Below are 72089 nucleotides of genomic sequence, written 5' to 3'. Positions count from 1 at the left end.
AAGCTGACCAGCTAAATAAAAAGTGGAAAAACAAGAAAGTCAAGGTTCGACAAGGTCTTCTGAAAGGTTTTATGTTCAGTTGATGATTGGTGGGGGACCCTATCCCATGGAACTGCCTAGAAGTTAGAACTCTCCAGTGGGCAGCTTTCATGAGCACTCACCCATGCTGGGGTGAAATTTTTGTGACACAACTATCTTTGAGTACCCTATACCCCTGAAAGTAACCCTAACAAACTCACTTATTCATCAAGCTTGACTAGAAGAGAATGATATCTTTTGTTTGTCATCCATAATCCACCCAGAGCAAGTGGACATTTGTCAGTGGCTCCCCAGAAAAAGCCATAAAATGGAGCAATAATTTCATACTGAAGGAGTCCCTCTCTTGACCTCATTACCTGACAAAGGTCCCATTCCCAGCCATCATCATGCTGGGGCTATCCTTTCAATGCTTGACTCTGGCACACAAACACTCAGCTTGCATTGGTAGGGCCCTTCCTTCTTCACTCTTCCCCAGCTAAAGTGAAGGCGCTGGAAAACAGGATGCCTGTCCTGAATTCACTTAGACACAATACATATCACCGTTCACTCATGAGAGGAGACTCTGTTAAGCTCCAGTTCCCTTATTAAAGGCAGCATTCATGGTGTAAGCACTCACCCTATCAAGGACGTTGCAATGGGAAAGAGTGTGTTGGTTGAGAATAAATGCAAACAAAAATTACAAATTATTGGTATGTAGCTGTCAAGTTCATTGGCAACTCATCACTTCAACTTACATTCTAGGAACTTGAGGACATGATATCTGTAATATAATTGTTTCCTTAGTCACATGTTCCAAGTCTTCCTCAGTGGACAACAATTCTCACTGCTCCTCCCAGTTCCTCCCTAAATTCCCTCTCCTGTGGATTTATTATTTTCTGTCTTTCATTAGAAACGCACAGGCTTCTAAAAGATAACCACTAAACGTGTCAAAAATATAAGATGAAGCATATAGAGCATATCGAGGTTGGACACAGCAATCCAACAGGAGGAAAAGAATTGTAAGAGCAAGAAAAAGAGTCAAAGACCCCCTTATCTTCACAGGCAGGTGTATATATGTATGTATGTATGTATATATATATATATATATATATATATATATAGAGAGAGAGAGAGAGAGAGAGAGAGAGAGGAGACAGAGGAGACAGAGAGAGGAGACAGAGAGAGGAGAGAGGAGACAGACAGAGGAGACAGAGAGAGAGAGAGAGAGAGAGAGAGAGAGAGAGAGAGAGAGAGAGAGAGAGAGGTGCAGAGGGCCTGGTGCAGAGTCTTTAGGCCCTGTGACTGCTGCTTTAGTCTCTGTGAGCTCATACCTCCTTGCTCAGTTGACTCAAAGGACATCGTTTTCCTGGTGTCCTTTATCCTCTCTGGCTTTTCCATTCTTTGCTCTTCCTCAGGATTCCCCCAGCTCTGAGAGGAGGGCTTGGATGGAGACCTCTCATTTAGCCTCTCTCTCTGCATGCTGTCTGGCTGTGGATCTCTGCATCTACTCACATACTGATCTGTGAGTATAGCAGAATATCATTAGAAATAATTCCCTTGATTTTCTTTAGACAAATAGTACTTGGTTTTAGCTTAGGCTTCTGTGCTATGTAGTCTCTAGTTCTAGGTTACCTAAGGAGTGTTGAGTGTAGGTTCCTTTTCGTGGAGTGGACCTTAACTTAAATTAGACACTGGTTGGCTACCCTTACAGTTCTGTGCCAGCATTGCTAACATATTTTGTAGGCAGGGCAGACTTTTGGTCAAAAGTTGTGTGGCTGGATTGGTTTCACGTTTTTCTTTCTGTAGCCTACAGAGTGCCTTCCCTCACCAAAGAAACTAGAAAAGAGGAATAAGGGCTCCATGTAGAAACCAACACTGCTTCTCCATGTTCAGTGACTTGTGTGGGCATTGTCTTCAGCGATGGGACCCCTGTGGAGAGCAACCTTTGTCTTAACAGCAACAAGGGTTGTTTGGAATTTTACATGGGATCTGCTTGGCCAACAACTCAATTGAATACATCCAATTCCCAGCACTGGCTGCAAGAGACATCTGCTTGAGACTCCATGTCCACCACTACTAGGAATCCGCAGAATCCAGCAAGGTTCCACATACGAACTAGGCTTCCACACCATCCTCCAAATGCTTGCCCCCATTCCAGTCATCTCTCTCTTCATTCTCTCCTCCTCCCCATGTCCCTGTCCCTCCTCACACTTGATCTCTTTTCCCTTCCCACCCCCACCTTCCCCTAGTTTTCCCATAAAATCTATTCCATTTCCCCTCCCAGGAAGATCTTTGTGTTTCCCTTAGAGCCTTCCTCTTTACCTAACGTCTCTGGAACTGTGGATTGTAGCTTTGTTACTATTTATTTAATGGCTAATATACTTATAAGTAAGTACATACTACATTTATTATTCTGGGTCTGGGTTACCTCATTCAAGACAATGTTTTTCTAGCTCCATTTGCTTGCAAATTTCATGATTTCATTTTTTTAACAGCTGTATAAATTGTGCAAATTTACCACAATGTATCATTCTTCTGTTGAAAGGGAAACTTAAATGTGTGCTTCTTTCCCTTCCAACCATGATCTGCATGTAGAACCCTGCAAAGGGTTTAGTGAGTCTAAACTTTCTGGGCTTTATGATTATTGTTTGATTGGTTCATTTCCTGTTTCCGTTCAGAAGAAATGGCTACAGAGCATGCTCCTGTCAGGGACACAGCAGCTAGTATACCCTCCCCAGCCTCAGCTCCTCCTCCAGCCCCAGCCTTAGCTCCTCCTCCAGCCCCAGCCTCAGCTCCTCCTCCAGCCCCAGCCTCAGATCCTCCTTGAGCCCCCATGCATTTCTTTTATTTTTACTGTTTGCTGATGGCCAAGCAACATCACTCTGCTTGTGTTTACAGTCTGCATGAGAAGTGTTGTGCTTAATAAATAGGAACCCATTCTTGGCTTCATGTAAACCACACTATAAACTGAAGGGCTCCTTTTGACATAGGATGACCATTTATGGAAGGGTCTGGTAGGAGAATGGTAATAAACATGAATCAGAAAGAAGGAGACATTTGTAAAACTCTTATAAGACAAGCCCATTATCCGAAACACACACGCAACTTAAAACTTGATTCTGGCACAGTGCTCACTATTCAGGATGTCACTAATAGCCACCAATGAAGCTGTTGCTGTCACATCGTAGCTGCTCCACCATGGGGATAGGCCAGAAACAAGAGACTGGGGTCAGATCTCCCAAACCATGACCCCAAACAAACTCTCCCTTCCTTAAGTTGCTTCTGCCAGGCATTTGGTCACAGCAAAGAGAATAAAACGTTATGCGTGAGTTAAACTGAACAGCCCTAGGGTGCATTCATGGGTATCAGAGCAGGAGCTGCTAAAGGATTCTAGGTGCCCAATACCCAGAACTCGGCTTATAGGCAACGATGTGCACAAACATCCCAGGCCAGGCAAGCAGGACCCTAGAGTGTGGGTATAATGGCAATGAAAACCCAAAGTTCAACCTGAAAGACATCTGTAAAGGGAATCTGTCTTCGTGCCCACAAATGACCTTTATAACACTAGATGGGGCTCCAGGACCAGTGGGTAGAAACAGGCAGTGACATTACAAAAGAGACTCAGGAAGTACATAGACAGAAATTTCAAGAGGGTGCCCTGGAGGCCAGGAGTTAGCTGGCCTGAGGGTCAGAAACAGGGCCTTTCAGGAGTGGGGAGGAGCCACCAGCTTCCCCACACTTTCGTTCTGTGGCTTCGTTGTGTGAACTGCACTCTGATTATGGAAAACCGAAAAGAAGGCAGCAGTGCCCTCCGCCCTCACCTTGGGATTTCTAAATGTTTACCAGAGGTTGCTGCCAACCTGAAGGACAGCCAGTCCCTCTGATATGGCCATCAGCAGAGAATCAGAAGCAGTCTGGGAGGTTGTTGGCATTTCTTCTAGGTTCTGCCCAACAGTTACTTGCCCAGGCTTGCTAGAAAGGGGGCTGTTAGTCCCCTCCTCGCTTTCTCTGCCCATTCTCTTTTTCTGACTCTCTTCTCTCCCTGACCCTTCTTCTCCCTCTCTCCTTTTCTCTTCTCCCCTCTCTCCACACGTTCCTGGCCAGCCTCCCCTCTTCTCTCCCCACCCCTCTCTGTCTGTCTGTCTGTCGGTCTGTCTTTCTGTCTGTCTGTCTCTGTCTCTTCTCCCTTCTCAACCCCTCTTCCCATGCCCTTAAATAAACTCTATCTTACCCTATACCTCTCCTATCGCTGGTACCTCAGAGGGAAGGGATGACTCAGCATGGGCCCACCAAGGCATCTCTCCCACCTATCTGGTCTCCCTGATCTTTTAAAAAATCACAACAGGATTCTGTTGGAGAGTCTTGCTTCTACTTTGAAAGAGTCCTCCCTACATCCTTTCCCGAATTTTAAGATGTTCTTTCATTTAGGATGTTATGAGGCTAGCAGTTGGACACTGGTTTTTACGTGCCAGAATTAGAGAGGGGTGCCAACTTCATTTCTGATTTTTTCCCTTGAGAATTCAACCCCCCCCAAATCTGGAAAGCATGACTCTAAATTATAATAGAAAAAATAAGATGAACATCTATTATTCAGTGACATACACCCCAAAATTATTGCCAACCTGGAAGAAAATACAGGTTTCATTCTGACTCAATGGTACAAACAATTCGAAGTAGTTTTATAACTTACGTGCCTATTTTTTGTGAATAGACGTTTTAAAACATGTGTACGTATATCACACATACCTATAACTTATAGTGGACAATAAAGTAATTAAATTGCATGTGGCACTGTCTTTCTGACATATTTCTATTTCTGAGATAATATTATTGACCATAAGTGGGCAGTATACACACAGGTTATGATTGCCAACTCCTGAGCTATCCATGTTTTTCCTTATCTCAGACTGCCAACCACTCTTGCTACCCAACAGCAGCTAGTTGTCCTTCTAGGCTCTGTCCAACAGTTACCTGGCAACAGACAGGCCTGGCTTATGGTGGTTTGTTGGTCTTTATCAATTCAACACAGAGAAGAGGAAACTTCCACTGAGAAATTGTCTCCAAGAGATTGGCTTGTGTCTGTATATCTGTGTGTCTTTGGGGGGTTCTGATTCTCCTCTGATGACCACAAGGAACTGCTCTTCCAGTTAGACATGCCCTATTCCCACAGAGCAGCCATAGAATGTAAATGTGTCACCCACCCAGAAGGCCCTGTTTCTGACCCTCAGGCCAGCAGCTAGCCTGTCATCATCAGGGCAACAGCTTCTTAGTATTTCTGCCCTGTCCATGTTACTTCCTGATAGATGAAACTTTTGAAGTGTCCCAGAGCCCAGTCTAGTCCTATGAAGGTCATTTATAGGCATGAAGACAGACTTCTATAGGAAACATCACTTTCTGGATTGTTGGTTGATGTAGGATAGTCCAGCCTTCTGTGGGCAACCAAAAGAATGGAATCTCTATCCTATCTCCGGCTTTTGGTAGAGCTTAGCCATTCTAATCTCTGTTGTTGTAAAAATAAAAAAAGTATGGCTGTCTTTTATCCCCACTAGATCCTACACCACAGTGCCCCAAGATATCTGCTGGATATCTTGCCAGAAGCACACATTCCAGTTCTGTGGCAGCCCAGACTAGCCACCCCACACTCCATTACACTTAAATCCACACATGAAAGAACACACAACACAATAACCTCTGATCCAATTGATAATTGCCCACCTAAACATACAAAGCCCAGTACCACCCATCCCTTAAGAACATTAATAACAACCTGTAAATACGCAGAGTGGAATCTTAATGTCACCTGCCATATTGTCCTGCCAAGGCTTCTCTCCCTCTCCCTCCTGTCTCTTCTTCCTCTCTGTTCCAGTCTCCTCCTCTTCCTTCAAACTTCTCTCCCACCAATCCTTCCTTCTCGTCCAATGACAGGCCTCCTTCTATCCTGTACCTGCCTCACCTGTGACATCGTCCCACAACTCTGCTTCAAAGGTTAGGATGCTGCTGGTCTGCTTGATTGTTGCTAAGTAACTGGAGAAAGCTGAGGAGCGACCTCCATCAGACTGCCTGTGGGCGTGGCGATGTGGCATCTTCTTAATCCCTTATTAACCTGGGAGGGTGCAACCCACGGTGAGTGGGGCCATTCTTGGGCAGGTGGGCATGCGCTGTATATGAAAGGTGTCTGAGACAAGCCACAAGGACCATGTTTGTTCCTTCAGAGCCTTGGCCTCAACCTCAGTTCCTGCCTGCAGTGTTCCTGCCCTTAATTGGCTCAGAGATGGACTATGATACAGAAGTTGCTTTTGGTCAGTTTTATCACAAAGTAAACAAGGACACCTGTCTGGTTTACTTCTTTAGAAGGGAAGTGTGTATACCCAAAAGATGCTCCAACATATAACAAAGACACGTGCTCCACTATGTTCATAGCAGCCTTATTTATAATAGCCAGAAGCTGGAAAGGACCCAGATATCCCTCATTTGGATACAGAAAATGTGGTACATCTATACAATGGAGTACTACTCAGCTATCAAAAACAATGGCTCCATTACATTCTTAGGCAAATAAATGGAACTAGAAAATATCATCCTGTGTGAGGTAACTCAGTCATAAAAGAACACACATGGTATGCACTCCCTAAAGTGGATATTAAGCAAAAAGCTGGGAATACCCATGATACAACTCACAGACCACATGAAGCTCAAGAATAAGGAAGACCAAAGTGTGAATGCTTCAGCACTACTAAGGAGGGGGAACAAAATAATTATGGGAGGTAGAGGGTGGGAGGGGTTTGGGAAGAAGAGAGGAGGGGGAGGGGAGAAAAAGGGGCAGGATCAGGAATGGGAGGAGAGGGGAGTGATGCACAGAGGGTCAGGAAACTGAACAGAGGTGTGTAGCATTGGCAGATGGGGAATGGGGTAGCCACCAGAAAGTCCCAATGCCAGGAAAGCAAGAGGCACCCAGGACCTAATAGAGATGAGATTAACTGAAATGCCCAACAAAATGGAGGGAGAACCTATAAAGACCATATGCAGAGGTTGGGCAAGACCCCCATTGGGGTAGGGCCACCCACTTATCTCCAAATTTTTAACCCAGAATGGCTCCTGTTTAAAGGAAATAGAGGGACAAAGAGTGAAGCAGAGACTGAGCGAAAGGCCATCCAGAGACTCATCCACCTGAGGATCCAGCCCATATGTAGTTACTGGGTTCAGTCACTATTGGGGATGCCAAGAAGTGCTTGCTGACAGGAGCCTGGTATAGCTGTCTCCTGAGAGGCTCTGCCAGAGCCTGACAAATACAGAGGCAGATGCTCACAGCCAACAATTGAACTGAGAACTAGGTCCCCAATGGAAGAGTTAGAGAAAGGACTGAAGGAGTTGAGGGGTTTACATCTTCATAGGAAGAACAACAATATCAACTAACCAGACTCCAGAGCTCCCAGGGACTAAACCACCAACCAAAGAGTACACATGGAAGGGACCCATGGCTCCAACTGCATATGGCTCCAGGAGCAGAGGATAGGCTTGTCGGGTAACAATAGGAGAAGAAGCCCTTGGTCTTGTGAAGGTTCCTTTCCTCAGTGTAGGGGAATGCCAGGACGGGGAGGCAGGATTGGGTTGGGAAGCACCCTAGGATCTAAATCAACTAGGCCCGGGAGTGGGAGGGATGAGAGGGGGGCTTGGGCGGGGCGGGGCGGGGCGGGGCGGAGTGCCCCTGTCATGCCAACGGGCTCTGCCTTAGCATCGCCTGCGATTCCAGTACTTGGCACAAGGTGGCGAGCTAATAACACGCTTCTAAGAGGGCTACTGCCTCTGAGAACTCAGAGGGATCTGAGGGGACTCAGATGCCTGAGGTTTTCGCTTACTTCAATTCTGCTGTTTTTCCTGAGTGACAGAATCCCCAAGAACTGAAAAGTGGGTGTGTGAGCAGTTAGTGGGCTGTCCGCGGAGGTGGCTTTCCAAAGTCTCCTAATTTTCTTGAATTTGATGACAGATTAGTGAGGCCATAAAGTAAGCTAAGTGACATTTAGTTCACTTACCATCTAACGGATTCTGGGCAATGTCAGTCTTCCAAAATAAACCCCGTGGTCACCAAGCAGAATCTCCTTCCCCTATGCTCACCATGGGGAGTCTCAGTGAGTTCATGCGAGTGGAAGCAGGCGATGTGTGAGTTTCGTGTCTGGAGTCTCATGTAGGTCTAGTTGGACCTGAAATGTTCCACTTAGGTGGGCTGAGTGGAAGGTATTTCTGTCTCAGGGTAGGACCCTGCCTAGAAGATTGTGACTCCAGGGGCCCCTGTTCTCTTTAATGTCTCAGACAAAAGGTGGACATTTTGTTTCCTTTGTGTTCTTCCTGATGTAGTGACTCACTCCAGGTCTCAGAACAACAATGCCAATTGATCATGAAAGGAACATGCCAGAACCTTAAAGTTTTCTTTCTCTAGGTTTGTTAGTTCTGGTATAGCAGTAATTGCAGCTAGCATCATCTATTATAAAATCTACAGTATTGTCAGAGTCCCTCCACAGTTTAATAAGTATTTCACTCTGTTTTGCTGACCACGAATGGTCAGCATGGTCACGAATGGTCGCATGGCCAACTCACACATCCTTTCTTTGGTGTTTGTCTTCTGGGGAAAGTCTCAGTCTTTCCATACTTGGTTTGATGTCATGGTAGTTGTGGATTCTTCACAGTGCCTTTGTAGTACACCGGGAGCTCCCCTTTTCTTTGTGTATGTGTGTAGGTGCATTTCACGATGAGATGTTGGACTTCATCAAATGCTCTCTTCACATCAGTTAGATGGCCAGGGAGGGTCTTTCATTACCGACTGCACAGTGCTAAGTTTAGTTGTGTGGGGTAGGAAGGATGGAATGGGAAAGAAGAAAGGAAGGAAAGAAACTGGTTAAGTACAGATCATGAGAAGTAGAAGCCTCAGCCTTCCAGCAGCGTTGTTCTCTAGTCTAGGACAGATAAGGAACCATGGACCAGTTTCCATATGCCCTGCTTTGCCAGCTGCCCTTTTATTTAAATGTTACTGGTGGCTACATTTCTCTCACAAACCCTTCCTATGTAGTTACATAGTTTGAAGGAATCACATTTTTAAATTCCTGCACAAGACTCTGTGCCTAGGTAATTTTCTTAAGCATTTAGTTAGGTTTCATTTCCATTAGTTTTAAGGTCACGTGATGAATACATGGTAAATTGTGGAGGAAGCATGTTGCACCTCAGAAACATTGTAACTTTATGATTCTATGACAGCCCTGCCACATATATCCTCATAAGTACAGAAATGCTTGCCTTCTGATCCCAGAGGCCATCAAACATCTCCTTGGTGACTTTCATTAAGTCTACTGTAATCCCCACCTCAATACAGATTTATTTTCTCTTTGCCACTGGTGAAGCTTGGAAAACTCAGGTTCTCCTGTGAGGGGCAGAAAGTGTCTTTATCTGAAACCCATCTAAACAACTCCTACATATAAAATGAACTGACCGTTCGAGTCACAAGAGGGACACCTACCTGGGCTTTAACTGGCTCTGCCAGTTCTTTCCAGCTGCTCCTCTCCCCTCTTCAGTCTGGCCACTTTCTGCCTACACGGCTGGCTTCTCCAGGAGTGTTCACGGAATTCTTGGTGAAGTTGAACCTCTTTCTTACAGTGAGCACACAGAGAGTAGGTGACTTTAAACCATTCACATCAGTGGACAACAAGGACAACACACTGAAAAGATTTGCTTCGAGACCCAAGTCTTCCCTGGGTAGCTTTGGCTGGCATCTCCTCAGAGAGATAGCTAGCTCTGACGCAGTCCCAGCTCTACTCTATTTTAAACTCTTTAAGCTAGATGTAACTGTGCAGCTCCTCTACTGTGTTAGTTCGCATCCAAGATGAAGTTCAAGTTAACACTTAGAGTGAGCTTGGCCTGGGTGGCCGTTGTCCCCACCTCCACACATACATGCTTTTCTCTTGCTCCTGTCAAACAATCCTTTGGGGATACAATGGGCTTCTGAGTTATAAGGGACAGGTTTAAGCTATGCCTACCATTTATCCTGGTTAGCCTGGCACATTCCTAAAGTCTGAGACCCTCAGATTTCCTATGTGCAAATGAAGATAATCAGAGGCACTTTACTGTATCTCATGGGTGGTAAAAGGAGTAGTAATAACTGTGAAGTATTTACATAGGGCTCAACAGATCTCTTCTGATTTTGAAGCTTTCTTTTCCTTTACTGCCTACACTCAATCAGTCCTTTTCCTATCCAATAAATCTTTCAAGTAGTTAGATGGAAAAAAGAGTTCATGCCAAGTCTTGATAACTGACTGAACACTTTTTTGGGATCTGTGATAACTATGTTAGGTGATTCAAAGCCAAGAACTTCTGAAAATTAACATCATTTTATGAAGGGAAGAGAAAGCTCAGACTGAAGAGTAATAACACCTTTCAATCTAAAATTAGATATCTATTCATCATCCAATGCGTACCAGATAAATTGGGTTTATAATCATAGAAGATGCATGTAAGTACATTGGCTCCACTTTGAAGATGCTTAGGTCCAATGGAAGAGAAGAGTAGTCCTCACACAGAGCTAAGGCAAGAATCTCCTCTCCCAGCTTCATGTGTCTGCTATGCAGAGTTCAGTCATCAGTGTACTCCCTTCTGATGCTTCTACTCTGACAGGAAGTCCAAAGCTCATCATCTTCCCAAGCTAATGAGCTGCAGGATTCTGTAGTGAACGATAGATTTTCTGAATTTTGCACTGTTTTGAACTCGCCCTGGGACACATGAGGGTAAGCCATGACTCATGGGACTTTAATGTTCTCTGTCTGGTCCAGGTCAGAACTCTCACACTCCTTGTCTCTCTCTTTGTGTCTGTCATCACCCACATCCAGTCTGTAACCACAACAATTACTAATGGAAAGTCACCCAATGGACTTCTTTCTTGCCTTCATCTTCTGATTCCAGAAGTTCATTCCATTCACGGTCAGAAGCCAAGCTGAGCTGCCTCAAACGCCAGCTTGGATGATCACTCCTGATGACAGAAACCGCTTTGAAAGGTGAGGTCCAGGGAGTTCTAGGGAAGAGCTTAAGAAACCTGAGGAATACAAGTATCACAGGAAAGCAAGAGCAGCATCCTACCTGGAGGAGAGGAATTCTCCACACCACGTTTCAGCATGCCTTGGCTTCCAAGAGCTCGAACAAAGAGAGCCATTTTTGAGGTACCTTTCCCCTAGAATGTCATTCATTTGGATATTGTTTTTGTGGGTTCTTTGTTTTGTTGTTACTGTACTTTTCATTCCAGGGCAAATCAAACACATAGAATACTTGCTAAAAGGCTCATCAAATATCGTGTGAGACCTTTTGAACACTGATAAGCATTTGGTCTTAGAATGAACGTTAGTGGCTGTTTTTCACTGCCATGACCAAACACTGGGCAGCATCACCTTGAGGAAGGAAGGTGTATTCTGACTCAGCATTGGAAAGTGCAGTTCATACTGGTTGATCATGGAAGGGAAGGAAAGGCAGCGGCAGCATGCAGGAGCTGATCACATGATATCCTCTCTCAGAAAACACAGAAATGAGCCCTCATACTCTGTTCCTTTAGTCAGGGAAAGTCGGTAGAATAGCTGCGGCCACATTTCACTTAAGTCTTCTCTCTTCAGTTAAATCTTTCTGGAAACATCCTTTTAAATGCATGCAGAGGTGTCTTTCCATAGTGATTCTAAATCCCACGCAGTTGACAGTCAAGAATCTCACAGGAAAATAGCTTTAAATCTCATCACTCCTCCTGTTCAGGTTTTATCAATTATCAAATGACCCTTTTGTAATCTATTGAGAGGGAATATTTAGAAGAGAAATGAAGAATGTAGAATGAAGTTTATACTTAATAATAAAACTGTTAGTAAGTGGTTTGGGTCATAGTGTTCTCAATTTCCCTCCACTTACCTTAGACCTTCTGAATAGTGACACTGAGATCATTGCTGGGAGAACCAGAGCAGACAAAGTCTGGGTACAGCCTAGGAACCAGAAAGCAGTGGTATCATGGCGGGGGGGATGGGAAATAAAACATCTTTTTGTCATCAATAGTGATATTTGCACAAATGCAGAATAAAAATGAGATCTTGGGATGCTACACAGGTAAGGACTGCCAGGAACACCTCAGATTCACAGCACATATCATCGGAATTATTCAGAAACTTTGTTAAGAGCCCCATATTAGGAACATTTTAGGAGCTAATAAAAATTCTTTCATAATCTCAAATCAAAATATGTAAAACATTTTTATAAAAATCGAGTCAGCAACTCTAAGAGAAATTTTTACAATCGAACACTCTAACATGATACAATCTGAAGACAGATGGATTTGAGACTTACAAGCTGAGGAATGTCTTCAGGAAAATATTAACAGTCTTTGTTTTTCCATTGTTTCTGTAAGCAAAGGAGACTTTGCACAGTAAGAACACGAGATTTCACATACAACAATCTTAAATCTGAGGGAAATACTTTCAGTGGTATTCGGTGGTGTTGTGTGGTGTGACAATGTATGTGACCCAAAGTATACATGCTGTGTGTTCAGAACCAAGACTGGAGATGGAACATGGATCCAAAGGAGAAACGCTCCCAGAGTGAGAGCCAGAGATAGGATCTGCAGAATCCATGCACAATGGCAGGCATGGGATGTCAGCTACCTATAACTCTAGAACTTAGGTGAGCAGAGATGGGATACCAAGGCAAGCTAGGTAGAGCGGCTGGAATGGCTGCACTCCAGGTTTTATGGGAGACCTTACTGAATAAAGGGAATAAAAACTGAGGAACATATATGGAATCAATTTTGGGCTTCTATGGGCACAGATGTGCACATAAACACCCAACCACCAAATGTACCTATAAATGTGAACGTGTTTCACATGAGCATGCAAATACACAAGCCAAAAGGTGAACAATGCTATACTGAGGTCCTGGGATGTACCACAGGCAATCGCTTCGAGAAACACTTAGGGTTGACACATTCTGAATTAAACCTTGTTTATCACATATTCAGAAACCTTGTTGATATGCCCACATTCAGTTATACAATCCATGGAGGGTCACTATCTACAGTTTCAGAAGCTGTGCCCTTTATTAGTTAATATTTTCATGAATTCATATATTGACCAGCCACCTGCCACAGTGACAGAGCATTTTATTGAGAGTAAGTTGAAATGATTCCTGTTTTTTTTTTTTTTAAAGTACAGTTTTAATTGGGGCAATAGAATGCTACAATGATAGTTTAAGCTATGCCAGTATATGGACAAATGAAATTGCATTTTACAGCTTAGATTTAGGACTTACTGTTCCTAGTTACTGGAGAGTTAGTATCTGTCCTAAGGCCAAGGATGAAAGTGTGTGTGCCTAAGAAAGAGACAGGAGAGACTGGGTGAAGGAAAGAAAAGCGTGTGCAAAGCTCCTCTGTGTGTGACCTCGGGAAGTGGCTCAGACTCTGGTCCTGTAGCACGCCTGCCCCACAATGCATCTAAACCAGCACCCTAACCTCTGGCTCCCATGTTCCACTGAGATTCAATCTTTGAAAATCCTTTTCCCATCTGACATATAAAAATGTAGCAGCTTCCACCTCCCTCCTTCCTACTTCACTAGGTTGTGGTGTGTTATCTTTGGCTAAAAATCCATTCTCACCAAGATATGCAGTTGTAGAGAGCAGATGTATTTCAATGGTGGTTCTGGTTGACCGTACACATTCTTCTCTGGACACCCAAACTCCCCCAGCTTGGATTCTGAGAAGCTGGCTGTGGCATGGATTCTGACATGGTATCTATCAGTGAGTCTATTACTCTCAGTGTAATAGACTCCTTGCACTCAAAAAATGTGCTTTTACTCTCATACATAGTTTTCCATAAGGAGTGCTATGACCTTCCCTGATCCGCCTTTGTTTTTGTTTTTTAAGACGTACATGGTTTGTCCTTGTAGCCCTGTCTGTCCTAGAACTCACTCTGTAGACCATGCTGGCTCTGAACTCAGATACCCACCTACCTCTGCCTTCCAAGTGCTGGGGCACATACCTTTAAGATGGAGACAAACACAATTTCTTCTCAGTGGTAAAAGAGGTCAATGGAGGAAAATTAGATTAAGCACACTAGAATCTTTGCCAAAATTAGCAAAGGAGAAGACTAGAACTAATTGCAGATAAAGATAAAGATAAGGTAATCTTGCTTATCTTACAAAGACCTTTATGTTTAAAAATCAGCCTTTATAGCACAGTGCCTATGCTGAGTGAGATCTCATTTTTATACCCTTTCTTAACTGTTTGTGAAGACTGGGCTTCAAAGCACCATTAAAGAGCTTCTTCAGCAAGCATAAGGCTCCGAGTTAGACCTCAAACTCTGGAAAACACAACAGGTCTGGAGGGATGTCCTGGATGCTCTACCTCATACAGGATGCCTAAGGTCATACATGCAGAGCCAGACATTATGGGATCAACCTGGGAACCATAGAGCATGGGCTGGGAAAATACGCAATCACTTCTTCATTTAAAGATTTATTTTTTTATTGATGCATGTATGTGTGTGTATGTCCCTGTGCGTGTGCATATGTGTGCAAGTGCCCTAAGAGTCCAAAGGAGAGTGTAGGATACCATGAAACCCAAGTTACAAGTGCTTGTGAGCTATCAAATGTAGGTTCTAGGAACTGAAATCAGGGTCTCTGGAAGAGCAGCAAGTGTTCTTAACCACGGAGCCGTCTTTGCAGGACTTAACAACCTCTTTCTTTAAAAGTCTTTTTTCAAATTCAAAAAAGATGCATAAACAATTTCTTTGGTTTACATATCCATACAGATTTATCAGGATACTTTTCTCTTGCCTTTCCTACTGCCTGCCCTGCCTCTTGTGAATCCCCTTCCTCCCCCTAACAGTGCTCCCTTCTGCTTTTATAACACATATGTTCCTTCCCCCCCTTTTGATTTCTTTCTCCCCTCATTTACTATGTGTAAGAAGTTTAAATCTAGGCCCCGCATTTGAGTGCAGGAATGCCATCTTGTCTTTCTGAATCTGCTTATTTTGCCTAGCACTGTTATTTCCAGCTCTAGATGTTTTCCTGCAAATGTCACAATTCCATTTTCCTTTAGAGCCAGATAGTATTCTATTATAGTATGCACATCATTTTCCTTTTCCAGTCACATGGTGATGGCCATCTAGGCTTCCATATCTGACCCATTAAATAGCACAAAAGAAGCAGAGTCAAAAGGCAGAAGCCTCTCTGCTACAGACTCTCTGCCCCGTCCACTGCTAGAGAGTTCGTCCATACAGATATTGTGTGGTTTTCCCCTGAAGGTAATCTGCAATTAATCCTTATCCAAGCAATGAAAAAATATAAGGCTGTTTCAAATAGAATCTTCCTTAAGTAAAAGGGAAGAATAGCTGGTTTCTTATATGCTAGGCAGGTACTGTACCTCCTCAGATTTTTTTTATTATGTTATCTTTTATTATGTTACCTATCTATCATCTATTTTTATCTATTGTGTGTGAGTGTGTGTGTGTTTGTGTGTGTGTGTGAGTGTGTGTGAGCATGTGTGTGTGAGCGTGTGTGTGTGTGTGTGTGTGTGTGTGTGTGTGTGTGTGTGTTGGCAGTGCACTGTCTGCAGTCAGTGGATAATGAAAATTAATTCTCTCCTTTCACCATGTGGGTTCTTGGATCCAACTCAAATTATTAGGCTTTTCCCATTGAACCATCTTGCTAGCTAACCTCAGCCTTCTTATTCTTAATTTTGAGATAGGGTATCACTGAATTGTCCAGGTTAAACTTAAACTCACTTTGTAGCCCAGGTAAATCTTCTGCTTCTGCTTCAGCCTCCTGGCTAGCAGCTTCCTCCTGGCAGGAACGCCACTCAAAGGCAGAGAAGAAGGCCGGAGTCTCATAGTAACCAGGGCCTCCGTGCTAGTTCTGCTTACCAGGACACTCAGATTTCTTGCTCTGTCTACTTTCTGGACAGTTTTTAAAGTTGTGCATTCAAAGATTTCTCTGTATCAAGTTTTGCTACTGGAAGGAAAAGAAAAATAGCCTCTAAAGCTACCAGAATAGAGAGAGATAAATTTTCAGTGCCAATGCAGAGATGAAATCCCTATTTGCCCCAGTGGATGGGGATGTCCCACTGAACGAAGACAAAGTCAGACATTCTGTTACAAAAGGAGCCACATATTAGATTCCTGGCAGTGAGAAGTCAGTTGTGAGTTTACCTGGTTTGCTAACTATGACTAAGATGACTTTCTCAGTCATAAGTTTAACATCTTCCAGGAGAGTCAAGCAAAATTCCCTCGTGGTACCTGTTAAAATCAAATGTGTTCCACTTGGTTTTTCTTCTGACAGGAAGGGGACGGTTTCTTCCTCCTCCTCCTCGGTGAGGCACTTTTATCACTGAACCAAGCAAAAACCTGTGTCTGCAAAAATTCCTTTAAAGTTGCAAAACACCATTGCTGTTGAAAGAATCGCCAGACTAAAATGAAAAAAAAAAAAACTCGAAGCTCAGAGCAAAAAATTATACACGAAATCAATTCAGCACCCAGAACCGAGGAACACGAAATGTTTCAAAATTACAATGTCAAAGTTACTTCTTCTGAAACACTCATCTTAGGAAAAGTTTGTGGACGGGGACTTTTGCTCTCATCTGATGAGTCACCATTGCTGGACCACCATTAGCAAGTAGCTCTGGTCCCTCAGAAAGCCCCCAGCAGAGTGTTTTTAGTTTACTCATCCCTTGTCATTCAGCAACTGATGGTGTAACATCAGCCTTTACCCTTGACTCTCAAAGCAGACTGGAGTTGGTGGGATCCCAAGCAAGGGCTCCTCGCTTCTGCCTAACCCCACCCACCCCTACACAGTTTCCATCCCTACTTCTTCATTTCTCTCTCAGATCTCTGAAGAAAAATGATGGGAAGTGGGAGTGGAAAAAGCTTTGAGATGTCCGTCTGTCTTTCCTCCCTCCCCTTTTCTCTCTTTCCTTCTTGCTAAGGACACAGCATGCTTGAGTCATAGTGGCAGAGCTTAGAGGTTCTCCATGATAGGTCTTGACCTAGAGATTCAGCAACTTAATCTTTGGGGGTTTTTTTGTTTGTTTGTTTGTTTGTTTGTTTGGAGTGCTTTTTTTTTGGTTTGGTCTGAAGACCCCCGAGTAGCTGGGAATGACTGAACCCCTCATCCATCACTGGAATATGACAGCCATGCTCATAAGCTGCTGAGGATTGAGTTCAAAGGTTCCTGACCGCTGGGCAGAAGCTATGACTCTAAGCTACACCTCCACACCTCCTTTATCTTTTCTATATCTTGCTAGAAATGTTTTACTAAATCCATGAGGCAGACGATTCTTGAGATGGTTTTCTTCTGTGTCAGTTATAGAATTACATATTGACTGCCATCAAAAGTGAACTCAAAGGACATAATCACAACACTGTCCATGTGAGTCAGTGGGTTGGAAGTCTGTGTACTTGCTCACAGGGTATTCTGAGACAGTAAGACTAGGAGAAAATAACCAATTTTAAAAACTGAGCTTTGAGAATATGCTCCATCTCTTTGTTTATCCAAATGCTCGCCACTCTCAGTATTCAACGCAACTTCTTTTGTGGATCTGTTGGCTCTTTTAAGACACTTGTTACGAGGACAATCCCAACTGTTCCCACTTCCCTGTGGGGTTTTGTTTATTGTTTACATTATGTAAGCTAATGTCCTATAGTTCTGGACAGTGGTCAGATTGTAATCTTTCTTCTTCAGGCCGTAGCACCCACCTGGCTTTGGACCCATTCCAAAGGCTGGACTCCTCAAAAATGTCCCCTCACCTAAGGCTTGCCCCTGCCTCTGGATTTCCTTTGCTGGTGAGCTCTTCCAGTGTTACTGGCCACATAAACATTGCATTTGCTTGACTAAGCTTCACGATTGCTCCTGAAGCACTCTTTGAGGAAGGCCCTACTCTTGGCCCTGTTTAGATGAAGAAACTGAGGTTATAAGGAATGAATTTACATTTGCTGCATAGAGTACTACTTAGATTTTAATATGGGGTCTGAGGAATTTCTGCTTTGTATTCGTTTATTTGGGGTTACTATGGCTGTTACTATCACGGCCGAAACAAGTTGGAAAGGAAGGGATCTGTTTGCACTTCCGCTGTATCACTGTTCATCACTGAAGGAAGTCGGAACAGGAACTCAAACAGGGCAGGAATCTGAAAGCAGACACTGCTGCAGAGGCCATGCAGGAGTGAGGCTCACTGGTTTGCTCATTATGCTCAGCCTGCTTTCTTATAGAACCCAGGAGCACCAGCCTAGGGATGTCCCCACCCACAATGGGCTGGGCCCTCCTCCCTCAATCACTAATAAAGAAAATGCCCCGTAGCAGGATCCTATAAAGGCATTTTCTCAATCAAGGCTCCGTCCTCTCACATGACTGTAACTCGTATCAGGTTGACATAAAACTATCCAGCACAGTTTACCCTTTGTCAACTTGGCCTGCAAACACAACTGGTAAGCCAAAGCCTTTTCTTTCTGGTTAACCCCCAAGATCAAATAAATATCAACATTGCAATATTAAAATTTTAAATTTGAAGGTCTCACAATGTTTAAAAATTCAAAAGTTTAAAGATTAGGTCTCTTTTAAAAATATTCAGTCTCCTTTAAAATCTAGTCTTGGTAAAATTTCAAAATCTCATTAAAGGTTCAAAATCTATTTGTAAACTAATTTTAAAAATAAATTAAATAATTCCCTACTCTAAGAGGGAGGAATTGGGGCACCATTATAGTCAAATCTAAGCAAAACCAAAGCTTAACTGGGTAAATTACTCAATGCCCAATGTCTGGTATTGACTTACAATCTTCTGGACTCTTCCAAGAGGTTTGGGTCACTTCTCTGGCTTTACCCTCTGCATAAAATACAACTTGTCTTCTACCTTCCTGCTAACTCCACTCCACTGCTGTTCTTCATGGCCATTCCATGGTATTGAATCTCCAAAATGCTGGGCTCTTTGCTGCAACATGGCTACACGTTCACCAAGAGCCTTTCCTGGGGTCTCTTTATGGTACCAAGCCTCAACTTCTCTCCATGATCCCTTCAATTCTGGGTTTTCAGCTGCTACTGAGGCTGCATCTTCTCTAGTGGCCCATTCTGCCTCTCACACTGCCAAGCCTCAAACATTTTTCATAACTCCTTCATGACTTCAAAATCGGTACCACCTGGGTGACTCTTAGACTAGCAAGATCCTTGGCCAGCAGGATGTACTGAGGTCCTTGGCAGCCTCTAGAGCACAGCTTCTGAGTGCTTCATTTGAGGAGCTTCCCATCATCTCCCTGATTCTGAGGTCTCTCTTTAATCACCTCTCATTTCTGAGTTTCATCTCACCAGTGTCAACTAGCCCAGGAAAGCAAAAGTTTCACTTTACTGGTTCTGGTTTTTTGTTAATCATAGCCAATTCTTCAGCCCCCACCCCCAGCTGACCAAAATCATAGATTCTTAACACAAAATATACAATGACTCTGATAAAGTCTTTAAGTGACTCTTAAACCTCCTTCTGGAGTTGTATAAGCCAGGCCTCCATCCTCTGCATTTCTCTTGGCATTCTTATCTTCTGAGTTCCCTCAAAACAGCTTACTGAGCTCTCGACTCAACGGCTTTTCTATCTCTGAACTCTCAAGTCTTTCTACAGTCCTCCCTGAAACATATGGCTATTTCTGTCATAGCAATAACCCACCACCCTGTAACAATTTCAGGGTGATGAAATATGGTGAAAAAAGCAAGTGTGGGTGAAAAGGGGTCAGTTGGCTTATAAGTCCTTAGTGAATGAGGTCAGGACAGGAACTCAAACAGGGCATGGATCTGCAGCGGGAGCTAGTGCTGAGGCCATGGAGGCTGCTGCTTAATGGCTTGCTCCTCATGGCTTGCTCATCCTGCGTTCTTACAGAACCCAGGAGCATCAGCCCAGGCATGGCCCCACCCACAGTGCTGTGGACTGTCCCTCATCAATCACTAATTATTTGTAAAAAAACAAAACTATTGTACAGCTGGATCTTACGGCAGCATTTTCTCTATGGAGGTTTTTTCCTTTCAGATGAGTCCAGCTTGTGTCAGGTTGGTATAAAACTAGTCTACACGCTATTTTGTAAGTTCGTTTGTTCAGCTGTTTTTTTGAGACAGGGTCTTATGATGTAGTCCGTGATGGCCTAGAATGCATGGTCATCCCCCTTGCTTTCTCCTTCTCCAACATACTTGGAAACACCATTGTCTTTATTCATTTCATATCCTGCTCACTGTTCCCCTCCTGTTCACACCCTGCCAAAATCCTCCCTCTTTCCCTTTTCCCCTTCTCCTCTGAGAAGGTGGGGTCCCACTGGGTATCCCCCTACCCTGGCACATCAAGTCTCTGCAGGACTAGGCATAGTCTCTCTCACTGCAGTCATACGAGCCATCCCAGCCAGAACAAATCCCACCACGGACAGACAACAGCTTTTGGGATAGACCTTGCTTCAGTTGCTTGGGACCCACACGAAGACCAAGCTGCACATCTATGACATATGTACTGGGGGAGGTGGCTCTGTCCTACCTGTGTATGCTCTCTGGTTGGTGGTTCAGTCTCTGAGAGCCCCAAAGGACCAATACCCCACAAGGGTCCAAGTTAGTTGACTCTGTTGGTCTTCCTGTGCAATTCCTATCCCCTTGGGGCAGCAATCCTTTCCCCCTACTCTTCCATAAGAGTCTGCTTGGAATTATTCTTACTTCATTAAATTTTAAGACAGGGACACTCCTTCTGTGGTTGTGTGATCTTTATAGTCAAGACAGCCCTTCTGTGTCAGCCTGCCACGTGCTAGGATGACAGTCTGGAAGCCAGACGCTCCACCAGATAACACGGGTTCTTAACCATCATATCAGGCCATGAGAAGGGACCAGGCTCTTCACTGAGATCTGACCTAGGGCAGATGCTGGTCCTCTGCTGTTCAGACCTCAGGGCTGAATTACTCAGCATGCCTTGGATTCTTGTCATTAGTCATTTTGGGTTCCCTTTTGCCTGAAAGCCCATGATGCCATAGAAAAACCAATGTCACCTCTCAACCTCTAGCTTCTAACTGACCCCAGGACCAACCTTCTGGGGACTGAACACAAGCTCCAGAAGCCGTGTCAGGAGGCAGTTCTCTGGGGTTTGGGTTTGGTTTAGTTCAAAACAGGAAATCATACCCCCCCACTCACACATGCCATCTCACCTCTTAACAAACATCCAGCAGTGTTTTCTCAATGGTCAAGAAAACAGTATTTCAATTTCACGAAGTCACAGGCAGAAGCTCAGTCTAGCAGATATTCGGGTACTTTTATCCTTCATACTTTGGTAAATGCTCTACAAAATGAGTTTTGTTTTCAAGGGACTGCTGACTGAAAACCATCCCAGACCTTGTAGCTCTTGAAAAACAAAAAAACAAAACAAAAAACAGGAGGCCATGGTACCCAAAATGTGGTAGTGGGCATTGAAAACACCAGTTACAGGGCAGGGAGGAACGTAGTACAATGCAGATCACTTTCCTATAGCTTTATTCTGCCAGTCAGATCTGAGAGCTGTGGACTCCAGAGGGTGGGGATGGTGGAGCACTCTTGAAGGACTGTTGTAAACACTAGGGTATGGGTCAGGCTGGAGAAGGTGTGTGTGTGTGTGTGTGTGTGTGTGTGTGTGTGTGTGTGTGTGTGTATGTGAGAGAGAGAGAGAGAGAGAGAGAGAGAGAGAGAGAGAGAGAGAGAGAGAGAGAGGCAGACACACAGAGACAGGCAGGCGGGCAGACACAGACACAGACACAGAGACACACAGGCAGAGCAATGAGGATGGAGAATTATTAATTAATATACTGTATTTATTTTAGATGTGTTTGTATCCCACTCCCAATCCCCAGGCAACCCTGCCCTCAAAATGCTCCAGCTTTACCAGACTTCTACTTCTTCTTTCCAGGAGTTTCTACCTCTAGAAAGATCAGACTCACAGAGTATTTTGATTTGATATAGTGCCTCATTCTGGCCACCATACTGGCAATCCCAGCATTAAGGGGGCAGCATGCAGAGGATTATGAACTCAGTGCCAGCCAGGTTTACAGAGTGAGCCTCTCATTTATGTCTGCCAACAGGATGGAGATGAGAACAAGAGCTATTGGAAATCCAACTAAACTGAGACTGTCACATGCTTCCGGCATAGTGACAGCCAATTGAGAGGGGAGAGTCCTACCCATTTAAAGTTGATTTCTACACCGAACAGCCTTAGAAAAGACTTTCACAACGCATGTTTTGTTCATAAAAAAATAAATTTATTTACATATGTTAGTTACCATGGTACTGCAGCATTGCCAGGACCACTAAGCACCATGCACTGGGTAGAAACCAGTATAATAGAGACCAGCTCCAGCCCCAGCCCCAGCCCCAGCCCCAGCTGCCCATCATGTGCAGTCCTTGGACCAGGAAGAACAGTGCAACCCTGGAAAAACAGAAGCTGTGCTGTGGCATGGTGACCTGATTACAGGGGTGAAGTGTGTATCCCCAAATAGGCAGTAAGAAAAGACTTCAGGGACAGTGTGGGTGGGAAGGAGCTGAATCCCCAGATATCCCCTTTCCCCAAAACTGGGCTCTCTTTGGCTACAGGTTTTTGAACTGATTCAAGTAGCCATGGCCACCTGTGTTCCAGGAGGGCAACCACACTTGTCACCTGTCTTGTTCACAAACACAGGGAAAGGAGAAGGTCCGGAATCGATGGGACTTCCTTGGCCCAGTCCTTTGCATTTAACACAATCCATCCAGCAGTGTTGCTGTCCATCTAAGCTGAAGTTCCACAAAGCCTGTTGGCTGCAGAAACATCTTTGGTATCAGAGTCTGGGCGTCCAGAGACCACGAATGGCCACGTCTGAAAAAAATCAAAATGAGCGTCAGTTACCGAGATGAAACAATCACAAAATGAAACCAAGGGAACTCCGGAGGTCCCTGGCTTTTATTAACGTTCTGGAAATTTGTGTGTCCTGTCCTTCGATTAGATTTTTAATCCTACTGGTTACTGATTATTTGAGACGGACAGCGTACATTCATGCTTCTTCATGGTTTGCCCATTCTGTGATTTAATGTCCCCTCCCCCATACACACATGCTGCCTTTCGCTTCTGAATAAGTTTGGATGAGATCCTTCCCAAGCTCAGGGAGCTGGCAGATTAGACAGGGACTTTCCGGACAATCGCGTCCAGGAAAACTACCCTGAGTTAATGCTTTCTTTTCTTTTGTTTAAAACCATTCAAACATTTACTTTAAAAAAGTTAGATTCCTCCCACCCCCACCCCTTCTTTAAAGAAAGCAACACTGGCGATTCTAACCTGCTAGGTTGTTGTCTGGAAAAAGTTGGACAACTGAGGGCTCCCCATTTTTGGCCTAAAAAACATAGAAATACTCCCAAGTGGGGAGCCACACTTTACCCCGGAAGTAGGATGTTAACAGATAGCTGTCACCTGGCAAAGGACCAGGACACTGATCCTGGAAATCTCCCAGAAAATCACTGGCTCCTCTTGACTTGATTTGGGGGCCACTAAACCAGATTCCTTACCACCGGTTCCAGAAACCTCCTGTCCCCGGGCCTCACGCGCAGCATCCCTACCAGGTTCACGGGGTGCACATAGCTATCCTCGTAGCGGTCCTCCTGCAGCAGCTGGCGCAGGTGCGCGATGTAGCTGGAAGCCAAACGCAGCGTGTCCAGTTTGGAAAGCTTGGTGTCCGGCGGCACCCAAGGCAGGCTGGTCTTGAGTCTGGAGAAAGCTTTGCTCAGCACGCGCATCCGGGCGCGTTCGCGGGCGTTGGCCGCGTTCCGCTGTGACTGCTTGCACTCGGCGGCCGAGCCCTTGGGCGGGAGCGCCTTCTTCCCGGTGCTGCCCGCACCGCCACCTGCGCCGCTGGCGTCAGCCCCACGGGGCCGCTTTCTCTTGCAGCCTCCCGCGGCTCCCACGGTGCCCGGCTCCTCTTCGCCGTCGGGGTCCTCCTCCTCCGCCGAAGAGTTGTCGCTGGGCGAGGCGTAACTGCGCTCCGGGCGGAGCAGGGGTGGCCTCTTGGAGGCGGGGGCCGGGTAGACCCGCTGCAGCCCCCGCATCTCCGTGTCTTCGGGGTCACTCACCGAGCCGGTGGACATCGCCTATTCCCTGGCGCCCACGCGCGCCCGCCTTTCTCCGCCCCGGCCAGTCTCGCCCTCTCCGGCTTCTTCTCTCTGACAGAGGACAGGGCGTGGGAGAGCTCAGGGGAGATCCAGAGACCCGGGTTTGCGGCACTGCAGCTCCCCAGTGATCTGGGAGCCTGGAGCGGGCGCAATTGGCTGCTGACCCTCCAGCCCAGGGCTCTGCTGAACTTGACTCCGGATCCAGAAGTACAGCCGCGAGCTACGCCTTTTGACAGAACTATTTATCTGTACTCTTTGGGACAAACCACCCCCGGCAAAGTAGAGGGGGTTTGAAAGGGGACAAGAGGTGGGGCAGGGGCGTGGAAGGGGTGGGGATCGTTTTTCTGAACCCGGCGGTTAGGTTATGGGGCGGGGGCAAGGAATGTGTGTGCTTGCAAGGCTGAGACTTGGACCTCTAGGCCCACAACTGTTCGCACAGTCTCAGTGCGAGGTAGATGAGATTTGGGGACAAAAAAGACAAAGGATCTTTTTCCTACTCATCCCATTTTCACCTGCAGCCGTCTTAGTGGGCACTTAAGAATCCCGGCATGTCCACTGCTGCTTGACTCCCAGTTTGGGCCTGTTGTTCAAGTTCATCGCTCATGAGGTGTATTTGCTTATGCAAGGCTTCGCTGAATGAGTGAGAGAAAGTGCGAAATTCAAGGAGCAGCTCCAACAACCTGAATATCTTGACCCCTAGCCCTGTTCCCCCACACCTTTATGATTCACGCGGCACTTCTTTTTTTTTTTTTTTCTATTTTGGCTCGTTTCATCTTCAAACAATATCTGAAAGTTACACGTTATTAGGTCCATCTTGCAAAATCACTGGCAGTGCTGAGAAGTAGGACCAGGAATCTGCGTTTAGCATTTCAGTAGCCACAAGCCTCCTCACCACACATCAAAGGACAAGGACGTTATTTCCCACTATTGTAAGAGTTCCACCCCCCACCCCCGCTTGATTAAATTGTGGACTCTGACCCAACGCTTTGAGAGCAAACTCTTGGATGCAGAATAATATGTCAGCACAGTTGCCTTGCCAAAATTGAAGAGAAAGGAGAGGGGAAAGGGAAGAAGAAAGACCAAAAACAAAACAAAAGGGAAGACCAAACCGCCCCTAAAATTCTGTTGCATTTCAATTCACAACAAAACGTTTACCTTACCTTCCCCTGCCCCAGCGGGACAAAACAAGCTCCGCCCATTCCCCATCCCCACCCAGGCTCATTTCTAAGGTGGAAGACAGACTGGAGAGTGCTCAAGGTGAAGGACTTCCTTAGCAATCAGATACAGGTGTCAGTCAGGGCTCCCACTTTGTGACAGATAAATTTAGCCCTTAAAGGGTTGGGATGGCTGCAGCTAACCATAGGATTGAGCACAAGGACCCCACTGGAGGAGCTAGAGAAAGGACTGAAGGAGCTGAAGGAGTCTGCAACCCCATGGGAAGAACAACCATACCAACCAGACTCCCCCAGAGCTCCCAGGAACTAAACCCCCAACAAAAGAGTACACATGGAGGGACCAATGGCTCAGCTGCATGTGTAGCAGAGGATGACATTGTCTGGCAACAATAGGAGGAGAAGCCCTTGGTCCTGTGAAGGCTTGATGCCCCAGTGTAGGGGAACGCCAGGGTCTTGAGGTGGGCGTGGGTGGGTGAGAATGGGAGCAACTTCATAAAAGCAGAGGGACGGGGAATGGAGAGGGAGGGGAGGGATGATATTTGAAATGTAAACACATAAAATGTCAAACTTTAAAAAGGGGGGGTTGGGGTATGACTGCCCTAACTTACCAGGAGGAAGCCAGTTTCTTTCCTGTTCAGCTGCTTGGTCTCTTGGCTCACCGGTTGCAGATGAGAGTGGGTCAAGCAGATAGATACCTGGGAGGCAGGAGCGCCTGGTAAATTCTAGTCTTTATAGAACAAGTAGCTGAACCCTGAGCCTGAAGTATCTTAGCAGGTGGCTGGTGGGGGCTGAACTTGTCTCTAGGCTATGCCTCCCCTCATAGGCATTGTACACAGCCCCTCCTGCTAGTTACCATTTGCGAAGTGTTTGGAAGTTTTGGTTGGGGGTAGAGTAAGAGAGGTACTCATAGGGAGACAATTTGAGTCAAAGGGTCCTTCCTTGGCCCTCAGATTTTCTGGGGTGGGGAAATGTAGCTGTATTTGGCACAGGGTGGCAAGTCCTTTGGACTGCTTCAACTCAGCTGTAGGCAAGCTCGGCCAGGCAAAAGGGGGTGGGGCAGGTGGGTGCAGGCGGAAAGACGGAAAGACGGACGGCAGAGGTGTTACGTATAGATGACTTGAAGCTATCACTATAAATACATACTCTCACACATTAGGGACAGGCATATAGGTTTTAAAACTCTGGGTTGTTTACACAGGTGCAGAACAAAGCCTTTCCGTAGGAAAGATTGATGGTGGGGGGCACGCCGCATTTCTCTAAACAGTTCCCCAAACTGCCCAGCCTCAGTGCTGTGAGAATCAAGGCCAGTTTCTCCCTCCGAGAAGCTGCCTGATCCTAGCAGTTTAGCCATGTTCTCCGGAGCACTCTCCTCCTCCATCCTCCCAGGCTCTCCTCCTGTCCTTTTCTTTCCCTGTGACTGTCTCCTGGGAATGAAAACCTTTCTCCTCACCTTTACAAACCCCATTCTACTTTGGTTTCCTTTCGCTTTCACTTTTAGGACCATTTTATTTCTAGTCTAGTGGTGGCTTTATTCCTTGGCTTTCCTCAGGCGAGATGCAGGAGGGAGACCAGTGGGCCTCTTGTTTAGGTTGTATTAGTGTGCAGCTGCGGTCTGCACTGTGTGTTTGCAATGTTCAGAGTCTGTCCCCTCTTTACACATTCGTAACACTTGGCTTTTTCCTTCTCCTTGTAGCATCCTGAAAACCCAGAGAGCATCACAGCGCAGTGCAGTTCTCTTGAAATCTGTATTTTCCCATTGTTTTGATGTCACCACACATTGTAGGTGAACAGTAATGTCTTTATTTTTGCACCAATAAAGCACTCTGAAATCAATTCTGCTTGCCTGCACTTTAAAATTATAAATTTGTAAAAGTCATGTACTATGGTCTATTATTTATAGTCACTCTCGACATTTTTAAGCCATATCTTCTAACTGTGCAAGTGGTATGTGTGTGGCTGATATTACCTCATAAAAAACACTAATATGTTTTATTATATTCCCTCATCTGTGTTTTCCTGCTGCCTTCTTTTGGTAATCTCATTTCACATATTAATTCTTTTCAGCCAAGTTCTTGTTATCTGCTATTGGTTGACTTGGAACCCTTTACTTCTTCCAGGCTGGATACAGGTAGGACAATTTTTCTGTTTCACCCTCCCAAGTGAGGGGGTCGCCAGGACACATCACTATACTTAGCTATTGAAAAATATGTATATATAATTTTAAAACAGAAACTGTTTATAAAATGTGTGTGTGTGAGAGAGAGAGGGGGGGGGAAGAGAAAGAATAATATGCATATGTAAGATATGTGATTCTGGGCCTAGAATTCAGGCCTTGCATGTGCTTCACAAATGCTTTACCCCTGTACCATGCCCCCAGCCCATGTTAGTTTTTCGTAATGGAAAACGAGACTTAGGAGCAACAGCCTGTGTAAGAATCGATCCCAGAGGACCACTCAGCGCTAATATTTCTTATTCCTCTAGAACCTTGTCTTGTCTACTTACAAGGACAGTGCTTATGCTCTCTCTCTCTCTCCATCAGGGCTTGCTCTGGGCTAAAACTAGCACCAAGATGTGCTACTGCCTTACAGTTTACTGTCCCATCCTAAAATAGTTCCCACAGCTCCCATAAGGGCTTTTACTAAGAGAGAGGCAAACGCGACTTCATTAGAAACTTTCTCCTTACTCCAGTTCTTTTCCTCACTACGAAACAGGAGCACTTCTTTAATTCTTACTTTCCAAACTGGGTATAAAAAGGGGATGAGTAAGTCCCTTAGTGACTTATCATTAGAGGATATTGAGGTGTACAGGAGGGTGACTTTGTGACATAGAACACTGAGAAGCCCTTATGTCACAAAGCACACGAAATGCAGGACTTTTAAGTGAACTGGTAGCTGGGGTGTCACTTTCTGAGAACAGATGTGATCATCCTCACCTCCTGTCCTGCTCCTCAGTGAGATCTTGGTATGAACCACTGGAGATGGGTGGGGCTCCTCTATTTTCTGTGGCCAAATGAAAACCATATAGAATGTAGTTGCAGACTAAACTCTTGTGGGGAATCTACCTAGGTGGGCAGTCCCCTTCTTCTATGAGTCTTAGAGACGCTTGGCTGGAAGAATTCTGAATACATTTGGACATTTGTTCCTTGATCTAGAAAAATGAAAATTTAAGAACATTCTTAGCCTGAGATTTCACCTCACACCAGTGAGAATGGCTAAGATCAAAAACTCAGGTGACAGCAAATGCTGGCAAGGATGTTGAGAAAGAGGAACACTCCTCCATTGTTGGTATAACCATTCTGGAAATCAATCTGGAGGTTCCTCAGAAAATTGGACATTGAACTACCTGAGGAACCAGCTATACCTCTCTTGAGCATATACACAAAAGATGCCCCAATATATAAAAAGACACATGCTCCACTATGTTCATAGCAGCCTTATTTATAATCGCCAGAAGCTGGAAAGAACCCAGATGCCCTTCAACAGAGGAATGGATACAGAAAATGTGGTACATCTACACAATGGAATATTACTCAGCTATCAAAAACAATGACTTTATGAAATTCATAGGCAAATGGAGGGAACTGGAAAATATCATCCTGTGTGAGGTAACCCAATCACAGAAAAACACACATGGTATACACTCATTGATAAGTGGCTATTAGCCCAAATGTTTGAATTACCCTAGATGCACAGAACACATGAAACTCAAGAGGGATGATCAAAATGTGAATGCTTCACTCCTTCTTTAAAAGGGGAACAAGAATACCCTTGGGAGGGAATAGGGAGGCAACGATTAAAACAGAGGCAGAAGGAACACCCATTCAGAGCCTGCCCCACATGTGGCCCATACATATACAGCCACCCAATTAGATAAGATGGATGAAGCAAAGAAGTAGATCTCTCCTGAGAGACACAGCCAGAATACAGCAAATACATAGGCGAATGCCAGCAGCAAACTACTGAACTGAGAACAGGACCCCCGTTGAAGGAATCAGAGAAAGAACTGGAAGAGCTTGAAGGGACTCGAGACCCCATATGAACAACAATGCCAAGCAACCAGAGCGTCCAGGGACTAAGCCACTACCCAAACACTATACATGGACTGACCCTGGTCTCCAACCTCATAGATAGCAATGAATAGCCTAGTAAGAGCACCAGTGGAAGGGGAAGCCCTGGGTCCTGCTAAGACTGAACCCCTAGTGAGGGGGTGATTGTTGAGGGGAGGCCGGTAATGGGGGGAGGATGGGGAGGGGAACACCAATATAGAAGGGGAGGGGGAGGGGTTAGGGGGATGTTGGCCTGGAAACCGAGACAGGGAATAACATTCGAAATGTAAATAAGAAATACTCAAGTTAATAAAGAAAAAAAGGAAAAAAAAAGAACATTCTTGATCTATGTAACAGATGCTGCACAGGTGGCAGTCTCGATGAGTATTTGCAGGGTAGTCAGGTAGTTCAGGTCAGTGTCCAGTACACATTGAATACTGAAGATGTTAATGAATAAAACATGCGAAAAGCCTCGTTGACTTACTGAGCATAATGCCCATCTGAGAATAAAACACACTAAGAAAATGTCACCCTTTAAATTATACGTGGTTTAAAAGTTAAGAATTACCTAGTTTTTGATAAAGCTTATATTCCTTCTGGATGACTAAGGTTGGGGTTCACTATTCTGTGTGACTGAGGTTGGGGTTCACTATGCAGCCGGGAGCCGAGCATGTGGTTTGCAGGGCATCTGTAAAGCTGTCTTCTGGCTCCTTGGAGGGCAAATTCTGGAGGAAACACCCAGGGGCAGTACATAGCAGAGAGTAACATTGGTCTCACTCTCCTTGCACCTCAGCACCTGCACCTAACCATAAGAAACTCTGCAGCTCCAAGGGCCAGCAAACACTTCCGGTGGGAATTACAGAGCCCTTTATTAGAGAAGCACACACACACACACACACACACACACACACACACACACACACACACACATCTCTGTCTCTCTGTCTGTCTGTCTCTCTCTCTCTCACACACACACCATACACACATACACAAACATACACACAAATACAGCATACCATACATCACACACACACACACACACACGCACACACACACACACACACACACACACACGTCTCTGTCTGTCTGTCTGTCTGTCTGTGTGTCTGTCTGTCTGTCTGTCTCTCTCTCTCTCTCTCTCTCTCTCACACACACACACACACACACACACACACACACACACACACAGGCATGCACGCACGCAATGCAAATGTAGATTTTGGTTCATAACCCTCACAGTCTGGGCTACAGTGCTGTGTTGTTCGCTTTCTCAGGACAATACTTGCATGTGAGTACAATTCCTAAGAGAGGAAGATGAAAGGTAGGCCACAGCTACCATTAGCCATGTGGCGTTTCATGCACTTGCACTCTTGTGCTGGACTCCTCTTGCCTGGCACAGGGTTAGGCTCAAGTCTCCACAGGCTTAGGTCCTTATTAGAAACTGTACTGAAACCTGTGAGTCCCCTCCAGGTTCAAGTCAGCTCTTGTGTTGTTGCTGCAGCTGTTGTCGTCGTCGTCGTCGTCGTTGTCATTGTCATGGTTGTTGCACCAGAGAAAGCTATTCCTGTGAATGGTTGCCTTCAGAAGGTTACCAGCCATCAGGTCTGGTGGGAGCAATGGCTGGAATCCTTGGCATAATCAGTCTCAGGACCTGAATAATTACCGTTGCAACTGACACCCACATGCGGATGGGAGGATCTCTCAACCTTCTCTCCCTAGACTAGTGCAGGATAGTCTTCCCCGGGGAGAAGCCGCTAATCAGTTGTCCAATGCCAAGTGCTCAGCACCAACTGACACACAGAGCAGCGCCAAAAGGGCCCAGCATGCTGTATTTAAGTATGTGATCATGCATTCGTTAACAAACAGGGAGCAAGACAGGGAGCTGGGGAAGGTGTGGAGGGAGAGCAAGTGGGGGAATTATGTAAATCAAGAACACAGCAATGAAAAACAAAGACTGAAGGTGAGGCTAGTCAGGCTGTGCCAGCATCAGGAGGTTGAGGAAGGAGGATCCTAAGTTTAAGATGAGCCTGGGCTATGTGTAAGGCAATATCTTAAAAAAACAAAAAACCAAAATAAAAAAACCAAAAAAACAAAAACACTCTTTACCAGAAATAAATAAAAACAAAATGCTTGGTGGGTAGTTGGGGATAGGGAGGTGCATCTCATTCCTGACTCTCTCTTCATTTAAAGTATAAGCCAAGCACCCAGTTGGCAGTCTCCTCCATTGTGAGGATGCCTAAAGAGTCAACCAGTGTTGGAAAAAAAATTAAAGCAGTATTTTTCTGATTTTTAGGGAGCTCCAAACTCCAGAGATATTGTGTGCTTTCTATACATCTCTTTGCCTACAGGATTAGCCTACCAAGGAATTCCAGTCCCTTAGAAGGCGTGCCTCTGAAAGGAAGGTCCCCAAAGGCTTTGTTGTGCCTTTGGAACCGGCAGAATGATGTTGGAGAATGGTGTTGGGGAATCCTGGAGGATGAGCTGCCTGGTGAGAGCTTTGGCTCTTGGGTCTGAGAACAATCTTTCTTTTTTAATCTTTTAAAAAATTCTTAGGCAAAGGCTAAGAAAGTCCCATCTCTGGAGGGGACTTCCTCCTTTTTAAGTACTTTTGATTTGATTGACAGGAATTGGAAGTGTGAAAACAGTTACTGAGCCAATTCTTGAGGTTGTAATACAGAACTCCAGTGTCCAGTGTGTGGTCTAAAGTCTTACTTGATAAAATCGTGAGGTTACTAGAGAAGGAAATGTTCCCCTACCACATGGCAGGTACTGGAGAGGACCCTTTGGTGGCGGACATTGGTTTACCTCTCTGCAGTCACTATCTGGCCTACATCTCACTGTCTGCTAAGCCTTCAGGAATGTGTTGCCTATGTACAGCCTGTATGTTGAGAGTCCAGAGTGGTTATGTGCAGCTCCAGTCATTGAGGGCACTACAGTCTCTCTGAGCCTCATATGTCCTATAGTGGTCCCCTCTTCTCTTGTGTCCTCTCCCACGTCTTGGGCTATGTTCGCAGGACTTGCATTTTAGAAACTGGCTGACACCATTTTCACCTTTACCCATGGCTCATGCTCTATGGAGAACCACGTAAAAACTAGGAAAGTTCCAAATGCCAGAGGATGCTCTCAGGTAGCAGACACGTGGTGTTGTCAGAGAACAGGGATCCAGCATCATCTGCCAATGTCCTTTTCTGTAAGAGACAGACCTGGCTCATTTACATATAAGGTTTACTTTCCTATCCCCAGTCGCCGTTATCCATCTAAACGCAATAAGGTTTTAAAGATAATTTATGCCGTTCTATTTAGCAAAATAAAAATACAAACAAAAGGGGGTGCTGTGCTATACTTCTTTTTCAGTCCCACTCTTAAAGGAGAGCTTGAGGAAGTTGTTGAAAACAGGGATGAGGAAGTCTTTGTGCCCTGTTTCACATTTCTGTCCCTAGGTTACCACGTCTTAGCCATTTCCTCCAAGAAAGAGAGTAATGTTAAAAACAAAACAGGAAAATTAAATTGTAAGCTCGGTGGTGGCAGAGAGCATTTTGTGTCCCCAGAATCAGACTGTTCAGGAAAGGACCCTCCTACATATTGGGTGTTTGAAGGCACAAGCACACGAACACAGTGCCATCTGCAAATAGTGCTGAACTGAGGCCACACTCAAGCCATTGCTTGTCCTTCACCTAAACAGAGTTTATGTCTACATGGTCTATCTTCTCTTCTACTGACACTTATCCATGAGCACATGTCTTACCAACTGGAAGGGCTTTGAAAGAACATTTCTTGTTTATCCATCTATTTCATGTACACAGTATGCATAACTACAACAGCAATCTAAGGAACTGCATTTATTGTTAAAGCCAGACAACCCTGTTTTCTTCTTACAAACATGAAATCAATCTTTAAATAGTGTTTCTCTAGTTGAGAAGAATTCTGGATCTTCATAAAATTTCATGAATGCTTGACCTGGGCTGTCTTATTTAAAAACAACTAGCATAGATTCAGAAGAATTTATGTCCACATATAAAATGGTAAGAGAGAAGAGAGGGAAAGCCAGAGGGAGAAGGGCAGTAACCAGAGGTGTGAAAGTCCATCAGGCCTAACCTGTATCAGTGAGGGGGAGAGGGGCTCTCAGGAGCTGACAGGTGGGAGGACTGCTGGTTGACATCTGGTGTGACTACACTGGAGGCTTTCCCCATGCTCCAAAACAGCAATGAGGAGCAGAATGGAAAAATGAAATTTAGAAAGGCAAAAGATGATGTGTCTTTAAAAAAAAATCTCTGGGCCTGTTGTGGAACAGAAAGTGAATGTCTATCCTCTGTGTTGGCTCCCAGCAGGAACATCCAGAAGTTGAATCCTTTCTATACAAGAGAATAAGATAATCCTGTGAGCATAGAAAAACTGTTCCAGTTCTCTAGACAGGGAAGGCACCATGGAGAGGCAGGCCTGGACAGGCCCTGGCAGCCCCACATGCTTTCCTGACGCTGGGTCAAGGTAAATAGGTATTTCTCTTAACTACAGGCTATAATTCCTTATTTTCTTGCCTCCCTGGTAACTTTTTGTTGAATGCCAGACAGTGACACTTGCCTTCTTGGTCCTGGATATTTGTATTTATCTTTGTTCCAGGATGCAGATAAATAGTATGATCATACTATTAGAAATAGTATGATGTCATACACCACACACACACACACACACACACACACACACACACACACACACACACACACACCTAGTCAGGGTTCTCTAGAGGGACACAGAATAGATAGAAGGAACATATAATAAACTTATATTATGTATTTATTAGATCATCCTACACTATGTGGGCTGGGTAGACCAACAATGGCTGTTTTCACACTGGAGGTAACAGGAACTGTGAACTTCTCCAGCCATGATGCTGGATACTTCAGTCCCAACTTGAAAGCCTGGAGGATTCCTGAGAACCACTGATCTTGAGTCCATGTTGGAGAAGTTGGATTCAGATGGCTCCAAGGGATGGCATCAGCTGTGGCCGTGGCAGTGGCAGCATGAGAGTAGATGAACTAGGAACAGGAGAGATTAACTTCCAGAGAGATGTAAAGACAAGCAGAAGCAAAAGTTACCCGCCCCTTGGCTCTCCTTGTTGAGACAGCACAGAAGGGCACTGCCTCCACTTAGGGTAGATTTTCCCACTCCAGTTAACAAGGAAATCCCCCACACAGAGGCTGGTCTCATGGGTGGTTCCACATCCAGTCAAATTGACAATCAGGATGAGTCATACCAGAGGCATGGGAAGAGTTGGAACCAACTCAGTTCAAGGACTCTCTACAGCCATTCCAAGATTCCTCTGGACTGTGACCCCAGTTCCCTGTAAGCTCTGAGATTTCCCAGTCTGCAAGAGTCAGGTGCTATTCCTGGCCTCTGTAAGGTCCTCTCAACCTTGTTTTCTCAGTCTTTCTGTCTCTCTGTCTCTCCCTGTCCTCCTTTGTCTGTCTGTCTCTTTCTTCTTTCTTTCTCTTGTTTGTGACTGGCATTATAGGCAATGTTTTCCATGATAGCATCCCCGTAATACAAGTGATTATTTCCTATTGCTCTCCTTCCTCCTTCCAGCTACTTCCTCTCTTCCTTCCCTCAGATGCTCCTCTCTTCTGCTTTCCTATTAAATGTTTTCTAGTAGCTTCTCTTTTTCTACATTTTTAACATCTCCATCTTTTCTCTTGTGAACAACTTTCTAATTTGATGACATACAAACATACACCTATAAACGTGCAGATACACATGCATACATGTGATTTTAAATCTAGACTCCGTTGATGAGAGATGGTTCTTGTCTTTCTCAGTCTGGCTTATTTCACTTAGCATAATGATTTCAATTTGCATCCACTTTTCTACAAATGTCATGATTTCATTTTTTCCTGCTGGCTGCATGAAATCTCATTTTGTATGTATACAGCATTTTCCTTGTCCATTCATCTGTGATTGGGGATGCAAGCTGGTTTTGTTTCTTAGCCAGTGTGAGTAGCGCATCTATAAACACGGATGTGCAAGAATGTTGACTTACAGTCCTGGGGATAAACACTCGGGAGTGGTATAGCTGGGTCATATGGTAGCTCTAGTTTCAATTTTAGTTTTATTTATTTTTTAGAAATCTCCATTTCATTTTAGCTTTAATTTACATATGGTTAAAGGTTTGCAATGTTGATCGTCTTTGCATGTGTTTATTGGCCACTTGTATTAATGCCTAAAGGAAAATGTACATTCGAGCATTTTGCCCAATTTTGAGTCAGTTGTTCATTCTCTATTAGTTTTGCTTTCTAGGAGTTCTCTATTCTCTATCTGCAACATTAATCAGTGTTGAAACATTTTGCATTCCAGGAGTTAGTCTCACTTGGTCATGGTCCGACGTGGTATTGAACTTGGTTTGTTACCACTCTGCTGAGAATTATGCAGCATTGTTCGTAAGAGGGATTTACCTATAGTTCTTACTTTCAGAAACATCTGTTGGGTTTGGGGTTAAAATGGTGCTTATCCCTCATTGGATGGATTAGGAAGCTTGGCATCTTCTTTATAAAACAATACAACAACAACAACAGCAACAACAACAGCAACACAACATCAACAATAACAAAACTATCAGAGAGGGACTAGTTATAGTTCTTTAATTTTTTTCAATTTGCCGAGCTGTGACTGTTAATTAGCTAACAAGATTATAAAAACATGGCAATACCTTAGTTCATCCGTCTAATAAGCCTTTTTTCATTATCCATGTAGCTTAAGTTCTATCATGTTTGTTGATCTTTTCAAAGGACCAATGTCTGGTTTCACCAAGCCACTTAAGTTCATACACTCTGACTGGAACTGATAGCACATTAACGATCTTCATTTCAACACCACATAAAACGACATGTCTTTCCAGCTCTCTCTCACCACTGTCAGTTGTTGAGGACATGGCACTCCATCGTGACACAATGCACAGCCCAAACCAAAACCTGCACTTTATTTTCCATACTACATTTCTGGTTCTGATCTCTGCTCTAGTCTCTATTCCTTTTTACTCTGCTCAGTCTTTGGGTTCACTCATGCCTCTCGTTCATTAAGATGGAAATTTAGGTTATTTAAATTTTCTGCTTCTGGAAATCCAAACCAGGTCTGAGGCAATGTTAGACGAGTGTTGAGCGTTCTGCCGTTCAGCTGCAACCCTAGCCGTTTGCTTTTATGTGCCTGTAGCAGTGAATTTCTCCATTAGCATTGTTTGGCTGTGTTGTGTAAGTTATGACACAGCACATTTTTATTTGCACTTTTCTGTTAAGTATATTTTAACTTCCTTTTAAATTTAATTTCAACTTTAATCAGCTGTTTAAAACTATGTTTTTAAATTTTCACAACTTTGAGTTTTAGATGTCTAACTTCACTGAAGAATATACTTGCTGAGTTATTTATGGTTTTAAACATATCAATATGTAATCTGATTTCTCATGTAGTCTATGCTGCAAAGTATCCCATGGACTCTTGGGGAGAACATACATTCTCTTGTTAGTCAGAGTTCTGTCCATGTCTATTAGATCTACTTCACTTCTTGCCTTATTAGGTCCTTACTTCCAATTTATCTTCTGGAGTCACATAAGCTGCTGTTGAACCAGGAAGTCATTTATTTATCCTCTGTATAATTACGTTCTGTATAATCAATTCAGGGTATTGACATACACAACTGTACAAATACCTCTTCTTTCAGTTCTGTAGGTTTTTCTTTGCACATTTTGATGATCTTTGAGTTGCATGAATATTTAAAATTATTATACCAATTACTCTGTTACTAGTATTACAAACATATAATATCTTTGTCTCCAGTAACCTTTTAGCAATCTCCCTTTCTTTGGGTCTAAATTAAGACTTTCGTAGAGGGTATATACTTTGATTGTTGCTTAAATGTTTTAATGCTTATTAAGATTCTTGTTTTCTAATTTATTTTCTTAACTGGGAGAGCTGAATCCACTTATATTTAAAGTAATCACTAATAAGGAGAGATTAATGTAACTCTCCTCCGCTTTGTGGCCTCCCAGTCATACATCACTGTTTTACTGTCTTTCTGCACCAAGCTCTAAGTTCTCCCGACTTTCTGACCGGAGCTTACAAGCAACTTAACTACCCACCTTTCAACGCCACGTGCGCCTGCATTTTCACACTTCTACCTCTCAGTTTTCAGTTGTGGTGGACACAAAATCTCCTCTTTATACATGGCATAGCCCAAAACATGTAATGTTCTGAGATGCACTTGTCTTTTATCTTATACACAAATTTAAAAAGAAAAGGGTGAACAGACCACACAGTAGTAGTGCTACCTTTAAGGCTGACACTTTTATTTTAATAATTTTGTCTCTTAAAGTGGAAAATGAAGAGCACAGTTACAAACCATCGCTTTATATAATGGATGGATTTTGTTAGGTACCTATGTATTGGGCTTTATTGAAATCCTTTTGTGGCTTCAGTTCACTGAAGAATCCTTCCTTATCACACATGTGCCACTGAGCATTTTTTTTCTGGGCAGCTCTGCTGGTGATGAACACCTTGGCTTTATTTGGGTCTGTTCTAACTCCACCTCACTTTCCAAGAACAGCTTTGTGATATACAGAGAGGAAGGCTTTATAGTGCAGATCTCTCTCTCTCTCTCTCTCTCTCTCTCTCTCTCTCTCTCTCTCTCTCTCTCTCTCTTAGTCATGAATGTGTGCATGTGTTTGCTTGCTTGATTGTGGATGTCAGAGGAACATACTTCTCTTTGGTTTTCCACCTTATCCCCATGAGATGGGGCCTCTCACTGAACCTTCTCATCTCTGCTCTCCCAGCATTGGTCTTAAATCACATACAGCCACACCCTGCCTCTTATGAGGGTTCTGGGTATCCTTATGCTTGTGGGGCAAGTGCCACCCCACTGCACCACCTCCCCTGCCTTTCTTTGCTCAATGTTGTTTTACATTTACTTGAAAAAAGTTTACTTTTCATGTATCATTTTTATGATATTACCCTGCATGGCTTTGATTCCTGCTGTGCATTTTCACATCATGAAATCCAGCGGCAGGGCATTCACCATGTTCTCATTCTCTTGCTCCCGTGAGCTAGGAGGATGCTGAGGAATGACAAACAGCCCCATGCTTGCCCACTCTCTGGAGTTTCCGCTTTCCTATGGCCCAGTAATCAGGCCAGGGCCGGGGAGGTGTCCCTGTGGCATGAAAATCTGAATTTAGCCCCTACCATCCACATGTACTGTTTTTTCCACCATTTAAAACAAAGACCACCCAGAAAGAAAGAATCTCAACAGAGAGAACACATCCATAAAATTGACCTCTAGACAAGTCTCTGGCTTTTCTGGAGGGGGGGTGGCTAAACATTGATGTGGGGCGACTTAGCTCACTGATTGCTGCCACCCCTGAAATTCACCCTTATATTAAAAAAAAAAAAAAGCTACAGGGATCAAGCTAGCTGAGTGACTGCATTCCTCTTGGTCCGCCTCAGTTCCTGTCTCTAGGTTCCCGCCTTGCATTCCTGCCCTGACTTCCCTCAGTGACTGAATTTGATATGGAAGTATAAGATGAAACAAATTCTTTGATACTCTTCGTCATGGCGTCTACCACAGCCGTGCGACACAACACAGGACTAGATTACTAATCGAGAATGCCGAACATGGCAGTCCTTTTGCAATTCCAGCAACGAAATGGCAGAGAAGGGCAGACCCCTGGGGCTTTCTGGTCAAGTAGAGGAGTCTAATCAGTACCTTCTAGGGTACTGAGAAACCCAACCTCAGAGGGTAGCACCTAGAGTTGTTGTCTAGTGTGTATGCGTGCGTGCACACACACACAGACACACACACAGAGACAGACACACAGACAGACACACAGACACACACACAGAGACAGACACACAGACAGACAGACACACACACAGAGACAGACAGACAGACAGACAGACACACACACACACACACACACACACAAATGAGTCAATGGAAGGCAAAAAAGCCAGCAAGCAACTACCTACTGGGATTCAGCAGTGCTATTCCAGCGCTGCCATCTACCTCACCCGCCTGTGGAGGTAAACCACATTCCTGTGCCTTTCACTCTTGTCTCTCCCTCTTCCTCTGCAGCTTCTCTGTGGTTAGGTTTCCCATGGCAAAAGCTGAGTCATTCCAGCGCTAGTGTCTGGCCTAAGGATAGCAGTGTCTGCAAAGCCTTCTCTCCAGCATCCAAGAGCAGGAGCTTCTAAGAGGCCTGGGCTCATGTCCTTGTGTCTGATTACAAAGTGATATGCCTTAATCCTTTTGTAAAAGCTTCTAGGGGAATAAAAATAAACAAAATGTGTTTAGTTTCCGTATTGTTCTTTAATCCTTGGAGTAACTTTTTAGACAACAGAAATCTTAACATTGAGATTCAAAAAAGAGTCATTTTGGCACACCTAATCAGTAGATGATGTGACAATACCAATTATTTTCAATCTATTAATGAGAAAAACAGTTAAGCTAATGAGATGTGGTGATTAATTCCTCCATTGACATCCTTACAGTGTTTCAGAACTGTCCTGAATTTTCTGTGTTCTGGTCGTGAACCCTGTATTACAGAGGTGGTTTTATCTGGACTTCCCTTATTTCATCTACAACACAGGAGAAAATGGTTCAGATGACACACAAAATACTCAGTACTGTTCCCCATTCCCTGTTTTTGTCTTTGTTTCTTGAAAACACTTGGAGAAAAAATGAAACTACCCAGAAGAAAGCAATACTAAGTAAAATAGTTCAGACCAACTCTCAGCACGAGACAGGGTAAGGCAGTGCAGGGTAGAGTGTGTACAGAATGGCCGTTGGTGTTTTTCTCCTCTTTTCTGCTAGCTTCTGCTGACCTTGCACAGATTCACATTCCCATAAACATACAGGAACACATTCTGATATGGATCTGAGACACTAAGATTTGATGAACATTGTACTTTTCAAAATGCCCATGTCTATATCACATACATACTAAGTAACCTCAATAGACATATCCAAGAACTTGTTTGCACCGTTCATAATTGCCTGGCTAAGGGTCAAAGGCATATACAGTGATGAGGCAGGCTTATTTAGTATCTGCCATCTTATTTTGGACATAGCGGGACATTTTTGACATGTAGTTTGATACTCTTGGCTATGTGGGAAAGAGTGGGAACACTGACAGCTGCCCAGAACTGCTGGAGGAGTAGACAGCTGGGTGCAGGTGCATGGGCTGTCTCGGTTTGACAGGCTTTAAGGCTTGCATTATCTGAAGTGATATTCAATATCCCAGCCAATGAGGTACTTAGAAACAACAGAAGCTGCAGGGATATACATATATTCACCAGCACGTCCAACTCTAGAGTGATTGCTCACGCTGTCATGGAGGAAAGCCCGCAGCTATTTTGTTATCTTTCTGATCAACAGTGTCATGGCAGTTTAGAACACATGCCCTGGGCATTGTGGTCCTGGGTTACACGAATTTCTCTTTGCCTGGAATTCTTCCACATGTGTGTGATGAGGATGCTTGAATTGTCATAGGCTTTTGAAAAAAATGGCAGTTACAGGAAGTAACCACTGGACGAAATGTTCTGGTTATTGTTTAAGTTCAAGGTTGTGAGTGCCTCTGGTTCTGAGGTATAGCCTCAATGACTACTGTCACTACAACCTCCATCTACCGTTATGGGCAAGTCACATGCCCCTTCTGAAGTCCCTTTTCTTGGCACTCACTGAAATCAAACCTTGCCCTGTCAGTTATCACAAGTTAGTTTGGGGACTAGAATGATATGAAGACTTTGGGAATAGGTCAAATGACTTCTCAGAGGGAGAAGAAACTCCAAGTTTCCAACATGTAGACAGAGGAATGGAGGTGTCATGTTTATTAGGACAATGAGTAGCCAGTAAAACTTGGGGATCTGAGAATGTTGATTGGAGCATGTGGCTTGGGTGTAAGGCCAAAGTAGCGTTCATTGTAATGAAAATATAATCCCTGTATTTGCTGAGTAGCTCAAGTGTCATGGCCAGCCCTCTTGCCAGTCTAGAGATGGGTCAAGGACTGTTTCAGCAAGCCAGGAAGAATTGGAGCTAGAGAGGTCAGCAAGTCTCCCACTGAAGGCATAGACCCTTCCTTACCAGATGACTTCAGAGACAGGAAATACCCAGTCTTACAACCTGAGCAGATGACAGAACTTCTTGTGTGAATAGAGAACTATCAAAGAGAACTAGATGTCAGGGTACCAGGGAGTGGTGACCTGAATTCTATCAGATAGGAAAATAGAGTTGAGTGAAAGCTAGGGTTTTACCTCTCCTTCCTATAGAGAAGAAAGAATGAGACAGGGGGATTGACTTCATTGCTCTCCTTAGTTAGGGAAAGATTAGAAGTTTCTCTTGTGTGGATTTATACGAGAGCAAAAGACTCTCTTCTCACACAATGACAAGGAGGCAAACAATTGGGTTAGGCATTGCCTTGTATTGTGCTTCAACAGGAAGTAAAACCTTGATTATAAAAGATATGCTCAAAAGTTCTCTTGTAGGAAGAGAGCTGCCCGGCTGGGTGACATCAGAGGGTCTACTTCTCATCAGGGAGGTTCATAAGAGAGGTCAGATTTCGGGGGTGAGGTGTAGCTGCTAGAAAGCAAAGTCAGAGCTGTGGGTACCCTGGGAACAGGGGAGGTGTTAAGGAAAGGACTACAGTTTAGTTTATATGTAAATTAGTTTTTAAATTCAATCCCAGTGATAGCTGTTTTGGATGATCAAGACAAAATCAAATAACAAACAAAATTGTAATTGACCAAGGAGAGGTAAGGAAGTTGTGTGTGGTTGAGCTCTGCTATAATCCACACACTTGGTGAGGAGAACAATGCTGGGAGGTTGCAAGCCCAGGACCACAAGAATGACCTGGTGAGGTCTTGTCTCCTAGAGGGAGGAGGAGGAGAAGTAGAAGGGGAAGGAAAAGAGGAAGGAGAGGAGGAGAGGAGGAGGAGAGGCAGGGAAGAGGAGGAGGAGAGGCAGGGAAGAGGAGGAGGAAGAAGAAGAGGAGGCCATATGCCTTTTTCCTTTCACTGTCCTTTGAAAGTTCAGTAACATCAATTCTTTTGGTGCAAACAGCACTCAGAGATCTACCTGGAAAGCATCACTCTGCCCACTAAAGATCAGGCTGGACCACTTCCAATCACTCAGGGGTGATCTCACAGTGCCCTGGCTAGGCAGAACATTTCATTTCCCTGATCTTGAGAACTGTCCCAGGGAAGGGTATGTGATATTACCCAAGCAAAATACACTTCTTTCTGGACCCCTGAGATCATAAAGAGTATTAGAAAATCTAGCAAGAGCTGAACAAGCCATCTCTCACTGATGGTGACATCTGGGACCATCAGTCTCAGAATTCCTTAATGTTGTCATCTGTACAAGCAGGTGGCTGTTCACTCTTATTCAGTCCCTTCCTCTTGAGTCACAGACCCACCTCCTTTTGTGTCTTATGTCATTCAAATCACAGCCCATTGGCAGTCCATCCTGGCTGCCTGTGATGAAAATAAATTTTATAGTTATAACATAATGGGAAAACAACAAGAGCTGTGCACAATACTCATGCCTGGAATTCCTAGACTCTGGAAACCGCCACTGTTATATCCACAGCCAAGTCTGTGGCTTTGCACTTGGTATAGGGACTCCTGAATGCTACTGCTGGAAGTTATGTCCGTGTGGTTAATGAATTGCGAGCCTTCGGTCGTAGCACCCACTACTTTGTTGTCTAGTATGTGTGTCTTGCCACCTTTTTCTAGTTGCTTGACAAAATAGTGACTTTCAAGAGGCTTCCCTCTGTAGAGTGTTGTGAAAGTGACACCCCCTTGTGTTCTTTGATTGTAGGATGGTTGTTTTCATGTAGTAAAATCTCTTGTGTTGCAATATTGAGGCAATCTGGAATGTGGCCTTGCGAATCTTGCCCTGAGCAGCAGCCAGCTGGAGCTCTGCATAGATATCTTGCTCCACCACTGTGGGAAAATTGAAACCTTTTGCACTGCTAGTGACCCTATAGGTTCTGCAAATTCAAAGAGAAATGCAAGTCTCCACTACAGTCCCATCTGCATATGTAGCAGAGGATGGCCTTGCCGGGCATCAGTGGGAGCAGAGGTTCTTGATCCTGTGAAGGCTGGATGCCCTACACATGAGGGGAGCACCCTCTTAGAAGCAGGGGGAAATAGTGGGTTTCTGGAGGGAAAACGGGGGAAAGGGGATAGCATTTAAAGTTAAAAAAGAAAAATCCAATAAAAGAAAACAAGTTCCCACGATACTTCTTTTAAGGATTTTTTTTTAACTTAGATATTTGGGAGGAGCAAGAGAAAGATGACATTATTATAATTATTTTAAAATGTTTTGATAAAGCCAATTAAACTCAAGGTAATGTGTGTCTTATCTATTTCTTTTTAGATGTGAAGACCAGTGTTGGTGGGGAGCTCAGTGGTAGAGCATGCTCGCCTAACATGCCTGAGGCCCTGGGTTCAAGTCTCAGCCCTGAAAATACATCAAAGAAAAACGAAGATAAATTTATGTAAGGACATTGATTTAAGAAAGGATGTGTTATATTGTGATTAATATTCAATAACTAGCTATCACATTTCCCTGATAATTCAAGAATTAAACTAAATCTATTTGAAGGCAAAAAATAAATGCAGATTTGTCCATTGTGCTAAAACTTATATTTACATTCATATTATCTTCATGGACAGCCAAGATGGTTGCCAGTGTGTTGTGATTAGATCATGTTATATTTCCCACAGTCATTGTGAATCCATACTACACATTTATTCCTATCCATTGATGGACGAAGTTCTCATACATGGAATTATTCAATGGATAATATTTTTACATTGCCATAAATCCCTACAAAGTATGCAAATAACTCCCAAATTCAAGTGTGTGTTTAAATAACTCTTACAGTATATGGATAATGGTAATTTTCTTCATAATTAAAACAATATAATTATCAAATATTTCACAAGTCCCGTTATGGAAATACCTCTTTCCTTCTATATCATGAACATTCATATTTTCTATTTGTTCTCTTTGGCAATATATTTTATTGCATTTTGCAATGTATGGTTGTGTGTATGTGCCATTACACATATGTGGGAGTCAGTTCTCATGTCCACTCTTTCCATCATGTGGGTCCTTGGTATGGAACCTGTATCCATGGAGTCCTTTTACCTGCCCCACTTACCTTTGCATAAATTGCATCCAACAGACATTTATATCCTAATGCACAATAGACATAAGCAACTTACGTAAGCAAGAAAAGCAATGTGAACTGAAGGAAGCATAGTACCTTGTAGATGAGATGGCATATACAATATTGCACCTCGTGTTGATCATGATGTATATGCATTCCTTACTTCCTCAGTGAAATACAATAGCAAATCTGAAAAACACTTACTATGAAAAGGCGCCTTAACTTAAAAGTGTCGCTCAGCTATTTCTGCAGAACAGCCATGCACATTGTGCTGCTGTAGGAGATGGCTCCATTGCAAGAAATTAATCCTCTCATGTTCAATTTCAAATTGTCTTGCAGAGGCTCCCAGCATGGTTCTCTGCATGGAAAAGCTAAGGTCAGCATAAAGAACATGATTTATCAGGAGCGAGTCTTCCAAACCTCTGCTTCATTCCCTGGGACTATTTTGACTTGGATGAAGGCAGTTGTGTCATTAGCAGATGGTTGTGTCATTTCGAGCCATCAGAAAAGAATTCTGCATTATGAAAAGAAAACCTGAAAGTGATCACCCATTTTTTAACTGACCTTTTCAAATTGTGAGAGTGTTTTGACTGAACAATTAAAACAAATTCTGTAGATCTCATTACTACACTAGGAGGTAGGCAGTTTACTAATGTCTACCCTTCATGAACGAGAGCACCCTTTTGTCCTTCCTTCCCAACAATACAGAGATATTTAGAAAAGGAAGGGTGTTTTTTTGAAGGAACCATAAACAATTCTGGTATCAACTTATGTTTTCTTTTGATCTCTATAAGTTGTCCAAATTTTTCAGCTGGTCTGAAAATTAAAAGTAGACATTTACTTTGTTCCTTAAAAGTAAGACCAGATCTCAAGTACATTAGCTACTTTTGCGCTTGTATTTCAGTGTCTCATTATAGTTTTCATTTCTAATCTGTTGGAAAACATGGAGCTTGGCAAGAAGTTCAGACTTTTTCCTGGCTAGGAATTAAATTTGGTCATGGTCAATAATTTGTTTCCGGGCTATCTCAGACATTTGTCGTCATTCTTTTACAAACTCAGTGTTTATTCATGATTCATACAGAGTGTGAAAATGTTCATTCATGAGTGACCTTATCCAAGACATTATCTAATAAAACAGCTGGTATTCTTGTCCAGATTCATCCTGAACTACAAAAAGAGTTTGCAATTCTCACAAGACTTTGACCTACTATTGTTCTAAACAGAGAGTCTGAATTCCTTATTTCAGTCATTTAACCTGATGGTGTCAGTGATGAAACCTTAACATAGACATAGACAGCTTTTCCAGAGATCAACTGACTTCTAAGTTACATACTTGGTTTAATGTCAAACAGTTTTTAACTATCTGAATGCATCTAAATAGTGTCATTCACCATTTTATTTAAATCTCCCTGTTTAGATAATGCTATTTGCCCAAAGCATAAACAGAGTTGAATTTATAATCCTGTTAGTTCTGGAAAGTAATGCTGGAAGTGTAAAAACACAGAATTACAAGAGTCTGCTTGTAACTGGTGAACATTACTGAACAGAATCATGTACTGTGTACAGCTGTCTCTCATGTGCAGGTGTATTGTGGGAAAGTAACTTGCCACTGAAGCCCCATAAGCACCTTACTTCTGATGGTCACATAGCGAGAAATTAACAATGCTGTATCTCCTTTCGGTCTAATAGTTCTCATATTTCTTATTCCCATCCTGCAGGAATGCATTAGAATCTGAGGACATACTCACATACCCTCATTAATCCTCATGCTCCAAGATGATTCACAGGGGCACTCGAACTCAGCTGGTTTCATGTGTTCCAAGTTAGGGTTCACTAACACAGGCCTCATCCTTGAACTTGTCATCTGCTGGGGTATTGAGTTCCCTGCTTCGCTCAAGGACACATGCTGAGGAATGTGGCCACTTGCCATTTCTGTCTCAACTTTGAGCACATGTCTCTGCATCTCATATTCAGCCTTAAGATCATTTCAATCAAAAATGTCTCTACACACAAGGCAGTAAATCCCTAAAGGAGCTACCAAACTCAAACATGAAAGTGCTGTTTACTTCCTAAAGTACAGTGCTATGAATGGATCCTTCCTCACAACCACAAGCTTTAACTATTCAAAGTGCCTAGCTCTGTTTTCTTATATACAAATTATTTCAAGAAAACAGAAGAGGATTTTTTTCTTGTTACTGTAGTCAGGATGGTATATTGATAGAAAATCATTTAGTTTGTGTGTGTGTGTGTGTGTGTGTGTGTGTGTGTGTGTGTGTGTGTGTGTGTATGAGAGAGAGAGAGAAAGAGAGAGGGGGGGGGAGTGCACCCATGTTCAGGCACACAGTAACTTGCACAAACAGGCACACACGTGTTCTTGTGAGTAGGTTCACTCTTTACACCATGACAGCCCAGGATTGGGGGCAGGTGCTTTTACCTGCTGAACAAATTGCAGGTGGAGTTATTGTTTACCTTTAATTTAAAACAGGATCCTAATGTGTAATAATATAATTATAAAAAGTTAAATTTTAATCCATATCTATAACATCACAGGTTTTCTTCTAAAAAATGTCCATCGTGTATAATTCTATATAAATCTATATAAAATGATATCCATTATGTATAATTCATGCATACCATCAAAAACCTTTAAATATTTTGTGTATTTTTCAAGAAATTTGTAAATTTTTCTGAGGGTGTAAGAGTACTGAGATTTCAGGGTAAAGATTTCAAAACCTAGTTAAGGTCAAGATTTGAGAAGGAAAGTGCCCAATGCCCATACATCCAAGTGAGAAAAGGCATCTAGAGTTTTCTAATACATTTCCAAGGGCTAAATGTGGTCTTAAAGTTCTTAAGGACTGACTTGAGAGAGAGAGAGAGAGAGTGGTGGTGGTGGTTGTTATACACTCTTTACAGAATCGTCCCATAGGAATTCAAGTAGGACCTGACAAAAAGGTCTTGGGAGAATCCAAACTAAAGATGTCCTGAGAACCAATGGGATGTAAGATAGTAAAGCCACTTCATAGGGCTGCCACACTCATTTGTCCTATCTCAGAGAGTAGAGGCATCACTGTGAAGGAGCAGGGACAGAAGCATAGAGAAAGGCACCTAAGGGAGCTGTGGGAATGCATTCCAGGTTCAGGGCAGCCTTTAGAGAGAGAACAGGCATAGTGAATGAATACCCATACCCAAGACTTCGTTCTTAATGCTTGCCTAAGTCTGAGGCTGAGAAAGGATACTGGAGAGATCACCCCCTTTTGGCTCCCTGTAGCTCAATCACTCTAAGTGACAAATAAAATTAACCATGAGCAGAGCTGGGAAAGTCCCAAGAGACATTCTCTGACACACAGGGAAAGCCCAAGTCAAGCAGACAAACATAGGCTAGGCAGGAGGCAAATGTCACACCCTGGCTCTACTCTTGACTCTGACAAAGAGAAAGTCTTGAAGGCAGCCAGATGTAATATCTATTATAAACATATGGCAGATAAGACATCTTTTAAAACAGGAGACAATAAGTATGTCTTTCTTTTATTATATATCAAGTAAAAGACACTGTCTTAGGCATGGAGATGAAGTGACTCATTGCCACAGACCAGTGTATAGAAATATTAGAGGAATATTCAGGTAAAATGTAGCTGAGGCCACTAAAACATTGGGTGCTCACATTAACAACTAATAAATAAATGTGAATTTTAAAATTTTAGTTACTATAAATTATAGCTGATGGATAAAGAATTGTGTTAACACAATTCTATTATTAATAAACAGCCAATTGATGTTTGATGGAAAGGCATAGGAGCTGGGAGGCTGAAGGCTGTACTGTTACCTTGTCTATAAAGTGCTGTCATATTACTTGATGACATACTTATAACCAACTCCAAGTTCAACGTCAACAAAAGAGGCGTAAATCCCCTTTGAGGAAGGAAGAATTTCCTTTTTTTGCTTAGGAATTGGCATCACTGCCTCTCCATAGGAGCAGGGTGCAGTTGAACTGCAACTATGGCTTTTAAAAAATAAAAGACATCAGACAGACTGGCTGTGGAGGGAGGTTCATCCAGTGAACATAGCCACAGGGCAGTGACAGAGAAGAGATGTGATTAGAAAACAGAGTGATTGTTTCAGATGCCTACAAGATGTTGAGAACCACTAGGTCCCAGTGGAAAAGACACTGAAACTTGAGTTGTTTTAAGGTGAGGGTCTGCTAAGCATCTGGGTGGTCCTTCTGAGATGATTAAGCAGATAGCTCTGATTGGATGGGTCAGAAGAGGAGGCTGGAGTCATCATTCCAGATGATTAAATCAATAATTTTAATACTTTAGTTGCTAGTTGTTCAAAACTAAAGCTAAAAGGTAGGCAATTCGAAGATACAGAATTATTAAATGCTCAGCTAAATTCAGAAAAAATGTTAAATGGGGAAAAGGCAAACAGAACAAAGAGAAAACATCTGTTAATGTGGTATACTTGAATTTAACTGGAAACTATTTTAAGTGTCTAAATAAATCAGTGAAAGAAGGAATTGTTAGAGAAAGCTCAGCTATTTGTTACTTACAAAAGAGCCATTTTAATGTGAAGATACAGGTTAAGAGTAAAATGAGAGTCCTTGTAACTACCCATCACCTCCTTCTTCTTCTGATAGAACTACAGAAGAACCACACTAGGGACAGTGCAAGTATGGCTTCCAAAGAGAAACATTATTGGGAATAAAGTGAGGCATGACGTAAGGACTGTTAAGTTTTCCATGTAACCATGGCAGTCCAAACAAAGGCCTATGCACTTATTAACTAAACTTCAAAATATATGAAGCAAAAAGAAAAACCTAAGGCCATCATTTGTGGCTTCATTGAGCCATGGAATTGTTGGGAGGCTATGGTAGCCTTAAGAATTGGAGCTCTCTAGAAGTCTTGAGGACACACAGTGCGATGGCTAGGCTTTGTTTTGATGCCTACTCTTGGTTGTCAACTTGTCTACATTGGGAATTAACTTAAAATGAAGCAGTTGGGCATATCTATGAGGTATTTTTCCTTAATTAAGTAATTTGAAGTGGAAAGATCCACCTTGACTCCAAATATTTGAGTTGAAAAGATCTACCTTTATTCTAAATCTTTTGAGGTGGGAAGATCTTTAATCTCTAATATGGATCACACCTTCTGCTGGTAGCTTATATACAGGACATGGAGGATCGGAGCAGGGTAAGAGGGGATGGGATATGGGATGACATCTTAAATGTAAATAAATAAAATATAAAAAGAAGGGAGATTCGATTTTTGTCTGTTTGATTTCACTCTCACTGTCAAGTCCATTTCTTCACGGGTATTAAAGCCTTCTTCTTTGAGATGCCAATGTATACTGAAGACCAACTGAGACATACAGGCTTCCATACTGAATACCTACTGGATTCTAGGACCTTCTATTTGTAGGCAGTCATTGTTGTATTAGCTGGACTACATCCTGTAAGCCGTTATAATACCACCCTTTCCATGTGTGTGTGTGTGTGTGTGTGTGTGTGCGTGTGTGCGTGTGTGCGTGCGTGTGTGTGTGTGTGTGTGTGTGTGTGTGTGTTGTGTGTGTGTTCCTTCTATCATTTCTGTTCCTCTAGAGAACTCTGACTAATACATATGGGACCATGCCTTTGAAGAGAACATTAGGACCCTGAGTGCTCTCAGGCTTCCTGGCTGTTATGAAGTGAACAGCTTCCTTTGCAATACCATGACATTCTGGTCATGTCAGAGGTCCATGAGCAGACCATGAAGTAAAACCTTCAAAACTACAAGCCAAAATGATAATAATTCTCTGCTTATACTGCTTATACTTTCCTCTAGTATTTGTTACAGGGATGGGAAACTAATCCAGTGATATGCATAACTGATTGGCCAGTGTGCATCAAGACCTACTGTTTACTCCTCTGTTCTCTCCTCTGCTTGTTCTTCCTCATCGCCCTGCCTTCCATGCCGTCTTATGGGTTGTTTAAATATTTTAAATGACTCCATCTCACACAGAGTGCTTCTGAGTGCTTCTCTTTGCAGTCTTTTACATTGCTCACCCAGACTGTAATAATATAAACACACGACTTATAGCAACAACTTAGTAGTCAGCCACTTTGAAAGGACTGTGGACTTTGTTTACATCCATTTCCTGTCCCAGCTTTAAGAACCATTGTCTTCACTCTGAGAAGTAATGTAATTCTTGTTGAAATTCCATGTGATTTATCAATTCCTGTGAACAAGCACGACCTGCCAGCTGTGTCCGTAGTGTTCTTTCTGTCCTTAGACTCCAAGACTCCTCCTTTCAATGTTTTCAATTTTGTTTAAATGTATTTTTAGTAAATTTTTAAGGTAAGTTTGATAGTAATGAAATCTTGTCTATTCATTTGTCTTCATTGGTGTTATCTCGCCATCATTGCAGCAGGATGGTTTAACTATATATGGACATACCTTGCAGCAGGAGGGTTTAATTGTATATAGACATACCTTGCAGCAGGGTAGTTTAATTGTATATGACAAACCTTGCAGTAGGACGGTTTAACTATATATAGACATATGTTGCAGCAGGACGGTTTAATTGTATGTAGACATACCTCGCAGCAGGGTAGTTTAATTGTATATGGACATACCTACCAGTGAGATGGTTTAACTGTATATAAACATACCTTGCAGTAGGATGGTTTAACTATATATAGACATATGTTGCAGCAGTATGGTTTAATTGTATGTAGACATATCTTGCAGTGGGATAGTTTAATTGTACAGCAGGACAGTTTTTTGTTTTTTTTTTCTTTTTTTCAGAGCTGGGGACCGAACCCAGGGCCTTGTGCTTGCTAGGCAAGCGCTCTACCACTGAGCTAAATCCCCAACCACCAGCAGGGCAGTTTAATTGTATATAGACATACCTACCAGCACTCTGAACGGTTATTATTCCTAATGCCTGTGCTTTAGCTCACTAATGTACTATTAATTAAGTTACAGGTTTTCTCAGATAAAGTCAGATTTCTGTGGCTGATTTCAAACTTTTTCTTTCCCTTAATTTTCAGAGGTTTAAGTATGATAAGATTTCAGTGTGAGTTTCTTTGAATTTATCCTGTTGGATACTGTTCTGTTTCTTAGAACTATAGGCTTTGCAAAATTTGAGAATAGTTTAGTCATTGTCTCTTCAAATATTATTTTAGCCACAAGTTCTGATTCATTTTTTCTAGGCCTCTAATAGAATAGACATCAGATTTTGAAAACCCTTACAATTATATCTATTTTCTCTTTGTTTAAATCTGCTTGAATTGTTACCTCGGTTTTGAGTTTTTGCAGTCTATTATTTTCGTTCTGGAAGCAATGGTGAGTCTTCCCACCTTAGTTAATCCCATTCAAATTTTCCCTCACAGGCCTACCCGTGTTTCCTAGGTGACTCTAAATCTTGTAGAGTCAAACTTGACAAAGAATGTGAACCATCACATATATTGAAAGGTGTGTTTTTTAAACATTGCTACTTTAATTTTATATCAAAATTTCCATTTGGTTTTGATTTTGCTGATGTATCCTAAGAGATGCTGTGATTGAGCGTTACGTAATCTTTCTACCTGATTCATCTTGCTGCCTACATTGACTGATCGGTTTCACAAACTAGCTTTCTCTTTTCTGTGTGATGTCTGATATTTCATTGCCTCTGCTCTTATTAAATCTTTTATTTATTTTTCCTGACATTCTATTTGGTTTAGCGGGCATCTCTGGATCTTCTTTTGTCTGAGCAGCAATTTAACTTGGGAATCTTTGTACAAGGTCAAGTAGGAGGCATAGGAGAAATGGTTTGTGGTATCTTATTGCAGGGTAGTATTCTAAATCCTCTCCCTGAAGTGATACTTCTGTCTTATTTCCACAGTTCCTTCTCACTGTGGTTATCTCATGGTCTTCTAGGAGATTTGTGAGACATATACTATGCTTTGCAGAAAATAACTTTTCCTTTACTTACCCAGATATCGCTGGTTACAATACAGTGCTTTGCTTAGTATGATTTGCTTTTTACAGCTCAAATAATTTTTTGAATAATTATCTACAATACAGTATTTAATATACATGTCAATGTCAATTTCTAGAAAATTGCAAGCACATACATAAGTGTGAATAAATGAAACAGTCCTAAAGTATAAAAGAAAATTTAGGTGAAGCAGGAAAAACAATTACACTTAACGCACCAGTAAGAGAAATGAGGAAAAGCTGTGGAAAGATCCAGAATTTGAATCGGGCCCTAAACAGTAACAGCAATTGGAAAACACCAAGACTGAACAACTAGTTGCAGAATTTTAATTTCATGCTCATCCAAACAAAACAAACCCTTGGCATTGCACAATATTTTGAATGTATCTTCCAAATTTTCAGGACACAGTCCCAAATCTTTTATCGATTCCATGGTCTGGTTGCTTTGGGCTGGGCGTGTACACGTCTGCTCAGGAGGAGAGATATGGCAACTGAGGTGGGACTATCGGCCAGCAGCTGAGGAAGAGCACACATAAAGTCTTTTATGTGACAATGAGCACACTCTTTTTAAAATCATTTTTAGTTCTTTATGATATATATAATATATGTATATATTTTAATTGCAAAGCAGTGTTGACATATATTCTTAAGTGTGTCCATTTAGCTATGTTGTGGGGAGCTGTAGGACCCCCAGTGGCTCTGCCCACCCTGCTGTGATCATGGGTGGTAAGGAGCATAAAGTAAACTTGTAAAGAGCTTCTTCATGTGTTGCAGACAAAATTGAGCATGTTTATTATAACTGGTGAAGCCGGGAATGGATTCTTCTGTAGAGTGTTATGACCTCACTGTGTATTGTATTTCACTTAAGTCTGGAAGCAGTGATCTCAGTATCAAGTCATCAATTATACAAGAAACATAAAAGAAAGATCTGAAATATAGCCCACAGATCAAAGAGAATAGTATTTTAACCTATTTAGGAATTAATTTGTGACATTGTTGAGATGAGCAATATGAGTCCAAATGATGATGACTGATTCTTGAAATGTCATAGCACGGATTTTAGCATCAGGATAAATGTGCCATTTCTATTTCTGAGACCATAAACAATGTATTTGAGCAAAGAGTCAATGAAATGTGCTTATCTTTCCACCACGTGCTGATGAACTGGAGCTCCCTGGGCTCCAGATTCTGTTTCCTTGCTTGGGTCTTCTCCCTATCTCTCCTACTAACTGTGAGCTCAAATGTTATACCTGTCATCCATTCGCTCATTATATATATGTACAACATATATTATAAATATTTAAGTTGTGTATGTTGTTAACGCAGTTATAATTGAAAACAGTGATTTGTTCTCTCCATCCTCAACCTTATATTAAGATTTAGTCATGATTAAGCAGAAATTATACATTTTTAATGTTATATAATGGTTATTACCAATGCCTCAGCGTTCATTCTATGCATTCCAGTTACAATGAACACACACACACACACACACACACATATTTCAGTGTTTACTCTTAATGATGCAGAGACAGTCAATGTAAAATAATTTAGAAATACTATTTTTGATTTTAAATGACTCAAAATAGATTATCTTATAAAAACAGTTATGCAATTGTCGAGAATAGTATTTTATAAAATGATCATAGTTTTAATTTGATCTATAATTAACTTTGAAATGCGATAAAAATACTTGGTTTGAAAAAGATCTATTTTGGAATGTTATATTTCATTTCATTTCTTTTAAATAAAATTCATGTTTATGATTCTCTGTTGATTTAATGAGCCACTAATAAGCCCTTGCTGACCAGCAACCATTTTAGCTCTCTCCTTTGTTGGATGGTGTCATACTGATCGTTAATATCTGTACTTAGTTGCTCTTCCAATAGCATGTATGTCTAGTGGTGGGGCCCAAGCTAGACAAGTCCTTGCTCTGCACTACAGTTTTTTATGCATTATCTTTTAAATAAATGAATATGAATGAGAGTATAATATAAATGCAGCACTTTTAAAGTGAGCTGTAACCAGAAGTTCCTCAGTGTATCTCTTTAGATCTGAAAAGGTCCTGAAACTACGGAAAGTAGATCTCTCCCGAGAGACACAGCCAGAATACAGCAAACACAGAGGCGTATGCCAGCAGCAAACCACTGAACTGAGAACAGGACCCCCGTTGAAGGAATCAGAGAAAGAACTGGAAGAGCTTGAAGGGGCTCGAGACCCCAAAAGTACAACAATGTCAAGCAACCAGAGCTTCCAGGGACTAAGCCACTACCTAAAGACTATACATGGACTGACCCTGGACTCTGACCTCATAGGTAGCAATGAATATCCTAGTAAGAGCACCAGTGGAAGGGGAAGCCCTGGGTCCTGCTAAGACTGAACCCCCAGTGAACTAGATTGTTGGGGGGAGGGCGGCAAGGGTGGGAGGATGGGGAGGGGAACACCTATAAGGAAGGGGAGGGGGGAGGGGGATGTTTGCCCGGAAACCGGGAAAGGGAATAACACTCGAAATGTATATAAGAAATACTCAAGTTAATAAAAAAAAAATCTGCTTTGAGTTGCAGCCTGAATAAGTGGAAATTTTGGCAATGCCTGCCAGGGAATCCAACCTGTTCTGGGACTTTGAGCAGTCAGATGTACAGTATACTGAGGGGATTCCTGGAGTTGTCTTCTCTTGTTTCTGTTTAAATTTTGGCAAGACTGTGACCCCTGAGGTCTCACATCGGTAAGGACAGGAAGCGGTCGGATTGCTGCTTCTTTCACTCTTCGGATTGCTGCTTCTTTCACTCTTAGCTCTAAATTCCTGACATGAATTTTGCATGTTACTCACTGGTGGGATTAGAGGGGAGGCCAAAGGGCTTGACCTCCATGCCTTGTGTCTCTGGCAGACATTGGGAAGGATTGTGGGTGAAGGTTCAGTAACTGGGTCTGCTAGGACTTGGTCCTCTAGAGGCTTCCAAAAAACGATGCCCCCAATCGCCCTGCTCTTTCCGCTGCTGAGACAAATTTTCAAGGCTAGCAAAGCCACTTCAGTTACCTTCTTAGGGGCGAATGGATAGCACACTCTTTGGCTCATTGCCAGCACAGAGTGCACACAGATCTGGTTATGGAGGGGAGGCAGAGAGGGCGGGACAAAACCCTGAATAGTGTGCCTCAGCTCTAATGGGGCTCCCAGCGGTTTCCTGCAGGTTTGGGAAGAAGGGTTTCAATCTGGCTAAAAAGGCAAGGTGTTTCTAACACTGGATCTGGGCTCTCTCCTGCTTGGGAAATGCTGGGCGTGGAGTTGAATGAGGCCACTTCACCCCACACAGTCCTACAGAGAACCCAGCAAGCACCAGCGTGACACCCGGAGCAAGTGGGACATAGAGGCTCTGATCCTGTCCCTGTGACAAATAGGCATTTAAAAGCTCAAAGGCAACTGACATTAGAGCCGCGCAACGTAAGTTAAAAGCTATAAAAGTGGGGCTGGGGATTTAGCTCCGTGGTAGAGCGTTTACCTAGGAAGCGCAAGGCCCTGGGTTCGGTCCCCAGCTCTGAAAAAAAGAACCAAAAAAAAAAAAGCTATAAAAGTCCATCTCTACCAGCAAGACAACTAAAAGCGAGCATTGGATAACTGCCTTCTGGATGTGGGTTTTCTTATTTACAAGAAGAAAGACACAGAATTGTATTCTCTTGTTTTAGAAAAGGAATGGGGGAAAAGAAAGAAAGAGGAAGGGTGTTTGAAAAAGAAGAGAAAAAAGGAAAGAAGGGACGGGAGGGGAAATTGATTTATTTAGCTTATATGTGTGGGACCATGGATTTGACATTCAGCACTGCAAACAAGCAAGGAAACAAGAAAGAGTCGCATGCATATTTCTTCCGATGATTCTGTGTTGATAACATTTATGGCTTTAGAATATTATTTGCAGATTACCATGTATGTTTTAGGGGAATAACATTACTTTAAAATGTTTATCTAAATGCGAGGAAAATACTCAAAACAAGAAGTTCTATCTTATAGTCATGTTGACTAAGACTAATGCATGAAAATTCAAGACACGGCATTAACTTATTATTAATGCATCAGCTCCATGCATTGCTTTATCTGGCATTTGCAAGGAGAGTGACCTCTCTTTCCTGACATTCATATATGAGCTGTCTATGAGTCAGCCAACTCACCAGTGAGCCCCAGAGCTTTATTTCACTCCAGCCACTGGGAGAGCCAAAAGTGTCCTTTACCGTAATCTCCCCTGATGATTGGGGCTGATAAAAATACAAGTTTTTTGTTTAGCTCTGTACCCCATTTTAAATAGGGTTATTTGGCTCTCTGGAGCCTAACTTCTTGAGTTCTTTGTATATTTTGGATATTAGCCCTCTATCAGATGTAGGGTTGGTAAGGATCTTTTCCCAATCTGTTGTTTGCCCCTTTGTCCTAATGACAGTGTCTTTTGTCTTACAGAAGCTTTCAAGTTTTACAGAGGTTCCATTTGTCGATTCTTGATCTTAGAGCATAAGCCCTTGGTATTTTGTTCAGGAAATTTTCCCCAGTACCCATGTGTTCGAGACTCTTCTCCACTTTTTCTTCTATTAGTTTGAGTGTATCTGGTTTGATGTGGAGGTCCTTGATTCATTTGGACTTAAGCTTTGCACAGGGTGATAAGAATGGATCAACTTGCATTCTTCCACATGCTGACCTCCAGTTGAACCAGCACCATTTGTTGAAAATGCTATCTTTCTTCCATTGGATGGTTTTAGCTCCTTTGTCAAAAACCAAGTGAACATAGGTTGTAGGTTCATTTCTGGGTCTTCAATTCTGTTCCACTAATCTGACTGTCTCTGTACCTACCGTTACAGTTTTTATCACTATTGCTCTGTAATACTGCTTGAGATCAGGGATGGTGAGTCCCCTAGAAGTTCGTTTATTGTTGAGGATAGTTTTTGCTATCCTGGGTTTTTTGTTATTCCAAATGAATTTGCAGATTGCTCTTTCTATCTCTATAAAGAACTGAGTAGGAATTTTGATGAGGATTGCATTGAATCTGTAATTGCTTTTGGCAAAATGACCATTTTTACTATATTAATCCTGCCAATCCATGAGCATAGGAGATCTTTCCATCTTCTGAGAATTTCCTCAATTTCTTTCTTCAGAGGTTTGAAGTTCTTGTTATACAGATCTTTCACTTGCTTAGTTAAAGTCACACAGATATTTTATATTATTTGGGACTATTATGAAGGGTGTCATTTCCCTAATTTCTTTCTTGGCCTGTTTATCGTTTGAGTAGAGGAAGACTACTGATTTGTTTCAGTTCATTTTATACCCCGATACTTTGCTGAAGTTGTTTATGAGGTTAAGTATTTCTCTGGTGGAACTTTTGGGGTCACTTAAGTACACTATCATGTCATCTGCAAATAGTGATATTTTGATTTCTTCCCTTCCAATTTGTGTCCCTTTCATCTCCTTTCATTGTCTGATTTCTCTGGCTAGGACTTTGAGTTGAATTGAATAAGTAGGGAGAGAGTGGGCAGCCCTGTCTAGTCCCCGATTTTAGTGGGATTGCTTCAAGTTTCTCTCCATTTAGTTTGATGTTAGCTACTGGTTTGCTGTATATGGCTTTTATTATGTTTAGGTATAGGCCTTGAATTCCTGATCTTTCCAGGACTTTTATCATGAAGGGATGTTGAATATTGTCCAATGATTTCTTAGCATCTAATGAAATGATCATGTGGTTTTTATCTTTGAGTTTGTTTATATAGTGGATTACTTTGATGAATTTCCATATATTAAACCATCCCTGCATCCCTGGTATGAAGCCTACTTGATCATGGTGGATGATTGTTTTGATGTGTTCTTGGATTCGGTTTGCAAGAATTTTATTGAGTATTTTTGCGTCGATATTCATAAGGGAAATTGGTCTGAAGTTCTCCTCCTTTGTTGGATCTTTGTGTGCTATTGGTATGTAAGCAATTGTGGCTTCATAGAAGGAATTTGGTAGTGCTTTGTCTGTTTCTATTTTGTGGAATAATTTGGACAGTATTGGTATGAGGTCTTCTATGAAGGTCTGATAGAATTCTGCACTAAACCCATCTGGTCCTGGGCTCTTTTTGGTTGGGAGACTTTTAACAACTGCTTCTATTTCTTTAGGAGTTCTGGGGTTGTTTAGATGGTTTATCTGTTCCTGATTAACTTTGGTACCTGGTACCTGTCTAGAAAATTGTCCATTTCATCCAGATTTTCCAGTTTTGTTGAATATAGGCTTTGTAGTAGGATCTGATGATTTTTTTAATTTCTTCAGATTCTGTTGTTATGTCTCCATTTTCACTTCTGACTTTATTACTTTGGATACACTCTCTGTGCCCTCTGGTTAGTCTGGCTAAGGGTTTATCTACCTTTTTGATTTTCTCAAAGAACTAGCTCCTGGTTTTGTTGATTCTTTGTATAGTCATTTTTCTTTCTACTTGGTTGATTTCAGCCCTGAATTTGATTATTTCTTGCCTTCTACTCCTCTTGGGTTTATTTATTTCTTCTTGTTCTAGAGCTTTTAGGTGTACTATCAAGTTGCTGACATATGCTCTCTCCTGTTTCTTTTTGCAGGCACTCAGAGCTATGAGTTTTCCTCTTAGTACAGCTTTCATCGTGTCCCATAAGTTTGGGTATGTTGTACCTTCATTTTCATTAAATTCTAAGAAGTCTTTAATTTCTTTCCTTATTTCTTCCTTCACCAAGTTGTCATTGAGTAGAGTGTTGTTCAACTTCCGTGTATATGTGGGCTTTCTGTCGTCATTGTTGTTGTTGAAGACCAGTCTTAATGCCTGATGATCTGATAGGATGCATGGGATTATTTCTATCTTCCTGCATATATTGAGGCCTGTTTTGCGACCAATTATATGCGTGAAAAGCACCTAAAGAAATGTTCAACATCCTTAGTCATCAGGGAAATGCAAATCAAAACAACCCTGAGATTTCACCTAACACCAGTAAGAATGGCTACTATAAAAAACTCAGGTGACAGCAAATGCTGGCGAGGGTGTGGAGAAAGAGGAACACTCCTCCATTGTTGGTGGGATTGCAGACTGGTACAACCACTCTGAAAATCAGTCTGGAGGTTCCTCAGAAAATTGGACATTGCACTACCTGAGGACCCAGCTATACCTCTCCTGGGCATAAACCTAAGAGATTCTCCAACATACAACAAAGACACATGCTCCACTATGTTCATAGAAGCCCTATTTTTAATAGGTCTGGAAAGAACTGAGATGCCCTTCAACAGAGGGATGGATTAAAAAAATATGGTGCATCTTCACAATGGAGTACTAATCAGCTATCAAAAACAATGACCTCATGAAATTCATAGGCAAATGGATGGAACTAGAAAATATCACCCTGAGTGAGGTGACCCAATCACAGAAAAACATACTTGGTATGCACTCACTGATAAGTGGATATAAGCCCACAAGCTTGGATTAGCCAAGATGCAATCCACAGACCACAGGAAGCTCAAGAAGAAGGATGACCAAAATGCGGATGCTCCCACTCCTTAAAAGAGGAAAAAATATCCATAGTAGGGGATTTGGAAGCAAAGTTTAGAGCAGCGGCTGAACAAATGGCCATCATGTCCCATTCAGAGCCTGTCCCACATGTGGCCCATTTGGCCCATATATATATACAGCCACCAAAACTAGATAAGATTGATGAAGCTAAAAAGTGCATGCTGAAAAGGACCAGATGTAGATCTCTCCTGAGAGACACATCCAGAGCATGTCCAATACAGTGGTCAATGCTAGCAGCAAACCACTGAACTGAGAACAGGACCCCTTTTGAGGGAATTAGAGGAAGGATTGAAAGAACTGAAGGGGCTTGCAACCCCATAAGAACAACAATGCCAACCAACCGGAGCTTCCAGGGACTAAACCACTACCAAAAGACTATACATGGACTGACCCAGGACTCCAACTGCATATGTAGCAGAGAATAGACTTGTTGGGGCACCAGTGGAAGGGGAAGCCCTTGGTCCTGCCGTGGTTGGACCCCCAGTGCAGGGGAATGTCAGGGGGTTCGGTGGGGGGGGGTAGATGGTGGAAACACATGTATGGGTGAGGGGGAGGGGATGGAGGCTTATGGACATGAAACCGGGAAAGGGAATAACATTTGAAATGTAAAGAAATATATCTAATAAAAATATAAATATTAAAAAAGAAATACAAGTGTGAGATCTCTGTGAAGTACAGGTAGAATTCTCTGAAAGCCTCCACTTTCCCAATAAAGAGATGTATGGCTTCCCTTCTCTTTTTCCTTCTTTGCATCATTCTTCTTCAGTGGGGGAAAAGAGCAACTAAACATTAGAATACCTGGACTGTTGTTGTTGAGTTGCTGAACTCAACGTAGATGACCATCTTCCGAGTTCTGTTATAACAAAAATAAAGGCCTGTTTGCTGACTCTACGGCAGAGTGTTGGATATTGGCTGTTGGTTCACTCCTTGCTACATGGAACATGTGTTTAAAGAGTTTTCTCTTCAGGGAAACTTTCATTCAACTCTATTAAAATTTGCTGTCCCATTTCTTAGAGACTGAGAAATGACTCAGACTTAAGAGACTGAGAAATGTTGGTGGTGTCATGTAAGACCACTGGGAGTAAATATTGGGAATGTTTTTGCATGGGTGAGCTACAAAGCAATGAATGAAGTATTAATAGATAAAGTTATTGGTAACAGTTTTGGAGTAATTTTCCTCCACATTTAATGTTTTGTCATTTATCCGTCAGAATAGCCTTTGCTTTTCTGGAGTTTGTATGCAGTCACCCATCCTTGTAATGCTGAGGCTAGCAGATGCTTTAAACAATGTCAGTAGAGGGCATTTTGGATTGAGAAGAGAATAGGGAAATAGGAACTAAGGAAGTGAGAGCAAGGGGGAGAGGGGGTATGATGGGAAGGCTACAGAGTGCTCCAGAGAGTGATTCTATTTATGGCTGTTTCCAATCAGTTAAGATTTTGGAATATTTTGAATGAGATGATATTCTTAATTTCAAAACACCAACTGTATCACTGTTATTATTGGTTTATTTTAGGTTAAAAGTCCAAACTTAATTGCCCTAGGGAAACTTTTCTTGTGAAAGTTCCATCCCCACCCTCTCAGGCCTATAAAGGACAAGATGTGTACAGGGATGTATTCAGTCTCACGAGCTTTGATGCTCCCTTTAAGCAGAGGCACTGGGGACCAAGTTAGACAAGTGAAACCCCAGGAAGGAATGATGAGATACAGTGGGTCGTGTGTTTTGCTAAACATGATAAAATGAACATAAAACAGATGTCCTTGGAGAGTTTGAATCTCTATAAAGGTTTCCCATTCAGCTTAAATGTGCTGTTTCTTTTCCTCTGTCAATGTTGGCAAGACCACAGAAATTGTGTTTTCTAGAGGTGGGGGTGGATAGGAATGAGGAGCCAAAAGTTAAAGTTGACTGGAGGTGGCTTCTAGAATTATTACAATGTTAGCCTTTTCCTCTAAACAGACAAATTAACCTTCCCATTGCTTCCTGCTACAATATCAAGAAACAAAAGAATAAACCAAAGACATTGATTTTCTGGAGCCCTGAGGATCCTTCCTGAGATGCTGTTGCTACACCTCCCGAGAGTTCTGAGGGCGTTCATACTGAGCTGGTCTGATAGTTAAGAATGATGACTGAGGCTCATAGGTATCTACCAAGCAGATGAACAGTTTCGATGGTATAGATATTACTTTTAATTGTTTTTTTATGTTTGCATTCAAAGAAATGGGTATGGTCATAACATTGTAATGCAGGTGTGTTGCTATAATTTGTTTTCTTTCTTTCTTTCTTTCTTTCTTTCTTTCTTTCTTTCTTTCTTTCTTTCCCTGACTTTATGGTCTCTCCCAACCCGTGGCCCATCTGTTTCCTCCCTTCTCCATGTTAATGTCTGCTTCTACCTTATTACATGTATTCCACTTTGTTATTTCTCACCTCTCTTAAAATCTCTTCCCCCATCTTCTCTCTCCTCTCTTCTCTCTCTCTCCCTTTTCCATCCCTCTCTTATGCACATGAATCATGAAAGCATGCATGTGTGCACCCACAGACACAGAGACACAGAGATCTATAATTTTAAAGATTTTATTTTTATTTTATGTATTTGAGTACAACATTGCTGTCTTCATACACATCAGAAAAGGGCATACGATTTCATTACAGTTGTCTGTGAGCCATCAGGTAATTGCGAGGATTTGAACTCAGGACTTCTGGGAGAGCAGTCAGTGCTCTTAAAAGCTGAGCCATCTCGTCAGCCCCTATAATTTTAGACTGAGATCTGTACATAAGACAAAATCAGGATTTTTCTTTTGGAGTCTAGCTTATTCCACCTAAAACAATGATTTCAAGAGGGTATAGATTTTCCTGCAAATGTCACTTTTTCTTTTACAGGTTCTTTAAAAGTTATTTCAAATATAGTCTAAAATGAAGAAAACAGATAGCTTTAAGCTATGAAGCTTTTAACATACACTATCAGGCACTGTATTTATAGGCTTAGTTTAACCATTTTCCAGTTCAGAACTTCTTTTGGTCTCAATCTGAATAGAACTGGGAGTAGTAATATACCTGAAAAGAAATTGCTATACCTTTCCAGAAACAGTTTCAATTCAACCTGCCCTAGAAGGAAAGGGCTGACTCTGACTTCCAGTGAAACACTGAACACTCTAAAAGTAGCTACAGATTTGGGACTGCCAGGGACACATCGTGTAAAAGACTCCCTATAGCAAATTCAGTTTTTTAAAAGCTGAGGTGGGAATAGACAAGAGAGTGATGGAGAGCTGGAGCAGTGGACTGTGGAGTACTATCTGTCACTGATTAACTTGGCTCAGAAGAGACTATGGCTGTACTTTCAGAATTTAGTCTTAGATGCAAAGAGCTGTTGAATCAAGAAAAGGCAGGAACAATTCAAACAACTAGACCTCCTGGTCCTCAATTTAGCTGTTTTTCATTATTCTTGACTCATTTGTGTTAGGACCCATGACCTTGTAGAAATGGTTCATGATGTTTTTTAATGGCTTAGAGAGATGCAGAGAAAATGTCATGGGCATATATAGAAACTGCATGTATTTTGAGGGAGAAAGAGCTGATAATGAATTTTAAGGCCCTTACTTTGATCGTTTATGTGTAGCATGTGTGCACAAATATACTAGTTGAAGAAGTAATTATCATATCCAACAAGTCCACACCCTATTACTTATGCTATATTCATAGAGAAATGGTGATGTGCATTTTATAAGTAAGTATTTCATCTACAAAACTTCCAAGCTCGCACGCTGAGATAGTTCTGAAGATTTGGGTTTTTTCAGTGCTTCTTTATAAGCTTGAGATTTTTAAAGGCAGTCTGTTTTGCTCTTTAGCTTTATTTATTTTATGTGTATGAGTGATTTGGTGACATGTATGTCATGTTCACAAACGTTGCCATGGAGATCAGAAAAGAGCATTGGATTGCCAGGAACTGGAATTAGAGGTGGTTATAAGCCACCAGGTGAATGTTGGTATTGACACTGAACCATCTCTCCAGCCCAAGATGGCGGACGTATGTGAACCTTCATAAAAGCAGTACAGAGTCAAGAAGTAGACAACCAGAGGACTCATTCAAGCAGCTAACATGGGGCACGTGATTGGAACCTCATTCCATGGGACTGTTGGTAATGTGCACATTTCTAAGAATGTTACCTCTGAGAGGTGATTGAATGGTACTGATGCACAGTACCCACCATTTGGACGGACTCCTAGAGACCAGTAAATTCTTTTTCCTGTACTTTCATGTCTCTGGAAGGAGTCCTCTGCACAGAATCAGACTACAGATATTGGAAGTCATCTGAAGCCACTGGAGAAGTAAACTTCAAGGGATATGACTGGGACCCAAACAGCAACTGATACAGCTTCAGGAAGTAGTCCATAATCTGGACATGGGAACAATTCTTATATAGATAGCATCCTGTATCAATTAATGAGTCACAGAGAGGATTACCTGGTATAACTTCCATGTCTTAATATGGGAATTAAAATCTAGACTTTCAATGACTGGCTAAATTCACAGACCCACCATGGCACAGGGATCTCATGGTGTGAAACATTTTAATATATCATTTGGTTATTATTAGGTTGAGAGCTATTCTTCTTAAGACACAATATGTGCACAAGCAGGTACAAGGGACCCAAAGCTTCCAGTCTCTGCTCTTAATCCTTTCCTCAAGACTCCCATCCAGCCAGGTGGACGGCCTTTGTGAGTTCAGATGCTTCTAAACATATTCTTCTAGAAAGGTACTCTAAAATATATCTCTCAAAATTTATTTAGAAAAAAGTAAATAGATTGTTTTTCATGTATGAAGAAATCAGTCCACTCTATATTGAAGTAATTTCAGTAACAGAAAATGCCCTCTTTAAGCTGTGGTAAAAAGCCTTAATATTTTCAGGTTATGCTTAGATCAAGAAGAGCCCAAGCATTAGTGTGGCCTGGAGACTCTTATAGCACATGAAAGTGGGATGTGCCAAGACATTAATCAGCACAACAGATTGGCAGTCAAAGAACAGTATTCTCCCTTAGCCTCTGGCTTCTTGCAGCCCAGGCAACTTGGCCTTCTCCAGAACCATGCTGTTCAGTTTAATCACCTTATCGTTCTATCAAAGACCTCAGTTCTTCTTTGCTTTTAATTTGTTTATTCATTCAACAGTAAGAATCTTCTCTGTTGGGGGGAATAGTCTGGATCGTTAAGATGCAAGAAAGAGGAATGCTTACGTCTGATGCTGTGTGGAAAGTATTTACAAGTAACCTAGAAAATGACTGCTTCTTCCCAGTGCTCTAAAAAGAATTGTTTTTGCGAAGTGCATAGTGAAACAAATCCAAGTATTGATGCTGGTTAAATGAACACATAGCATTGAGATATTGAATTTTAGAGGTAAAACATTAATAAAAATGGATGGCTGGGGTAGGAAATCAAGCAGGGAGTGATGTACAACCTTGTGTCCTTTTACCTACACCAGCAAGAAGTGTTCCTGAGCTATCTTTGTTCCTTGTTTAGGAAGCATGCCAGAATCAGACATATTCTCAAGTAAGTCCTGAAAACGGTGTCTGAGGAAAGGCTTCACCCTTCTCCGGGCATCTGATGTGTAGGCTTTTACTGTGGCTACTGTTTATGGAAGGTTTGGGCAGGCTCTGCTACACAGTTTCAAACCAGAACTAGTGAGTGCTAAAGAGAAACTTCTAATCAGAATTCTTCCCTAAGTCAGAGATCTCACATCCAACACTCTGTGATACCCCAGTGGGTCTGGGTTTGCTCACAGTCTTCAGTGAAGGCGATTTTGGGCTCAGCGTCAGTGCTAACAGCAAGACCTCGTGTCATGGACTGGAGTTGCTCCTTGTAGCTTCTTTTGGAATTTTTCAGAATTCTGGATACAATATTTTTGCAAAGACTCTATTTTCCCCTTCACGGCTCAGGAAATTCAGTCCTGTAAACAAGTTAGCCGCAACTTTTATCCAAAGGTACACACATCCCAGGTGTTGCTCGGGATACTCAAGCTGGTTTCAACTGGTCATGGTTATATATAGCCCTGGGAGTCCTGGCATTCCTTCAGGCCCATCATCGAGGGATTATGTTGATCCAGAAAATTCCTCTTGGATTATTTCTTTGCCAAGTTTAAAATGTAATGTATTCTAACTTACAATAGAGAAACGACATCAACTTCATTTTAGAAATAGGTCAAAAATTTCCTTTCTTCATCCCAAAAAGAAGTTTCTAAATGTAAATAAATGTAGAAATAGCTATATTCAGTTACTATGAAGATGAAAACAACACACTTGTTTATCTTATTAAATGAAAATTTGACAAATTAGAAAAGTTATCTAAGAAAATATCCATATTTTATTGTTTTCATAAAACTATGGTAAAGAAGGAAATAATAAATAGAAATTAAAACACAGAAAAAGTTTTTGGGTATCCAAGTTGCTAATTACTACCTTGTGGCTTACACTTATAGACATGTATATATACTTACTAATACATATCATTAAACAAAACCTGTTCCTTTTGGTTCTCCACACACCTTTTCTCTTCCATGCCCTGGCCCTAGTAGTACTCTGTGTTTTGAGGTACATGAACTTTCCTGGGAAGATGAATACAAGCGTCCACTTACCCAGATAGGGACTAATAACAGACTGGAGTGATTATACCACAGTCTAGCTTAGTGAACTGGTGGGAGGCCATAGACTTCCTTACATATCATGAGTGAGAGACTAATTACCAAAACCTGGGTGGCCCCAAAACTGCATCACCCCAAAGTCTCATATCAACAGGCTGATGAATTCCTCACAGCTGCATAGACGGGGTCTGCACTGCCCTTCACCTTCCACCCCCTATAGCCCTTGCCTTTGTTCACCATACACATGTAGCTTAGAGGGGAGTGTCAGAGTCACGGGTGGAACTGCAGCAAGTAGCCAAATGACACCCCTACCCCTACTTCCACAGGAGAAGTCCAGCAGGCCCTTGCCCGGGGGGTGCCTTGCAGAAAGCCACGCCTGCCCTGCTGAGGATGGGAATAGAGTTACTGTTAGCAGAGTCTTTCAAACACCATGATCTTTTAAGCTGCAAACCTTTCACTAAAACATACATACTTTAAAAATCTTTCTTTTAAACATGGAATGTGACTTTGCTTCACAAACCAAAGGTGCCCACGTAGCCAGCAATCATATCCGGAATTAGATCAGTCTCAGAGAGCTATTCTCAAGATTCCTGTCTTCTTCTGAGGGTCTTAATGCCATTCCCAGGCCGAAGCATACATAGATCCCTAATTCCAATAACACGCACTCTTTTTTCCTCATCCGAAAGAATTAGATGGTCTGTGTTCTGGGTTATGTCGTGAATGGTTCTCGCTGGAGCACTGCTCGCACCTTTTGTGATGAGCTTCGTGTGTCTGTACAGTTTGACCAGTGGGTGGAACCATCCTGACGCTGGACTGTGCCGGTCACATACACTGTGGAGCATCAAGCCACATTAGGGCACTACAGGCTTGCTCAAAGTAATCCTTCAGACCTCATTTCCCAGAGAGACCTCAACAAACAGAAAAAGGTCCTCTGAAAAACACTCCACTGTATACACTGAAAGATATATTTTTGTTGATACAGCTAATTTTAGTGAAATTTTTTTGTTAACATGGCTACTTTTTGAATCATAACTTAGGGAAACATGTTTATAAGGGAATCAACAACTCCAGAATGTTGAGGTTTGCAATGAAAGACCAATTACTGAGAGACTAGTCAAGCCTGTGTTTTTAGAAACAAGAGTGCAAGAGCTGCAGAGACGGCTTGGTGGTTGTGTGCACTGATGGCTCTGCAGGAGAGCCATGATTCAATACCCAGCAGCACATGGCAGCTCAGAACTGTGTGTGACTCCAGTTCTGAGAGATCTGACACTGTTCCCTATCCTCCATTGGCATTGTAAGTAAAACACACATACATATAAAATAGGAATAAAACTTCCAAAAGTGGGAACAGAATATACATTTAAATCTTAGAACTATGCAACATGCTGTAAAAAGACACTAGAAAGTCATGTAAAAATGCCAAGCCAAGTCTTTCCCCTCTAAAGATACAGGACGGAGCCACCGCTCTGCCCCCCACCTTCTTCTTCCTCCAACTGAAACCAATTCCGGTTAATCGAATGAAATATTTCTGATCGTTTTATTTTTGGAATGGGTTCTCTCTATACAGCCTAGGCTCACTTTGAGCTTGCAACCCCCTTCAGTTAATTTTGCATTTCAGACAAGACAATTGTAGTAAGAGGAACAAACCGGTGACCACACAGAAGTATAATCACAGTGCACACCTTGCGAATGAGGAAACGAATACAGAGATACTAAGTGATTTACTCGGTCACAGGACTTCCAAGATGGAAAATCAGGCTTTGAGTTACGTGGGCTGCTCTGTCTCTAACTTGATCTTTTGATCATTCTGCTATATTTAATCATGGTTATAGCTACCTATGTAACATATCAAAACTAATATTGACCTGGTTTAAAGTGGTAGAATAAAACATTGCTAGATACTGACTGCACTTTCTCTTTGAAGTGGGCTTTAAACTTTTAAGAAAATTCTATTTTTCTTGTTTTATTAATTAACATATTCCAAAGTAGAAGCAAGCAAAAGCTGACCAGTTACAGTGATAAAGTGTCTTTAAGACATAACCACTGGCTGTCACTTACTTTGAAGTTGACTGTCTGCATTTTTAGGTCGCCTTAGGCTACTGACAGAGGAATACCTCAGGACTAGCATGCAAAAGTCTCTTAGAATTTTATTACCAAAAGTAGCTTTCATATGAGGTTGGTTTCATCCTTGCACATCAGTTATCTTAAAGCTACACTCATGGATTTTTATCTACTTTAAAGACTCAGTTACTTGGTCAATTTAATAGTCCAGAAAGCTGATCTGCAGAGCCAAGCAACCAGCTCCAGGCATAAAGCAGCCACTCTTAACCTTAGGACAAGGCAGAGGAAGTCTGGACTGCTTCTAGAAGCGTCTCTCCTCCCTGTAACAATTCAAATTTCTTCCTAACTGACAGAACCCAGAGGATTGCAAACCTGTGGTTCTCAATGCACTTCTGAAAGGCTTTGAATGGCTAAAAGTCATTTCACAGCAGGATTGATTCCCAGCCAGGATCAACCAGACATTGGCCTCCTTTTTTGTGTAGTTTGGAAGATACTCTCTTCAGAACGGCCTCTCTACATAAAATGTTTCCTGTTTGAGTTTCCTTTTTTTCTCATGAACGGATTTATTTTGCTAGAGGAAGAATGTTCCTGAGCTGTTCTGAGGAAAGCAAGATAAATAGAAGGTTATAGATCAAATTCATTTATTTATCCCCTATCAGTTGATAGGGTTGGTTTATGTGTGTCACTCTATGGCAGGTTGAGGGACAATGAACCACATTAGGGTTATTAAGAGAGTTTTAACAGCCCTGGTCAAGTCTCAGAAAGATGCACATTTATGACAGGTGTGGAACCATAATATCCATTAGGATAGGTCAAGATGGAACTCACCAGAGCATAATGGAGAGAAAACAGTGTCCCTTGAAGACCATCAAGAACCCTTCCAGGGACATGGTAGATCTGAGTAATGGCCGCATAGCATAGTTCTTGCTGGTGACCTATCATTAGAGGTGAACACGCATAGCCTACAGCTCCTGGACTCTGTTTTCCATTTCTCAGCTTCAGAAAGTTAATTGCTCATTTTCCATAGTCAGTGAAAGATTTCTGGAATGCAAGGCAGCCCTCCGAGCAGGTGCTCCTTACAGGGCACTTGTCTCACTGCCTTGGGCTGGGCAGAGGGGAACTGCTAACCTTCTAAGGTGAGGGTACAAGAAAGCAACCTACCTAAAGAGCAGGAGAGATGAACTTAAATATGACCTGAGGGCAGAGCAGTTAGCCTACTTCTAGAATACTGTTTTTATACAAGGCTGACACTGGGAATTTTGCAGGGTTGATGAAGTAGAACCGTGGCATGGACAGTGATGAATGATTTTTTTCCTTCATGGATTTGGAGCAAGGAAATAATATCCTGGAAAGATTTTTCTTGAGAAGATAAATTACTCTAGGGTGATGTGTAGATGAAAAGAGAGTGAAGGCCAGAAGTGGGGGAATCATGGACTAGCTGCTGTGAAGACCAAAGCTAGAAAGACAATTCTCAGGCAACTGGTATTTGACTGTTGGTACTCAAAATGTCCTTGAGGGTCCAAAGTGCTTAGTTTATGTGGGTTTTGATCTGTTGATGTGTACTGTGTTTGAAATTAAAACAGAGATATCCTGAAGTTTATTAAATCAAAAAAGAAAAATGTTATACTAATTTCATTAATCATATTAATAAACTTATGTTTATCTCAATATAAAACATTTTAGAACACTTTTACATAATAAAGGGGTGATATTGTTTTATATTTCTACAGAATTCTCTAATGTCTGGTTTACTAGAACCTAGACAAATTATCTTTACATTTCATAGTCACAGAATCGTATGTATTCTTCTGAGAGAGTAAAGAAGTATACATTAGAGTGTGTCATCATGAATATTTTTGATGCTGTGACATTGTGAAAGACTCGTGAGGACTCTGATGGGACCTTGGAGAAGGGCTGGAGAAACAATGTGCTGGAGGATGGCTGAGAAGAGAAAGGGACATAAAAACCAACATAGAAAATCAGCAGCTGCATCTGGAGATTGATAAGGGTTAGTCCTCGCTGGAACAGCAGGCACGGAAGAACGGCGGAAGCTGCGAAGCCTCTGTAGAAACCTGGACACCCACCTGCAAAGGTGATTGGCTGGGCAGTTGGTAATTTCCGGTTTGGATGATGTCAATGTGAAATGACTGGAAATCTGTCCAGAGAAAACACAGCTGGCCAAAAAATCTGGTAGCATCTTTTGTTTTTAATGGAAGTAAAATTGGAAAGGTCAATCTCAAAATGAAATAAATGTGTGTCATGCCACAATTTCTTTTTAAATTCATTGCAAACTAGTTCTATTTTTATGTTTTGAAGTGCGGACCATGAGAAAAGCTCAACTTTGAGAGAAAAGTTTTATTTCTTTGACTGAGCAGCAGTACTTATCCCATCATTCTGCATCCATATTTCTACATCTAGAGTAATTATTGTGCATTTTGAAGATCACTGTTCACACCATAGTCTAACCCACACAGGTAACACACGTGTTTATATGAAATACATGTGAGATGTAATCACATCTGATTTATAGATGTTAATGATTCTGGCTTCTTATTTTGAGAGACAAAAAAAAAAAAGGAAAAAGAAAGAAATCTGAACTGAACACCAAATCTTGCAGCTTCTCTTTAAATATTAAATATAGACTTGGGAGAAGGGTTCCTACATCACTGGTAAGATAAAGTAATGGCGGAAGTGAGAAGACACAGCAGCAGTTGTAATGTAACAAAGCCGTATTTTAGTAGATGTTGTAGGGAATGACTTAGTCAGATTGGGAGATCCCAGGGGAGTTCACAACATTTGGTGCAAGTAAAAAATGTGGGAGAAACAGAGGAGCAAATCATGAGTCAGAAGAACAAACTGATTATTGGGTGTATTTAAGAGGAAATAACCCTGTCACTGGGAGCCTGTCAGCCTAGCTCTACTCTGGGATTGGAGGTGACACTGACTCGGGTGTAGCAACAATGGAAACTCACTAATTGCAACAGCCAGTTAACACTTACTGTGCGCATGCTTACACGGGCCGTGCGCATCCTTGTAGAGAAAACAGGACTATCTCCAGTTTGAAACTTTGTCACTCTGGTTACAAGCACCTGTCACTACACCGAGTTCTGTTAGTTTGTAGTCTGTACAAGGTTCTGGGGCTCCAAACAGATTCTCGTGCCCTCGAGACAAGCACTTTGCTGGCTGAGCTATCTCCCTCCTCTCTGCCTCCACCCAGCTTTAGTTTTAAAAGTTTTCTATGGAGGAAAATATAGCAGTCTGTGATTTTGCCAGGAAAACAGTGAGGGCTGAGCCAGAAATCTCCCCCTGCCCTCTACATCAGAGTA

At 42.3% G+C, this 72089-nt stretch overlaps 1 protein-coding gene and 2 long non-coding RNA genes across 8 annotated transcripts; 1 reads left to right on the top strand and 2 right to left on the bottom strand.

Annotated features, from left to right (window-relative positions):
- Positions 1-22273: 22273 nt before the first annotated feature.
- Msc (musculin) lies at positions 22274-28143 on the bottom strand. 3 transcript variants are annotated; one of them, XM_039109741.2, is made up of 5 exons: positions 28027-28143; positions 25952-26038; positions 24681-24800; positions 23569-24219; positions 22274-22885 (listed from the first exon to the last, which is right to left on the bottom strand). In XM_039109741.2, the coding sequence occupies exons 4-5, from the start codon at positions 24142-24144 to the stop codon at positions 22799-22801; spliced, it is 663 nt and encodes a 220-aa protein (XP_038965669.1). In that variant the 5' UTR covers positions 24145-24219; positions 24681-24800; positions 25952-26038; positions 28027-28143; the 3' UTR covers positions 22274-22798. The 3 variants fall into 3 exon arrangements, with proteins under 3 accessions (XP_038965669.1, XP_038965670.1, NP_001178683.1); XM_039109742.2 differs by having other exon boundaries at positions 23620-24219; NM_001191754.2 differs by lacking the exons at positions 24681-24800; positions 25952-26038; positions 28027-28143 and having other exon boundaries at positions 22280-22885; positions 23620-24385.
- Positions 28144-28212: 69 nt separating this feature from the next.
- LOC102555885 (uncharacterized) lies at positions 28213-45602 on the top strand. Of its 4 annotated transcripts, none has more exons than XR_592370.4 (4): positions 28213-28304; positions 33714-33873; positions 43796-43916; positions 44934-45602. It is a non-coding gene; the product is annotated as an uncharacterized LOC102555885 (long non-coding RNA). The 4 variants fall into 4 exon arrangements; XR_010066812.1 differs by having other exon boundaries at positions 28234-28304; positions 33717-33873; XR_005504556.2 differs by lacking the exon at positions 33714-33873 and having other exon boundaries at positions 28217-28304.
- On the bottom strand, positions 34156-39573 carry LOC134487106 (uncharacterized). Its single transcript, XR_010066813.1, has 2 exons — positions 39388-39573; positions 34156-34421 (listed from the first exon to the last, which is right to left on the bottom strand). It is a non-coding gene; the product is annotated as an uncharacterized LOC134487106 (long non-coding RNA).
- Positions 45603-72089: the final 26487 nt, after the last annotated feature.

The sequence above is a fragment of the Rattus norvegicus genome, chromosome 5 (assembly GCF_036323735.1).
Source record: "Rattus norvegicus strain BN/NHsdMcwi chromosome 5, GRCr8, whole genome shotgun sequence".
Lineage (NCBI taxonomy): Eukaryota > Metazoa > Chordata > Mammalia > Rodentia > Muridae > Rattus > Rattus norvegicus.
This window is presented reverse-complemented; position numbering and strand designations above follow the sequence as displayed.

Excerpts from the sequence above, each read along its gene's own strand:
- Msc (XM_039109741.2), bottom strand. The coding sequence starts at position 24,144 with ATGTCCACCGGCTCGGTGAGTGACCCCGAAGACACGGAGATGCGGGGG. Across the intron at positions 22,886-23,568 it reads GGAGGTTTCTGGAACCGGTG|ACGTGGCCATTCGTGGTCTC; the intron begins GTAAGGAATCTG and ends GATTTTTTTCAG.